Here is a 72,089-nt window from a genome sequence, read left to right as displayed (position 1 = left end):
AGGCGCCATGGTGGGCAAGATGCCCAACATCACATGGCTCGAGGGCACCTTCGTGGGCACCATAAAAGGGGTGGCAATCGGGGTGGTTCTATATCACCGAGCCGCGCGACCCCGCATGGGTAGCGGCCCCCGAGTTCCGATCTAGCATCCCCATGCGGCTCACCTCCTCGAAAGAGAAGGGCCTGTCCTGGGGTAATTCAAAAGAGCTGACCGGACTCCAGTCATGTATTCAGAACATGGTGGATAAGATGCTCAAGCTTGTCAACATAGTCTAGGTTATGCTCGTTCGCCGGATACTCCCGTGCCAACAACGGGAGTTTACCTTGTGGGAGTTCAATCCGGCGCAGCACCGAACTCTGAACAGGCCCTTCGACATGACTCATGAAGATGCCTGGATGGTGCTGTTCAAGGGCGCCGCGGTCCCTCCCCCCATTACTGAGGATCGCGGATTCAGCGTGAAGCGCCACGCCAGTGCGGTAAGTTGTTTTACCTCTTACAAGATATTTGTTATATATATATATATATATATATATATATATATATATATATATATATATATATTGGCTCTATGCGGGATCTAAACTCCTGTAATTTTGACAGGACTGGCAGAAGATGGCCAGACAGATCGACTGTCCGGCTCCCTTGCCCGAAGGCCCCGCAGATGCTCTTCTGACGAAGATGTTGACTCCGGCCCCTTATAAGGTGCCGGAGAAGACCAAGAAGGCCAAGGGAGCTCGAAAGAGTTCCCGACGCAGGCGTCATCGGACTCACCGTCCGATGACTCTGCGGCGCACTCTTCCCCCGAAGACGAGGAAGAGAAAGAAGAGGCTCCCTCATCGACTGGGGGAGACAAGAAAAGGAAGGCCGCCCCAACTGGGGAGGCCGAAGGGTCCAAGAAGGGAAGGATGCTCCTTCCGGACAGCTCCACCGCCGCCGACGAAAGTGAAGACGAGTGGTTGCCCAGGGGCAAGCCCGAGGGGAGATCGTAAGTGTTCGGATACCAAAGTAACCCATAGGATTCCTTTGTCGCATTGCTTTCCCTAACGCCAAACTCAATTGTATAGACCGCCCCGAGCCAATATCGAGGTATCCTCGGATGGCTCCCTGGGCTCGTCAGACATGGATAGCGATCCAGTCCCGACCGCCACCTTCCCTCATCCGACCGACGACGCTGAGGTGCTGTCTCAAGAGGCACCAGATCGAGGGGGGGACAGTCCCGGAGGCGCCTCAAGGCGACCTTCCGGAGTCCGGGAGCCGAGGGGACGGGGTCCCCGAGAGCTCCGAGTTCGGCCCTCAGCCGAACACCGCGCCGGACCCTCCAACGGATCCGAGCTCGGGCAGGCGGTCCCCTTCTAAGGAGGGCGAGATGCATGTGCCGGTGACCTCTGTTGTGACGCTCGGGTAATTAAGCTACAGTGATCCTCTGCTAATGGTGCCACGTCACCTCGTTTATAGTTGCTAATCTCGAGTTAGCTCGAAACCGATTCAAATTCAAATTCAAAAATAGGCAAACAATAAAAGTTTTCAAATAATAAAACTAAAATGTTCTGGTTGTGCCAAATAATGCGTAGGTAATTATGGTGGAGAAACCACACTTGTATAAAATATGTAAATACTCAAAATGAATAAAATAGTAGCAAAAACAATTAGTTAAATGATTATGAAATAATAAACAATTACAAATGATTTTATATTAGGTGCCAAGTTAATTGCGGTAGCGGCATAAGTGTTAAAAATATTTAGGTGCAACTTGGGTTTTTCATAAACACCAAAATTTAATAAAATAGAAAAGAAGAAAAGAAATAAAATAGAAAAAAAGCAAGCTAACATAAAACTAAACTAAAACAAAAGAGACCCCCCCCCCACTGGACCCCTTGGCCCAACTGGGCCATGGCCCAACCGGCCGCCCCCTGGCCTATAGGCCACCCCACACCACAGAAACCCTAATCCCCTCCCTCACAATCCCCCAATCCAGTCCCCTCCCCCTCTCCCTGATCTGGGCGCCCCTCGCCCCGAGCACCATCGCAGCTCGCCGCCCGGTGGCTTCACCGGCCGAGGCCACCTCGCCGCCGCCCGTCATCGTCCCCCTGCTCCCACCTCCGTTGCCACTCCCGCGCCAGAACCCTCCCCCACCGACGCCTTGCCAAGCCCGACGCCTCTCGTCGTCATCACTGGCGCCAGGCGCCGCCTCGCGTGCGCTGCCCCGCCGCCGAGCTCCGTCGCTGGATCCGCACCAGCTCGCCGCCCGTCCCCATCCTCCTCCTCGCCGGACTACCTCAAGCCTCGCTGCCCGATCCCCTGCTCCGAACGTGAGCACCTTCTCTTCAACCTCTCTCTTTCCCGTCGCTGGATCAGCCACGCTCGCGCTCTCCCACTCACGCGCGGCCCTCCCCCTCGCCTTGCGGTCCCAGCACCACCGCGCCCGCTCGTCGCCGGCCCCGCAGTTGACCCGTCGTGCCATGCTGCCTCCGCCCGAGTGCTGCTCCCCCTGCTGCGGCCCCGTGCGCCTCCGCCGCGCCGGAGCCCCGACCGTGGCGCTGGCCACGCGCGGGCCATGACCTCGCCGGCTCTGCCTTCGCTCCCCTGGTAGCCCCGCCACCACCGGAGCCCCGCACCTCCGCCCACTTCTGCTGCTGCAACACCCCCCCCCCCCCCGCATCGCTCCATCAGGCCGTCGTCGCCTGCTGCTGCTGCTGTTGCAGTAGCTGCTGCCATTGCCTGGCGCCGCCCCGACCGCCGTTGGCGCCGCGTGCCCGCACGAGTCCAGTCGGTCCACTGTTGGATTAGTGGGGATAACCCCCGGATTAGATTAAGTGCTAATGCCCCTTGAGAGTATGACTAGTGGGGCCCGCCCGCTGTTAGAAAAAAAAGAATTTCAAAATAACTAAATATATTTAATAATTAATTAATTAATTTAATAGTTAATTAACTTAATTAATATTGCTTAGTTAACTAATTAACTACCTCACTAGTTCAATGAGTCAATGACAAGGAGGCCCCACCCTCCTGTTGACCAGTCAAAGTTTGGCTGGTCAACTGGGTCCACTGGCCCACATGTCAGCCTTTGTGTACATTCTGTGTACATAGGACTGGGTACCCATAGCATTTTGTCTATTAATTTTGAAATACAAATAATTTGGGAAATTGATTAAATCTTTAAAAATTAATATAAAATAATCCGTAGCTCGGATGAAAAAGTTTTATACATGAAAGTTGCTCAGAACGACGAGACGAACCCGGATACGTAGCCCGTTCGTCCACCACACACCCCTAACATATCAAACTCGCAACTTTCCCCCTCCGGCTCCTCTGCCCGAAAACGCGAAACACCGGGAATACTTTCCCGGATGTTCCCCCCTTAACCGGTACCACCTCATACCACGTTAGGGCACACCTAGCACCGCTCATTGTCACGTCACGCATCGTCGTATTTTTGTTTGCATTGTATTCATTGTTTCTTCCCCCTCTTATCTCCGGTAGACTACGAGACCGACGCTGCTGCTGACCGGTACGACTACGTCACCGACGACCCCTCCTTGTCTGAGCAACCAGGCAAGCCCCCCCTTTGATCACCAGATATCGCCTACTCTTCTCTATACTGCTTGCATTAGAGTAGTGTAGCATGTTACTGCTTTCCGTTAATCCTATTCTGATGCATAGCCTGTCATTGTTGCTACAGTCATTGATACCTTACCTGCAATCCTAAATGCTTAGTATAGGATGCTAGTGTTCCATCAGTGGCCCTACACTCTTGTCCGTCTGCCATGCTATACTACTGGGCTGTGATCACTTCGGGAGGTGATCACGGGCATATACTATATACTTTACACTGTTACATTACCTGTGATACTGTACGGAGTTGGGGGCTGAAAGGACAGGTGGCTCCATTCCGGTAGAGGTGGGCCTGGGTTCCCGACGGTCCCCGACGGTTACTTTGTGGCGGAGCGACAGGGCAGGTTAAGACCACCTAGGAGACAGGTGGGCCTGGCCCTGTTCGGCGTTCGCGGATACTTAACACGCTTAACGAGATCTTCGTATTTGATCTGAGTCGGCTACGAGCCTATACGCACTAACCATCTACGCGGGAGTAGTTATGGGTATCCCGATGTCGTGGTATCAGCCGAAGCACTTCAGACGTCAGCGACGGAGCGGCGCGCGCCGGATTGGAACGTAAGCCTGCTCTTGTATTAAGGGGGCTAGTTCTGCTTCCGGCCGCCCTCGCAACGTGCAGGTGTGCTATGGGCGATGGGCCCAGACCCCTGTGCGCTTAGGTTTAGACCGGCGTGCTGGCCTCTCTGTTTTGCCTAGGTGGGGCTGCGACGTGTTGATCTTCCGAGGCCGGGCATGACCCAGGAAAGTGTGTCCGGCCAAATGGGATCAAGCGTGTTGGGCTATGTGGTGCACCCCTGCAGGGAAGTTAATCTATTCGAATAGCCGTGATCTTCGGTAACAGGACGACTTGGAGTTGTACCTTGACCTTATGACAACTAGAACCGGATACTTAATAAAACACACCCTTCCAAGTTCCACAGACAACCCGGTGATCGCTTTTCCGCAGGGCGACGAGGAGAGGATCGCCGGGTAGGATTATGCTATGCGATGCTACTGGAGATGCTGCTTGGAGATGCTACTTGGAGATGCTACTTGGAGGACTACAATCTACTCTCTTCTATATGCTGCAAGACGGAGGCTACCAGAAGCGTAGTCTTCGACAGGATTAGCTATCCCCCTCTTATTCTGGCATTCTGCAGTTCAGTCCACCGATATGGCCTCCTTACACATATACCCATGCATATGTAGTGTAGCTCCTTGCTTGCGAGTACTTTGGATGAGTACTCACGGTTGCTTTTCTCCCTCTTTTCCCCTTTCCCTTCTACCTGGTTGTCCCAACCAGATGCTGGAGTCCCGGAGCCAGACGCCACCGTCGACGACGACTACTACACCGGAGGTGCCTACTACTACGTGCAGCCCGCTGACGACGACCAGGAGTAGTTTAGGAGGATCCCAGGCAGGAGGCATGCGCCTCTTTCGATCTGTATCCCAGTTTGTGCTAGCCATCTTATGGCAACTTGTTTAACTTATGTCTGTACTCAGATATTGTTGCTTCCGCTGACTCGTCTATGATCGAGCACTTGTATTCGAGCCCTCGAGGCCCCTGGCTTGTATTATGATGCTTGTATGACTTATTTATGTTTTAGAGTTGTGTTGTGATATCTTCCCGTGAGTCCCTGATCTTGATCGTACACATTTGCGTGCATGATTAGTGTACGATTAAATCGGGGGCGTCACAAGTTGGTATCAGAGCCGACTGCCTGTAGGAATCCCCCTTCCAACTCCTTGGCCGAAGTCGAGTCTAGACTTTACAAAACTTTTACTAACATGGTTGTGCGGCCCATGGGCCCACGTCGCCATTGGGTGGTATTAGGATCTTTTACTCCTCGATCTTTACTCTGGGATTCTGAACTCTCTTCTATTCGGGTTAAACGATTTTGCTAATAACAAAACTAACTTTAGGTTCTCGCGAGTACTTTCTCCCGGAGAGCCCCTTCAGTCCAGATGGTCACCGACTGCACCAGAAGATTTCGGAGATACTCTTTGATATTCTCTCGAGACTTTGTGCCCATCACTTTTGCTATTCCCGACCACCGATAAATCCTTATGGATAACTACTTACACTTGCCATTCTTACGATCATTCCCCATTGTTCTTGTTATTACAAGATACCCGAAGTTTTCTCTATTGTTCCAAGAATACTTCGTGCCTACCGCCTAGCAGTTCTTTGCCACATGAATACCCCTTCAAATAAATCGCCGCACTTGCCAAGTATCCGCTCATCCCCAGTTGTTCTTGTGTTTCACAAAAGTCTTCAAAAATAATATTCGATCTTCCGAAAATCCTCTGGAGCCTTTGGCTCTTGAAATTCTTGCTTGCTTGCATTATGGTTAATCCCATAAGTCTCGTAGTCTTAATGACATTCCTTGTCATTATCATTTTGAGTCTGTTGACTCAATATGTTTGCGAATACACGCAATCATCATTGATCCTTATAAATTACTTTTCCGGCTGAGCTTCCATTCTTTTAACTGGAATTGGTTCTCGACCAATCCAATTGTCGTTGATTATACCCTAAGGCTATTCAACTTATCCATCCCTAATCAGAGCATTGCTTCTGATCCCTTGATTTGGAAATCATAATTCCTTTGCATTTGACAATTGAGTTAGTCAGTTGTTTCTATAATCTGATCTCCTTGCATTCTTCTCCCTCTAGTTGAGTACCGATACTCGTATCAGATCCTTTGTGGACCATCAAGTCCTTTGTTGGATTGTTATCCGACAGTGTCCTTCACATTTGATCACTTTATGAGTTCTTCCCCTGATACATAATGCCTTTGTTAAGTTGTATCCTCTGCTTGGCCAACCATGCTCTGCTTTCGGGCTTGTGTTATTTACTCTTGAAAATTGTGGTATATGTTTCTAAGAGGCCACTAAGGGTTGAACATATGCTTTCTCTAGACCGTGTGAACCCGAAAGTTTTCACGAGTCATACTCTTCTGGTGCTTCGCCAGATAAAATTTCAACACTGCAACTTAATCGAACGCGAGAAGTGGATGAAAGGTTATGCATTGGAGAAGTGGGAGTCGACCTTGAACTTTGTGTTCATGCCCATGGACCCGATGTACATCTTCTCATCGAAGCTTCTTTTAAAATTAATTATTCCCTTGATATAAGTTCATCTTATATCTGGGGTATGGCCTTTTACAATCGTGGTTCCGACCATGTTCTCCTTTAAATACCATTTTTGATGCAACTGTAAGCACTTGTCTTCTGTGGATCAATACCCCGGTACAACCTCTACTTTGATCTGTCGTCGAGTATTACCCCATGGTATCTCGAGATTATCTTGGAACTGCATAACTTCCTATGAGTTCTTCATCAAGTACTACATACTCAATGATTACAATTTTTCATGGGCTCTGAGTTATTGAACACTCAAAGACACCGATAACTGAACCGAGTCCGCTCTTCGGTTCAACAACTCTTCAGTAAGCTTCTATAAGTATGAGTTTGTACCCGATCACGCCATTACTAGCCTGTTTGGCTATATCATTGTCGTGATGATCTTAACTGTGCAACCCGGCCCTTATTCTCGGAGCACCAAATTGCGACGATAGCTAAGCTTACGTCGATCTTCCTCGTCATATCATTTTGCCTTGAACAACAAGCTAGATTTCAAGTTTGTGTCGTACCTATGGTTCCAATAACCTCTAGCTTCATCATTCTTTTGACTCGATGTCATCACCGATCGATTACATCTTCATGAACTCTCGCGACAAATGTGTCGTGGATATCATCAACATTCTGAGCTCTTCCAAGAGATCTATTGAAATCATGATGAGAAATACCATCCTTGCCCTCGATGATTCGTGTTATCAGCGACAACATTATTGCATTCCCTCCAACACAAAACTTGTTCCTGTATTGTGTTGTACCTTGAATTCCTTGCTAGCCAACTTATGTTATATTCTACCGCGGAGTATTACCATCTTTGATGTTAAGAATGTTGTGAGGATTGCTCCACCTCTTAAGAATTCTTGCTATAATGATACTTCTCACCATCACCATTCTTTCTTGGTCCTCGTGTTGATTCCAACCGGGGTACCCACAAGTGAACGGTGTTGTTTGGATTATGCACTTCTAGCAACCCTATTGCTTTGAAGTTAATGATCGATAGTTCATTCTAAGTCCTTCGCTAATTGAATCACCATTCTAACATTGGTCGTGTAACCCAACCCGTACTTCGGGCGCACCCTTCAACCAGTGTTTAATTGTGTATGTTTTCCTCGAGCATACTTCCTTATATCAGTTGATCTGACAAATGTTATCTCCTTGTTCACATAATTGTGGAAATCCATCTTGTCAGAAATCTCGATGGATTATCGCCGAGCCATCAGCCACCTCCTCATCCTCAACTTGGTTTAATGATGAACTATTGCTTCAGGAACCCGCTCCCATAGTTCATTTCCCGAGAATCTTGCAATGTCATTTCGTCGATTTGCGTTGCACCTTTCCTTCTTAGGTATCCTAAGTCTGAGGTATCCTGACACCAATCGGATCTGAATCTCGGTTAGATATGATGGTTGGGACAACTTTCCAAGAGTTATGATGTTGATCCTTTGATGACCCGGTAACATGATGTCATGCCTAGCACCCCCCCCCCCCTCGGCTGGAGGACCAATCACTATAGATTCCTTTTCAGCAAGGTTATCCGTTCATCCATGGGGAAATTGTAATACCGATTCTACAAGTTATTCCAGATGGATCCTTCGTGATTCCAAAGTCTGATCTTCACCTGAAGGCCATGTCAATGCTATCTCGAAGCATGTCTGCGATACTCTGATTTTCAACAAGAACATCCGAAGCCCAATGCTAAATGTTTCTTGCTCAATTATCCGAACACCGTTGTATGGGTAATGTCATGAAATTTCTCTCCCCTTACCTAAAGGGTTTTCTACATTATATCCTGTCATGGATATCATGCTATGCTTATCCTTGGGAAGGATATACCCTGAAATATGTGTTTAAACACATTTTCCTTTCCATTGTTCTGCTTAATCTGATAACCATATTTTCCTTTCCATTATTTGGTTTAACCTTTCTTGTGATCTATATGATCTAAGCAGTAATATTCTCCTGCTTATGTATATACCTCGGTGTACAATTCTGTCAGCAAGATCATGTTACTATTGTTGATGACATTTCGGTAGCCACCAATGGACGAGAACCTTGCCTATTGGCCCGCCTCGTTCAACGAGCAGGAAAATGGTTCTCTTCGTCCCTCGCCCTTGGTATCGATGTTGTTACCGACCTAACTGACAGGTTATTCTCTGGCATGCCTTGCTATCATAACCGTGCAAGATGTCACCGCTCTCTCAACGTTTAACCCACATGGTGGGCCCATAACCCACAGTTCCACGGGATCAAAACCTGACTCTCCTGTACAGCCCTGTTACTAATGGTTATTTCCCACGCTTGGCTTCATATTTAATTCACGGGCCACCTTCCTAATGCTCTATTCTGGTATCGGACACAATACTTATTCCCGTTGCTCTGAACCCCATTCACACTCTGTTTCAGGCAATGAATGATTGCCTATCCGCTTGAAACTTCTTATTGCACCGTCTTACTTTGCTCTCGATGTGTTTCATTTGTTCAACTCGAGAGATACTCGTATGTTCATACTTGGGTAAACCCTAAAGGATTTTCCCTTGTAACATCCTATCGTTGTAGAGCTGCCCCTTACCTATTCGTAAGTACGATGGAGATCCCGAAGAAAGGATGCCGACTTCATCATGATGACCTAAAGCGGAGAAATGAAGACATCAATGTATTGGACCGATCTCTTCGAGAAGAGCAAGCCAGAATGAGAAGACCAGCTAGATTCGTTACCAAACCTTCCCCCCTTTCACTACCTCTTAAATCTCGGGACGAGATTTCTTGTAGTGGAGGAGAATTGTGACGCCCGGGTAATTAAGCTACAGTGATCCTCTGCTAATGGTGCCACGTCACCTCGTTTATAGTTGCTAATCTCGAGTTAGCTCGAAACCGATTCAAATTCAAATTCAAAAATAGGCAAACAATAAAAGTTTTCAAATAATAAAACTAAAATGTTCTGGTTGTGCCAAATAATGCGTAGGTAATTATGGTGGAGAAACCACACTTGTATAAAATATGTAAATACTCAAAATGAATAAAATAGTAGCAAAAACAATTAGTTAAATGATTATGAAATAATAAACAATTACAAATGATTTTATATTAGGTGCCAAGTTAATTGCGGTAGCGGCATAAGTGTTAAAAATATTTAGGTGCAACTTGGGTTTTTCATAAACACCAAAATTTAATAAAATAGAAAAGAAGAAAAGAAATAAAATAGAAAAAAAGCAAGCTAACAGAAAACTAAACTAAAACAAAAGAGACCCCCCCCACTGGACCCCTTGGCCCAACTGGGCCATGGCCCAACCGGCCGCCCCCTGGCCTATAGGCCACCCCACACCACAGAAACCCTAATCCCCTCCCTCACAATCCCCCAATCCAGTCCCCTCCCCCTCTCCCTGATCTGGGCGCCCCTCGCCCCGAGCACCATCGCATCTCGCCGCCCGGTGGATTCGCCGGCCGAGGCCACCTCGCCGCCGCCCGTCATCGTCCCCCTGCTCCCACCTCCGTTGCCACTCCCGCGCCAGAACCCTCCCCCACCGACGCCTCGCCAAGCCCGACGCCTCTCGTCGTCATCACCGGCGCCAGGCGCCGCCTCGCGTGCGCTGCCCCGCCGCTGAGCTCCGTCGCTGGATCCGCACCAGCTCGCCGCCCGTCCCCATCCTCCTCCTCGCCGGACTACCTCAAGCCTCGCTGCCCGATCCCCTGCTCCGAACGTGAGCACCTTCTCTTCAACCTCTCTCTTTCCCTTCACTGGATCAGCCACGCTCGCGCTCTCCCACTCACGCGCGGCCCTCCCCCTCGCCTTGCGGTCCCAGCACCACCGCGCCCGCTCGTCGCCGGCCCCGCAGTTGACCCGTCGTGCCATGCTGCCTCCGCCCGAGTGCTGCTCCCCCTGCTGCGGCCCCGTGCGCCTCCGCCGCGCTGGAGCCCCGACCGTGGCGCTGGCCACGCGCGGGCCATGACCTCGCCGGCTCTGCCTTCGCTCCCCTGGTAGCCCCGCCACCACCGGAGCCCCGCACCTCCGCCCACTTCTGCTGCTGCAACACCCCCCCCCCCCCGCATCGCTCCATCAGGCCGTCGTCGCCTGCTGCTGCTGCTGTTGCAGTAGCTGCTGCCATTGCCTGGCGCCGCCCCGACCGCCGTTGGCGCCGCGTGCCCGCACGAGTCCAGCCGGTCCACTGTTGGATTAGTGGGGATAACCCCCGGATTAGATTAAGTGCTAATGCCCCTTGAGAGTATGACTAGTGGGGCCCGCCCGCTGTTAGAAAAAAAAAGAATTTCAAAATAACTAAATATATTTAATAATTAATTAATTAATTTAATAGTTAATTAACTTAATTAATATTGCTTAGTTAACTAATTAACTACCTCACTAGTTCAATGAGTCAATGACAAGGAGGCCCCACCCTCCTGTTGACCAGTCAAAGTTTGGCTGGTCAACTGGGTCCACTGGCCCACATGTCAGCCTTTGTGTACATTCTGTGTACACAGGACTGGGTACCCATAGCATTTTGTCTATTAATTTTGAAATACAAATAATTTGGGAAATTGATTAAATCTTTAAAAATTAATATAAAATAATCCGTAGCTCGGATGAAAAAGTTTTATACATGAAAGTTGCTCAGAACGACGAGACGAACCCGGATACGTAGCCCGTTTGTCCACCACACACCCCTAACATATCAAACTCGCAACTTTCCCCCTCCGGCTCCTCTGCCCGAAAACGCGAAACACCGGGAATACTTTCCCGGATGTTTCCCCCCTTAACCGGTACCACCTCATACCACGTTAGGGCACACCTAGCACCGCTCATTGTCACGTCACGCATCGTCGTGTTTTTGTTTGCATTGTATTCATTGTTTCTTCCCCCTCTTATCTCCGGTAGACTACGAGACCGACGCTGCTGCTGACCGGTACGACTACGTCACCGACGACCCCTCCTTGTCTGAGCAACCAGGCAAGCCCCCCCTTTGATCACCAGATATCGCCTACTCTTCTCTATACTGCTTGCATTAGAGTAGTGTAGCATGTTACTGCTTTCCGTTAATCCTATTCTGATGCATAGCCTGTCATTGTTGCTACAGTCATTGATACCTTACCTGCAATCCTAAATGCTTAGTATAGGATGCTAGTGTTCCATCAGTGGCCCTACACTCTTGTCCGTCTGCCATGCTATACTACTGGGCTGTGATCACTTCGGGAGGTGATCACGGGCATATACTATATACTTTACACTGTTACATTACCTGTGATACTGTACGGAGTTGGGGGCTGAAAGGACAGGTGGCTCCATCCCGGTAGAGGTGGGCCTGGGTTCCCGATGGTCCCCGACGGTTACTTTGTGGCGGAGCGACAGGGCAGGTTAAGACCACCTAGGAGACAGGTGGGCCTGGCCCTGTTCGGCGTTCGCGGATACTTAACACGCTTAACAAGATCTTGGTATTTGATCTGAGTCGGCTACGAGCCTATACGCACTAACCATCTACGCGGGAGTAGTTATGGGTATCCCGACGTCGTGGTATCAGCCGAAGCACTTCAGACGTCAGCGACGGAGCGGCGCGCGCCGGATTGGAATGTAAGCCTGCTCTTGTATTAAGGGGGCTAGTTCTGCTTCCGGCCGCCCTCGCAACGTGCAGGTGTGCTATGGGCGATGGGCCCAGACCCCTGTGCGCTTAGGTTTAGACCGGCGTGCTGGCCTCTCTGTTTTGCCTAGGTGGGGCTGCGACGTGTTGATCTTCCGAGGCCGGGCATGACCCAGGAAAGTGTGTCCGGCCAAATGGGATCAAGCGTGTTGGGCTATGTGGTGCACCCCTGCAGGGAAGTTAATCTATTCGAATAGCCGTGATCTTCGGTAACAGGACGACTTGGAGTTGTACCTTGACCTTATGACAACTAGAACCGGATACTTAATAAAACACACCCTTCCAAGTTCCACAGACAACCCGGTGATCGCTTTTCCGCAGGGCGACGAGGAGAGGATCGCCGGGTAGGATTATGCTATGCGATGCTACTGGAGATGCTGCTTGGAGATGCTACTTGGAGATGCTACTTGGAGGACTACAATCTACTCTCTTCTATATGCTGCAAGACGGAGGCTACCAGAAGCGTAGTCTTCGACAGGATTAGCTATCCCCCTCTTATTCTGGCATTCTGCAGTTCAGTCCACCGATATGGCCTCCTTACACATATACCCATGCATATGTAGTGTAGCTCCTTGCTTGCGAGTACTTTGGATGAGTACTCACGGTTGCTTTTCTCCCTCTTTTCCCCTTTCCCTTCTACCTGGTTGTCGCAACCAGATGCTGGAGTCCCGGAGCCAGACGCCACCGTCGACGACGACTACTACACCGGAGGTGCCTACTACTACGTGCAGCCCGCTGACGACGACCAGGAGTAGTTTAGGAGGATCCCAGGCAGGAGGCCTGCGCCTCTTTCGATCTGTATCCCAGTTTGTGCTAGCCATCTTATGGCAACTTGTTTAACTTATGTCTGTACTCAGATATTGTTGCTTCCGCTGACTCGTCTATGATCGAGCACTTGTATTCGAGCCCTCGAGGCCCCTGGCTTGTATTATGATGCTTGTATGACTTATTTATGTTTTAGAGTTGTGTTGTGATATCTTCCCGTGAGTCCCTGATCTTGATCGTACACATTTGCGTGCATGATTAGTGTACGATTAAATCGGGGGCGTCACATCTGTCCACCCAGAGGCGCCGGACACTATGTTGGAAGCGCTTCGCAGCGCTTCCATCAAGGAGGAGCACCGCACTATCATGAGTGCGGTGATCCAGAAGGTTTAGTCCGCCAAGAGCGGATTGACTGAAGCCTGTACTAGCCTTCTAACAGGCTTCGAGGTAAGTGTTTTAAAATGTAGTAGAAGTGTTACCGCATAGACAGTAGCCCATGATGCTTTGTTCGGTGTTCACAAAGAAAAGCCGAACAGAGGATCAAATAATATCGCAGGAGTCTAATATAAGTATGTCAATATGCATGTGCAGGCTTCGCTGTTGGCGTCCGCCGCACTAACTGCGGAGGTCGCCGTACTGAAGGAGGCCCTTGAGGGGTCCCAGAAGGAGCTCGGCCTTGCTAAGAGGCAGCTCGAGGAGAACAAGGGTAAGTGATACCCCGTCTGTAGATGAGAAAAAGGATGCGATTGCTAAATGACAGGATCATTGTATGTTTGCCAGGGGCCACGGCCGAGGTGGCGACCCTGAAGCAAGCATTGTCCCAGGCCGAAGAAAAGGTGGCCCAGGAGCGCATCGAGCGAGAGAGGCACGAGGCTCGGGTGGGCGAGGTGCAGCAAGAGCTCCAAGCTCTCGTGACGAAGCACGAGGCGTTGGAGCTTGACTTGAAGACGAGAGAATCCGAGCTTGCCGCGGCCCGTGAGAGCGCGAAGAGTGCCAAGGCCGAGGCCCAGAAGGCCCTTCAGGAGATCGAGCGATGAAGAAGATAGCGGCGGGTAAGGCTTTCTATATGCAAAGCAAGCATGTAAAAGTAATTTACCGATTACTTACCCGAATCCGGAGCTCTTCAGGAGCATTCGCAGATTTGCCCCGCAGTGTGTCCGATGCCGCACTATTCTACCAGGCCGAGGACGGAAGCTCGACGGAGAAGTTGTTCTAGTCTCAGTATGCTGAGGCCGAACATCTAGTGCCAATGAGCGACCAGCTGAAGCAGATGGCTGAGCTACATAAGGCGGCCGATCAGGCCATGAAGGGCTTCATAGTCCGGTTGTGGCCTGGCGACGCCCTTCCGAATAGCTTCTTTGGCCTGGTGAGGCGGCTTGTGGATGCCTGCCCACGGCTGGAGGTCGTCAAGCGATCCGTCTGCATTGAGGGTGCACGTCGGGCCTTCGCCCGTGTGAAAACGCAGTGGGTCAAGCTAGACGCCATGAAGCTTATCAAGGAGGGGCCGTCGGAGGGCAAGGAGCACCACCACCCCGAGATGTACTACGAGGGTGTTATGTCGGGCGCCCGTCTTATCGCGGATGAGTGTTCACAAAATGTAATATTTGAATGAGACTTGCTCATTTTTATCCTGTGTAATGAAAACTTGTTTCATATGCGCTATGCAAAACTTGTGTGAATTTAAAATATTACCTTCTGTTTGGCTGTTTATCCAATCTGAGAGATGGCTAGTCCTCGGCTTCTGCCCCCATGCCACGAGTGCCGGGGTGTTCGGGATAAACCTGAGCACTCTTGTTCCCATGTTTGGGTCCTTCGAGGGAGGTGCTCAGCACAACGAACAAGGTAACCGGACTAATAATGCTTTATCACTCTCACTTAGCCATAGAATTCTATAATTTTAAATTTCGGCGAAGCCCCTAGTATTCGGAAGGCCGAATTCGGGGCACGATACACGCGTGTAAGCCGGACGGAGCCGGCCCCTCGCCCTAAGCGGCATAAGTCTTTAGGGACTCGAAAAACCTCGCCGAACAGCGACCAGTCTCTCGCCTTATCATGACAGTCAGTTTTAGCTTTCTCTACTGAGGTGCTAGGCCCGGCAGAACCGGGGCACAATCGCAGTTTTGTTCTCCTAGCACTTCCTTAGCCGATAGAGCGGAACGTAAGGTACCAAAACATAGGAGCCGGGCAAACCCAATATTTGACCAAAGACATGATTCGGAGCTGATGCATATAATGCTATAAGTTCGGGGTGCCGCACTTGTGAAAGTGTTCAGACTTTTCACACCATATTGTGGGTACGTAAGCCCCTGGTGCATTGGTCGTACCAGAGTGTACGGTTGCTAGGCGTCACTAATGAACACATAGATATGTATACATATAACAAAAATGCGATAATAATCATAATGTCATGCATTGTATATTAAAAATTTGCATTAAAGAAGAGTGATACAGATAGTGTAATGAGCAAAAGAGTAGGACTATGTCCCTTCCAAGAGCGAGCTGAGGAATTCTATGAAATCTATAATCCACCTGGGAATTCCGTAGTCGTCGGCCTCCTTGGTTGCTGTATCATGTGTTCGGCAATAGAGCTACTAGACAGTGTTTCCAGAGATTGAAGTCCTGAATGAAAAAGAAAAATAACCAAACGGGAAGCCCCTGGTGCGGTTTAGGCCGCATTTTAGGACGTGCCGTAGTTGTGCCTCCCCCTCCCCATCTGTGCCCATGGTATTTTTAATGAGTAATGATGTACGCGCGGCACGAACAATGTCGTTGGGCTAGGATTGGGGTGGCCGTCGTATTGCTACGCGAGCTCAGATCGCGCCAGGCGGTCTATTTGCTGATTGCCCCGAGCGCGCTTGAAGGTGTCCGGGCTTTGAAACGCCGAACTGGTAGATTGCCTTGAGAGGCTGCTTTGCGCTTCTGCTGCGAGGGCCGCGGTGTGCTCCTCTGTTTGAAGAGAGCGCTCTGTGTTTCCATTGACTGTAATAACTCCGCGAGGTCCTGGCATCTTGAGCTTGAGGTATGCATAATGTGGTACCGCATTGAATCTAGCGAATGCGGTTCGTCCGAGCAGCGCGTGATAACCACTGCGGAACGGGACTATATCGAAGATTAACTCTTTGCTTCGGAAGTTATCCGGGGATCCGAAGACCACTTCTAGTGTAATTGAGCCTGTGCAGTGGGCCTCTACGCCTGGAATGACGCCTTTAAAGGTCGTCTTTGTGGGTTTGATCCTTGAGGGGTCTATACCCATTTTGCGCACTGTGTCCTGATAAAGCAGGTTCAGGCTGCTGCCGCCATCCATGAGGACTCGAGTGAGGTGAAATCCGTTGATGATTGGGTCTAGGACCAGTGCGGCAAATCCGCCGTGACGGATACTAGTGAGGTGGTCCCTGCGATCGAAGGTGATCGGACAGGAGGACCAAGGGTTGAACTTCGGGGCGACTAGCTCCAGCGCATATACGTCCCTGAGCGCACGCTTCCGCTCCCTCTTGGGGATGTGGGTTGCGTATATCATGTTCACCGTCCGTACTTGCGGGGGAAACCTCTTTTGTCCTCCGGTGTGCGGCTTCCGGGGTTCTTCCTCTTCATCGCTATTTGGACCCTTGTCCTTGTTTTCAGCGATTAACTTGCCGGCCTGCTTGAACACCCAACAATCCCTGTTGGTGTGTTTGGCTGGCTTGTCTGGGGTGCCGTGTATTTGACAGGAGCGATCGAGTATACTGTCCAAGCTGGACGGACCCGACGTACTTTGTTTGAATGGCTTTTTCTGCTGACCGGGTTTAGAGCCTTTGAATCTGGCATTGGCTGTCGTATCCTCAGTACTTTCGCCATGAATGCGGCACTTATGCTTGTTGCGACATGACCTGCTGTTGCCGTCCTTGGTATCTGAGGTACCATGGTTCTTTGATATGTTGTTACTGCGAGCCAACCAGTTGTCTTCTCCCGCACAAAAGCGGGTCATGAGCGTCGTGAGGGCTGCCATAGATTTCGGCTTTTCCTGACCAAGGTGCCGGGCTAGCCACTCGTCTCGGATGTTGTGCTTGAAAGCCGCTAAGGCCTCCGCATCTGGACAGTCGACGATTTGGTTTTTCTTTGTAAGGAACCGAGTCCAAAATTGCCTGGCCGACTCTTCTGGCTGCTGAATTATGTGGCTCAAGTCATCGGCGTCTGGTGGTCGCACATAAGTGCCCTGAAAGTTGTCGAGGAATGCGGCTTCCAGATCTTCCCAACAGCTAATGGAGTCCGCTGGCAAGCTATTAAGCCAATGTCGTGCTGGTCCTTTGAGTTTTAGTGGGAGGTACTTGATGGCATGTAAGTCATCACCGCGGGCCATGTGGATGTGGAGGAGGAAGTCCTCAATCCATACCGCGGGATCTGGTGTGCCGTCGTATGATTCAATGTTTACAGGTTTGAAACCTTCTGGGAACTGATGTTCCATTACTTCGTCTGTGAAGCATAAGGGGTGTGCGGCACCTCTGTATTGGGCTATATCGCGATGCAGCTCGTATGGGTCCTGCCCGCTGTGTTCGGCCCGGCCGGATTTGCTTTTACTGTATCCAGCGTGACGTTTACCATCTCGTAGAGTGGTGCGCCCTCGTGATCCATAGATCGATCTTGAGTGCTTTGCTTTGTCCTCCAATATGTCTCGCAGGTCTGGCGTATCTCCCCATGCCTTTTTATTTGGATGGCGTTGGGGTGGAGGCTGAGCTTTCGGCAGGAATGCCTCTCTATCACGGCCATGAGGTGGCCGGTCAGCCGTATCATACGCTTCTTCCTCCAGTCGGGGTAGTAACCTGCGCCTTGGGTAACTCTTGGAGGGACGCTCGAGTTTATATTCCTCGGCTGCCAGGACTTCAGTCCATTTGTCAGCTAGCAGATCTTGATCAGCTTGAAGCTGCTGCTGCTTTTTCTTCAGGCTATTTGCCGTGGCCATAAGCCTGCGCTTGAAGCGCTCTTGTTCGACGGGATCCTCTAGTACGACGAATTCATCATCGCCGAGGCTTGCCTCGTCTTCGGAGGGGGGGCATGTAATTGTCGTCCTCCGCCTCTCCGCCAGCCGCTCTCTCAGGAGAGCTGGCACCTTCATCCTACTGATCTAACTCTTGCCGGAGGGGGTTTTCATTGTCGTTGGTGCTATCCGGAGTGTTATTATCTCCTGCGCCGGTATCACCACTTTTGCTTTGGCGGGATTTAGAGCGGCGCCGCTGACGTCGGCTCTTGGGTTGCTTCTTGGAGGGGTCATCCTCCGCTATCTCGTCGCCGTTGCCTTCATTGGGTGTATCCACCATGTCTATGTCATACGACGAGGTGGCTTTCCAGTGCCCTATAGGTGCTGGTTCATGTTCGTCTCCTACATCGTCGTCCATACCGTCGATGTCTTCGGAGTCAAAGTCGAGCATGTCGGTTAAATCATTGACAGTGGCTACAAAGTGGTTGGTGGGTGGGCGTCGAATTTCTTCGTCGTCCGCATCCCAGCCCTGTTGGCCATGATCCGGCCAGGGCTCTCCTGGCAGAGAGAGAGACCTTAGTGAATTCAGAATGTCGCCGAAGGGCGAGTGCTGAAAGATATCCACAGCGGTGAATTCCATGATCGGCACCCAGTCGGATTCGATTGGCAGGGGCGCGGATGGTTCGGGGTCCGGAGGAGAGTCCGGCACCTTGGAGTCATGGGCTGCGCAGAGGATGATGCTGGTGTTCGGCTCGATCGCTGTTGAGACTGCATCCCCTGAGGTGGTGTCTAGCCACCCGTCCTCGATTAGCGTAGCTAGCTCCGAGCTAAGGGTCGGAGCTGATGCGGGCGCGGCCTCTAGGGTACCGTCTGATGGCAGAGCTAGGTCATACCCATCGCGACAGTGCGGCACGCCCGGCTGTGGCTCGAATCCGTCGAAGATCAATTCCCCACGGATGTTGGCCGTGTAATTCAAACTTCCACATCTGACCTGATGGCCAGGGGCATAGCTTTCAATATGCTCCAGATGGCCAAGCGAATTAGCCCGTAGTGCAAAGCCGCCGAATACGAAGATCTGTTCGGGGAGAAAAGTCTCACCCTGGACCGCATCGCTATCGATGATAGTAGGAGCCATCAAGCCTAACAGCGACGACACAGAGAAACTCTCAATGAAAGCACCAATGTCGGTGTCAAAACCGGCGGATCTCGGGTAGGGGGTCCCGAACTGTGCGTCTAGGCCGGATGGTAACAGGAGGCAAGGGACACGAAGTTTTACCCAGGTTCGGGCCCTCTTGATGGAGGTAAAACCCTACGTCCTGCTTGATTAATATTGAAGATATGGGTATTACAAGAGTAGATCTACCACGAGATGAGAGAGGCTAAACCCTAGAAGCTAGCCTACGGTATGATTGTATGTTGTGATTGTTGTCCTACGGACTAAAGCCCTCCGGTTTATATAGACATCGGAGAGGGTTAGGGCTACAAAAGGTCGGTTACAAAGGAGGAGATATCCATATACGTATTGCCTAGCTTGCCTTCCACGCCAAGTAGAGTCCCATCCGGACACGAGACGAAGTCTTCAATCTTGTATCTTCATAGTCTAACAATCAGGCCAATGGAGATAGTCCGGCTGTCCGAAGACCCCCTAATCCAGGACTCCCACACCATTCTTCGTGTAATTCCATGCCTCGTAATCCTCCATCCCCAGTCCACCAACTGGGATCTGAGTGATCTCTTAATGTCTACTACACAACCTTCTTCTTGTAGACGTTGTTGGGCCTCCAAGTGCAGAGGTTTGTAGGATAGTAGCGAATTTCCCTCAAGTGGATGACCTAAGGTTTATCAATCCGTAGGAGGCGTAGGATGAATATGGTCTCTCTCAAGCAACCCTGCAACCAAATAACAAAGAGTCTCTTGTGTACCCAACACACCCAATACAACGGTAAATTGTATAGGTGCACTAGTTCGGCGAAGAGATGGTGAAACAAGCAGTATATGGATAGTAGATAAAGGTATTTGTAATCTGAAATAATAAAAACAGCAAGGTAGCAAGTGATAAAAGTGAGCATAAACGGTATTGCAATGCGTGGAAATAAGCCCTAGGGTTCATACTTCCGCTAGTGTAAGTTCCCTCAACAATAATATCATAATTGGATCACATAACTATCCATCAACATGCAACAAAGAGTCACTCCAAAGTCACTAATAGCGGAGAACGAACGAAGAGATTATGGTAGGGTACGAAACCACCTCAAAGTTTTTCTTTCCAATCAATCCGGTGGGCTATTCCTATAAGTGTCACAAACAGCCCTAGAGTTCGTACTGGAATAACACCTTAAGACACAAATCAACCAAAACCCTAATGTCACCAAGATACTCCAATGTCACCTCAAGTATCCGTGGGTATGATTATACGATATGCGTCACACAATCTTAGATTCATCTATTCAACCAACACATAGAACCTCAAAGAGTGCCCCAAAGTTCTATCGAAGAATCACGACGAAAACGTGTGCCAACCCCTATGCATAGGTTCATGGGCGGAACCCGCAAGTTGATCACCAAAACATACATCAAGTGAATCACATGGTATCCCATTATCACCACAGATACGCACGGCAAGACATACATCAAGTGTTCTCAAATCTTTAAAGACTCAATCCGATAAGATTACTTCAAAGGGGAAACTCAATTCATTACAAGAGAGAAGAGGGGGAGGAGAAACATAGGATCCAACTATAATAGCAAAGCTCGCGATACATCAAGATCGTGCCAAATCAAGAACACGAGAGAGAGAGAGAGAGAGAGAGAGAGATCAAACACATAGCTATTGGTACATACCCTCGGCCCCTAGGGTGAACTACTCCCTCCTCGTCATGGAGAGCGTCGGGATGATGAAGATGGCCACCGGTGAGGGATCCCCCCTCCGGCAGGGTGCCGGAACAGGGTCCCGATTGACTTTTGGTGGCTACAGAGGCTTGCGGCGGCGGAACTCCCGATCTAATCTCCGTTCTGGAAGTTTTAGGTTACGTAGGTATATATGGGTGCAGGAGGTACGTCGGTGGACCGAAGGGGGGGCCACGAGGCAGGGGACGCACCTCCTACCATCGTGAGCTCATCCTTCATCTTCTGATGTAGGGTCCAAGTCTATCCGGTAGGTTTCCTTCCAAAAATAACTTCTCCAGTTGATTTCGTTCCGTTTCGACTCCGTTTGATATTCCTTTTCTTCGAAACACTGAAATAGGCAAAAAAATAGCAAATCCGGGCTGGGCCTCCGGTTAATAGGTTAGTCCCGAAAGTAATATAAAAGTGGATAATAAAGCCCAATATTTCCCAAAACAGTAGATAATATAGCATGGAGCAATCAAAAATTATAGATACGTTGGAGACGTATCAAGCATCCCCAAGCTTAATTCCTGCTCGTCCTCGAGTAGGTAAATGATGAAAAAGATAATTTTTGATGTGGAATGCTAGCTGGCATAATTTCAATGTAATTCTTCTTACTTGTGATATGAATATTCAGATCCGAAAGATTCAAGACAAAAGTTCATATTGACATAAAAATAATAATACTTCAAGCATACTAACTAAGCAATTATGTCTTCTCAAAATAACATGGCCAAAGAAAGTTCATCCCTACAAAATCATATAGTTTAGTCATGCTCCATTTTCATCACACAAGAATGCTCTCATCATGCACAACCCCGATGACAAGCCAAGCAATTGTTTCATACTTTAGTAATCTCAAACCTATAAACTTTCACGCAATATATGAGTGCGAGCCATGGATATAGCACTATGGGTGGAAATGAATAATGAGGGGGTTATGTGGAGAAGACAAAAAAGGAGAAAGTCTCACATCAACGAGGCTAATCAATGGGCTATGGAGATGCCCACCGATTGATGTTAATGCAAGGAGTAGGGATTGCCATGCAACGGATGCACTAGAGCTATAAATGTATGAAAGCTCAACAAAAGAAACTAGTGGGTGTGCATCCAACTTGCTTGCTCACGAAGACCTAGGGCACTTGAGGAGGCCCATTGTTGGAATATACAAGCCAAGTTCTATAATGAAAAATTCCCACTAGTATATGAAAGTGACAACATAAGAGACTCTCTATCATGAAGATCTTGGTGCTACTTTGAAGCACAAGTGTGGAAAAAGGATAGTAGCATTGTCCCCCTTTTTTTATTTGGCCTTCACATTTTTTTATTTGGCCTTTCTTTTTTTGGCCTTTCTCTTTTTTATTTGGCCTTTCTTTTTTTTTGGGACAATACTCTATGAATGATGATCATCACACTTCTATTTATTTACAACTCAATGATTACAACTCGATACTAGAACAAAGTATGACTCTATATGAATGCCTCCGGCTGTGTACCGGGATTGCGTTGAATCAAGAGCGACATGTATGAAAAATTATGAACGGTGGCTTTGCCACAAATACGATGTCAACTACATGATCATGCAAAGCAATATGACAATGATGATGCGTGTCATAATAAACGGAACGGTGGAAAGTTGCATGGCAATATATCTCGGAATGGCTATGGAAATGCCATAATAGGTAGGTATGGTGGCTGTTTTGAGGAAGATATAAGGATGTTTATTTGTGACAGAGCGTATCATATCACGGGGTTTGGATGCACCGGTGAAGTTTGCACCAACTCTCAATGTGAGAAAGGGCAATGCACGGTACCGAAGAGGCTAGCAATGATGGAAGGGTGAAAGTGCGTATAATCCATGGACTCAACATTAGTCATAAAGAACTCACATACTTATTGCAAAAATCTACAAGTCATCAAAAACCTCAGCACTACGCGCATGCTCCTAGGGGGATAGATTGGTAGGAAAATACCATCGCTCGTCCCCGACCGCCACTCATAAGGAGGACAATCAAATAACACCTCATGTTTCAAATTTTTTACATAACGTTTACCATACGTGCATGCTACGGGACTTGCAAACTTCAACACAAGCACTTCTCAAATTCACAACTACTCAACTAGCACGACTTTGATATTATTACTTCCATATATCAAAACAATCATCAAGCATCAAACTTCTCTTAGTATTCAACACACTCATAAGAAAGTTTTATTATTAATCTTGTATACCTAGCATATTAGGATTTTAAGCAAATTACCATGCTATTTAAGACTCCCAATATAATATAAGTGAAGCATTAGAGTTCATCTATTTCTTCAAAATAAAACTACCACCATGCTCTAAAATATATAAGTAAAGCACTAGAGCAAATGACAAACTACTCTGAAAGATATAAGTGAAGATCAATGAGTAGTCGAATAATTATGCAACTATGTGAAGACTCTCTTGAAGGAAATATGCCCTAGAGTCAATAATAATGTTATTATTTTATTTCCTTATATCATGATAAATGTTTATTATTCATGCTAGAATTGTATTATCGGAAACATAATACTTGTGTGAATACATAGACAAACTAAACGTCACTAGTATGCCTCTACTTGACTAGCTCGTTAATCAAAAGATGGTTATGTTTCCTAACCATAGACATGTGTTGTCATTTGATTAACGGGATCACATTATTAGGAGAATGATGTGATTGACATGACCCATTCCATTAGCTTAGCACCCGATCGTTTAGTATGTTGTTATTGCTTTCTTCATGACTTATACATGTTCCTATGACTATGAGATTATGCAACTCCCGTTTGCCGGAGGAACACTTTGTGTGCTACCAAACGTCACAACGTAACTGGGTGATTATAAAGGAGCTCTACAGGTGTCTCCAAAGGTAAATGTTGGGTTGGCGTATTTCGAGATTAGGATTTGTCACTCCGATTGTCGGAGAGGTATCTCTGGGCCCTCTCGGTAATGCACATCACATAAGCCTTGCAAGCATTGCAACTAATGAGTTAGTTGCGAGATGATGTATTACGAAACGAGTAAAGAGACTTGCCGATAACGAGATTGAACTAGGTATTGAGATACCGACGATCGAATCTCGGGCAAGTAACATACCGATGACAAAGGGAACAACGTATGTTGTTATGCGGTCTGACCGATAAAGATCTTCGTAGAATATGTGGGAGCCAATATGAGCATCCAGGTTCCGCTATTGGTTATTGACCGGAGACATGTCTCGGTCATGTCTACATTGTTCTCGAACCCGTAGGGTCCGCACGCTTAAGGTTTCGATGACAGGTATATTATAAGTTTATGAGTTTTGATGTACCGAAGTTAGTCCGGAGTCCCGGATGTGATCACGGACATAACGAGGAGTCTTGAAATGGTCGAGACATAAAGATTGATATATTGGACGGCTATATTCGGACACCGGAAGTGTTCCGGGTGATTTCGGAGAAAACCGGAGTACCGGAGGGTTACCGGAACCCCCCGAGAGAAGTAATGGGCCATATGGGCCTTAGTGGAGAGAGAGAAGGGCAGCCAAGGTGGGCAGCGCGCCTCCTCCCCCCTGGTCCGAATTGGACTAGGAGAGGGGGGCGGCGCCCCCTCTTTCCTTCTCCCTCCCCACTTCCTTCCCCCTCCTAGTAGGAGTCCTACTCCTACTAGGAGGAGGACTCCTCCTTGGCGCGCCTATAGGGCTGGCCGGCCTCCTCCCCTTGCTCCTTTATATACGGGGGCAGGGGGCACCCCTAGACACACAAGTTGATCCTCGTGATCGTTTTCTTAGCCGTGTGCGGTGCCCCCTTCCACCATAATCCTCGATAATATTGTAGCGGTGCTTAGGCGAAGCCCTGCGACGGTAGAACATCAAGATCGTCACCACACTGTCATGCTGACGGAACTCTTCCCCGACACTTTGCTGGATCGGAGTCCGGGGATCGTCATCGAGCTGAACGTGTGCTAAAACTTAGAGGTGCCGTAGTTTCGGTGCTTGATCGGTCGGGCCGTGAAGACGTACGACTACATCAACTGCGTTGTGCTAACGCTTCCGCTATTGGTCTACAAGGGTACGTAGATCACACTCTCCCTTCTCGTTGCTATGCATCACCATGATCTTGCGTGTGCGTAGGAATTTTTTTTGAAATTACTACGTTCCCCAACAGTGGTATCAGAGCCTAGGTTTTATGTGTTGATGTTATATGCACGAGTAGAACACAAGTGAGTTGTGGGCGATATAAGTCATACTGCTTACCAGCATGTCATACTTTGGTTCGGCGGTATTGTTGGACGAAGCGGCCCGGACCGACATTACGCGTACGCTTACGCGAGACCGGTTCTCCCGACGTGCTTTGCACAAAGGTGGCTAGCGGGTGTCAGTTTCTCCAACTTTAGTTGAACCGAGTGTGGCTACGCCCGGTCCTTGCGAAGGTTAAAACAGCACCAACTTGACAAACTATCGTTGTGGTTTTGATGCGTAGGTAAGATTGGTTCTTGCTTAAGCCCGTAGCAGCCACGTAAAACTTGCAACAACAAAGTAGAGGACGTCTAACTTGTTTTTGCAGGGCATGTTGTGATGTGATATGGTCAAGACATGATGCTAAATTTTATTGTATGAGATGATCATGTTTTGTAACCAAGTTATCGGCAACTGGCAGGAGCCATATGGTTGTCGCTTTATTGTATGCAATGCAATTGCGCTGTAATGCTTTACTTTATCACTAAGCGGTAGCGATAGTCGTGGAAGCATAAGATTGGCGAGACGACAACGATGCTACGATGGTGATCAAGGTGTCGCGCCGGTGACGATGGTGATCACGACGGTGCTTCGAAGATGGAGATCACAAGCACAAGATGATGATGGCCATATCATATCACTTATATTGATTGCATGTGATGTTTATCTTTTATGCATCTTATCTTGCTTTGATTGACGGTAGCATTTTAAGATGATCTCTCACTAATTATCAAGAAGTGTTCTCCCTGAGTATGCACCGTTGCGAAAGTTCTTCGTGCTGAGACACCACGTGATGATCGGGTGTGATAGGCTCTACGTTCAAATACAACGGGTGCAAAACAGTTGCACACGCGGAATACTCAGGTTATACTTGACGAGCCAAGCATATACAGATATGGCCTCGGAACACGGAGACCGAAAGGTCGAGCGTGAATCATATAGTAGATATGATCAACATAGTGATGTTCACCAATGAAACTACTCCATCTCACGTGATGATCGGACATGGTTTAGTTGATTTGGATCACGTAATCACTTAGAGGATTAGAGGGATGTCTATCTAAGTGGGAGTTCTTTAGTAATATGATTAATTGAACCTAAATTTATCATGAACTTAGTACCTGATAGTATCTTGCTTGTTTATGTTTGATTGTAGATAGATGGCCCGTGCTGTTGTTCCGTTGAATTTTAATGCGTTCCTTGAGAAAGCAAAGTTGAAAGATGATGGTAGCAATTACACGGACTGGGTCCGTAACTTGAGGATTATCCTCATTGCTGCACAGAAGAATTACGTCCTGGAAGCACCGCTGGGTGCCAGGCCTGCTGCTGGAGCAACACCAGATGTTATGAACGTCTGGCAGAGCAAAGCTGATGACTACTCGATAGTTCAGTGTGCCATGCTTTACGGCTTAGAATCGGGACTTCAACGACGTTTTGAACGTCATGGAGCATATGAGATGTTCCAGGAGTTGAAGTTAATATTTCAAGCAAATGCCCGGATTGAGAGATATGAAGTCTCCAATAAGTTCTATAGCTGCAAGATGGAGGAGAACAGTTCTGTCAGTGAGCATATACTCAAAATGTCTGGGTATAATAATCACTTGATTCAATTGGGAGTTAATCTTCCAGATGATTGCGTCATTGACAGAATTCTCCAATCACTGCCACCAAGCTACAAGAGCTTCGTGATGAACTATAATATGCAAGGGATGAATAAGACTATTCCCGAGCTCTTCGCAATGCTGAAAGCTGCGGAGGTAGAAATCAAGAAGGAGCATCAAGTGTTGATGGTCAACAAGACCACTAGTTTCAAGAAAAAGGGCAAAGGAAAGAAGAAGGGGAACTTCAAAAAGAACAGCAAGCAAGTTGCTACTCAAGAGAAGAAACCCAAACCTGGACCTAAGCCTGAAACTGAGTGCTTCTACTGCAAGCAGACTGGTCACTGGAAGCGGAACTGCCCCAAGTATTTGGCGGATAAGAAGGATGGCAAGGTGAACAAAGGTATATGTGATATACATGTTATTGATGTGTACCTTACTAATGCTCGCAGTAGCACCTGGGTATTTGATACTGGTTCTGTTGCTAACATTTGCAACTCGAAACAGGGACTACGGATTAAGCGAAGATTGGCTAAGGACGAGGTGACGATGCGCGTGGGAAATGGTTCCAAAGTCGATGTGATCGCGGTCGGCACGCTACCTCTACATCTACCTTCGGGATTAGTATTAGACCTAAATAATTGTTATTTGGTGCCAGCGTTAAGCATGAACATTATATCTGGATCTTGTTTGATGCGAGACGGTTATTCATTTAAATCAGAGAATAATGGTTGTTCTATTTATATGAGTAATATCTTTTATGGTCATGCACCCTTAAAGAGTGGTCTATTCTTATTAAATCTCGATAGTAGTGACACACATATTCATAATGTTGAAGCCAAAAGATGCAGAGTTGATAATGATAGTGCAACTTATTTGTGGCACTGCCGTTTGGGTCATATCGGTGTAAAGCGCATGAAGAAACTCCATACTGATGGACTTTTGGAACCACTTGATTATGAATCACTTGGTACTTGCGAACCGTGCCTTATGGGTAAGATGACAAAAACACCGTTCTCCGGTACTATGGAGAGAGCAACAGATTTGTTGGAAATCATACATACAGATGTATGTGGTCCGATGAATGTTGAGGCTCGTGGCGGATATCGTTATTTTCTCACCTTCACAGATGACTTAAGCAGATATGGGTATATCTACTTAATGAAACATAAGTCTGAAACATTTGAAAAGTTCAAAGAATTTCAGAGTGAAGTTGAAAATCATCGTAACAAGAAAATAAAATTCCTACGATCTGATCGTGGAGGAGAATATTTGAGTTACGAGTTTGGTGTACATTTGAAACAATGCGGAATAGTTTCGCAACTCACGCCACCCGGAACACCACAGCGTAATGGTGTGTCCGAACGTCGTAATCGTACTTTACTAGATATGGTGCGATCTATGATGTCTCTTACTGATTTACCGCTATCGTTTTGGGGATATGCTCTAGAGACGGCCGCATTCACGTTAAATAGGGCACCATCAAAATCCGTTGAGACGACGCCTTATGAACTGTGGTTTGGCAAGAAACCAAAGTTGTCGTTTCTGAAAGTTTGGGGCTGCGATGCTTATGTGAAAAAGCTTCAACCTGATAAGCTCGAACCCAAATCGGAGAAATGTGTCTTCATAGGATATCCAAAGGAAACTATTGGATACACCTTCTATCACAGATCCGAAGGCAAGACTTTTGTTGCTAAATTCGGAAACTTTCTAGAGAAGGAGTTTCTCTCGAAAGAAGTGAGTGGGAGGAAAGTAGAACTTGACGAGGTAACTGTACCTGCTCCCTTATTGGAAAGTAGTACATCACAGAAACCAGTTTCTGTGACACCTACACCAATTAGTGAGGAAGCTAATGATGATGATCATGAAACTTCAGAACAAGATACTACTGAACCTCGTAGATCAACCAGAGTAAGATCCGCACCAGAGTGGTACGGTAATCCTGTTCTGGAAGTCATGCTACTAGATCATGATGAACCTACGAACTATGAAGAAGCGATGGTGAGCCCAGATTCCGCAAAATGGCTTGAAGCCATGAAATCTGAGATGGGATCCATGTATGAGAACAAAGTATGGACTTTGGTTGACTTGCCCAATGATCGGCAAGCAATTGAGAATAAATGGATCTTCAAGAAGAAGACTGACGCTGACGGTAATATTACTGTCTACAAAGCTCGACTTGTCGCAAAAGGTTTTCGACAAGTTCAAGGGATTGACTACGATGAGACCTTCTCACCCGTAGCGATGCTTAAGTCTGTCCGAATCATGTTAGCAATTGCCGCATTTTATAATTATGAAATTTGGCAGATGGATGTCAAAACTGCATTCCTGAATGGATTTCTGGAAGAAGAGTTGTATATGATGCAACCGGAAGGTTTTGTCGATCCAAAGGGAGCTAACAAAGTATGCAAGCTCCAGCGATCCATTTATGGACTGGTGCAAGCTTCTCGGAGTTGGAATAAACGCTTTGATAGTGTGATCAAAGCATTTGGTTTTGTACAGACTTTTGGAGAAGCCTGTATTTACAAGAAAGTGAGTGGGAGCTCTGTAGCATTTCTGATATTATATGTAGATGACATATTACTAATCGGAAATGATATAGAATTTCTGAATAGCATAAAGGGATACTTGAATAAGAGTTTTTCAATGAAAGACCTCGGTGAAGCTGCTTACATATTGGGCATTAAGATCTATAGAGATAGATCAAGACGCTTAATTGGACTTTCACAAAGCACATACCTTGACAAAATTTTGAAGAAGTTCAAAATGGATCAAGCAAAGAAAGGATTCTTGCCTGTGTTACAAGGTGTGAAATTGAGTAAGACTCAATGCCCGACCAATGCAGAAGATAGAGAGAAAATGAAAGATGTTCCCTATGCTTCAGCCATAGGCTCTATCATGTATGCAATGCTGTGTACCAGACCTGATGTGTGTCTTGCTATAAGTCTAGCAGGGAGGTACCAAAGTAATCCAGGAGTGGATCACTGGACAGCGGTCAAGAACATCCTGAAATACCTGAAAAGGACTAAGGATATGTTTCTCATATATGGAGGTGACAAAGAGCTCATCGTAAATGGTTACGTTGATGCAAGCTTTGACACTGATCCGGATGATTCTAAATCGCAAACCGGATACGTGTTTACATTAAACGGTGGAGCTGTCAGTTGGTGCAGTTCTAAACAAAGCGTTGTGGCGGGATCTACATGTGAAGCGGAGTACATAGCTGCTTCGGAAGCAGCAAACGAAGGAGTCTGGATGAAGGAGTTCATATCCGATCTAGGTGTCATACCTAGTGCATCGGGTCCAATGAAAATCTTTTGTGACAATACTGGTGCAATTGCCTTGGCAAAGGAATCCAGATTTCACAAGAGAACCAAGCACATCAAGAGACGCTTCAATTCCATCCGGGATCTAGTCCAGGTGGGAGACATAGAGATTTGCAAGATACATACGGATCTGAATGTTGCAGACCCGTTGACTAAGCCTCTTCCACGAGCAAAACATGATCAGCACCAAAGCTCCATGGGTGTTAGAATCATTACTGTGTAATCTAGATTATTGACTCTAGTGCAAGTGGGAGACTGAAGGAAATATGCCCTAGAGGCAATAATAATGTTATTATTTTATTTCCTTATATCATGATAAATGTTTATTATTCATGCTAGAATTGTATTATCCGGAAACATAATACTTGTGTGAATACATAGACAAACTAAACGTCACTAGTATGCCTCTACTTGACTAGCTCGTTAATCAAAGATGGTTATGTTTCCTAACCATAGACATGTGTTGTCATTTGATTAACGGGATCACATTATTAGGAGAATGATGTGATTGACATGACCCATTCCATTAGCTTAGCACCCGATCGTTTAGTATGTTGCTATTGCTTTCTTCATGACTTATACATGTTCCTATGACTATGAGATTATGCAACTCCCGTTTGCCGGAGGAACACTTTGTGTGCTACCAAACGTCACAACGTAACTGGGTGATTATAAAGGAGCTCTACAGGTGTCTCCAAAGGTAAATGTTGGGTTGGCGTATTTCGAGATTAGGATTTGTCACTCCGATTGTCGGAGAGGTATCTCTGGGCCCTCTCGGTAATGCACATCACATAAGCCTTGCAAGCATTGCAACTAATGAGTTAGTTGCGAGATGATGTATTACGAAACGAGTAAAGAGACTTGCCGGTAACGAGATTGAACTAGGTATTGAGATACCGACGATCGAATCTCGGGCAAGTAACATACCGATGACAAAGGGAACAACGTATGTTGTTATGCGGTCTGACCGATAAAGATCTTCGTAGAATATGTGGGAGCCAATATGAGCATCCAGGTTCCGCTATTGGTTATTGACCGGAGACATGTCTCGGTCATGTCTACATTGTTCTCGAACCCGTAGGGTCCGCACGCTTAAGGTTTCGATGACAGTTATATTATAAGTTTATGAGTTTTGATGTACCGAAGTTAGTTCGGAGTCCCGGATGTGATCACGGACATAACGAGGAGTCTCGAAATGGTCGAGACATAAAGATTGATATATTGGACGGCTATATTCGGACACCGGAAGTGTTCCGGGTGATTTCGGAGAAAACCGGAGTACCGGAGGGTTACCGGAAACCCCCGAGAGAAGTAATGGGCCATATGGGCCTTAGTGGAGAGAGAGAGAAGGCCAGCCAAGGTGGGCCGCGCGCCTCCTCCCCCCTGGTCCGAATTGGACTAGGAGAGGGGGGCGGCGCCCCCTCTTTCCTTCTCCCTCCCCACTTCCTTCCCCCTCCTAGTAGGAGTCCTACTCCTACTAGGAGGAGGACTCCTCCTTGGCGCGCCTATAGGGCCGGCCGGCCTCCTCCCCTTGCTCCTTTATATACGGGGGCAGGGGCACCCCTAGACACACAAGTTGATCCACGTGATCGTTTTCTTAGCCGTGTGCGGTGCCCCCTTCCACCATAATCCTCGATAATATTGTAGCGGTGCTTAGGCGAAGCCCTGCGACGGTAGAACATCAAGATCGTCACCACGCCATCGTGCTGACGGAACTCTTCCCCGACACTTTGCTGGATCGGAGTCCGGGGATCGTCATCGAGCTGAACGTGTGCTAAAACTCGGAGGTGCCGTAGTTTCGGTGCTTGATCGGTCGGGCTGTGAAGACGTACGACTACATCAACCGCGTTGTGCTAACGCTTCCACTGTCGGTCTACAAGGGTACGTAAATCACACTCTCCCCTCTCGTTGCTATGCATCACCATGATCTTGCGTGTGCATAGGAATTTTTTTAAAATTACTACGTTCCCCAACATCTCTAACATTTACTAATTTCAGATCTTGGTATTCTATTCAAACAGCAAGCAAAGCAAAATAAAATAACATTCTAAGAAAGGCAAACATCATGTGAAGAAGCAAAAACTTAGGATCAACCGATACTAACCGATAGTTGTTGAAGAAGAAAGGTGGGATGCCAACCGGGGCATCCCCAAGCTTAGATGCTTGAGACTTCTTGAAATATTATCTTGGGGTGCCTTGGGCAGCCCCAAGCTTGAGCTTTTGTGTCTCCTTAATTCCTCTCATATCACGGTCTCCCTAAATCTCAAAAGCTTCATCCACACAAAACTCAACAAGGACTCGTGAGATAAGTTAGTATAAACCATTGCAAAACCCTATCATACTCTACTGTAGCAAATTACTAAAATTATTATTCAACATTGCATACTAAATGCCTCTGCATATTTAATAGTCCTATCCTCAAATAGAATCATTAAATAAGAAAACATATGCAAACAATGCAAACATAACAGCAATCTTCCTAAACAGGATAGTCTGTAAAGAATGCTACAGCATCCATACTTCCCTAGCTCCAAAAATTATGAAAGAAAATCCCCACTGTAGTAAATTTATCAGATCTTAATATGCAAAATGTTTCAACATTTTATCACATTCTGACTTTTCTAGGGAATTATTGCAACAGCGGTAAACTTTCTGTTTTCAAACAGCAACATGTATACTTGTAACATAGGCATAGTAAAGGCTATCAATGCCACTTTTTTGAAATAAAAGATGCAACATATTGTTCTAAATAACAGCAAGCAAATCCTAACAAAATAAATTGACGCTCCAAGCAAAACACATATCATGTGGTAAATAAAAATATAGCTCCAAGTAAAGTTACCGATGAACGAAGACGAAAGAGGGGATGCCTTCCGGGGCATCCCCAAGCTTAGGCTCTTGGTTGTCCTTGAATATTACCTTGGGGTGCCTTGGGCATCCCCAATCTTAGGCTCTTTTCACTCCTTATTCCATAGTCCATCGAATCCTTACCCAAAACTTGAAACTTCACAACACAAAACTTAACAGAAAACTCGTAAGCTCTGTTAGCGAAAGAAAACAAAAGACCACTTCAAGGTATTGTAATGAAATTATTATTTATTTATATTGGTTTAAACCTACTGTATTCCAACTTCTCTATGGTTTATAAACTATTTTACTAGCCATAGATTCATCAGAATAAGTAAACAACAGGTGAAAAACAGAATCTGTCAAAAACAGAACAGTCTGTAATAATCTGGATCAAACGTACACTTATGGAACTCATAAAATTCTCAAATAAATTTCTGGACCTGAGGAATTTATATATTAATCATCTTCAAAAAGAATTAACTAAATAGCACTCTTTAATAAAAAATGGCAACCAATCTCGTGAGCGCTAAAGTTTCTGTTTTTTACAGCATGATCACAAAGACTTCCCCAAGTCTTCCCAAAGGTTCTTCTTGGCACAAACACTAATTAAAAGCATAAAACCACATCTAAACAGAAGATAGATGAATTATTTATTACTAAACAGGAACAAAAAGCAAGGAACAAAAATAAAATTGGGTTGCCTCCCAACAAGTGCTATCGTTTAACTCCCCTAGCTAGGCATGATGATTTCAATGATGCTCACATAAAGGATAAGAATTGAAACATAAAGAGAGCATCATGAAGAATATGACTAGCACATTTAAGTCTAACCCACTTCCTATGCATAGGGATTTCACGAGCAAACAACTTGTGGGAACAAGAATCAACTTGCATAGGAAGGTAAAACAAGCATAACTTCAAAACTTTAAGCACATAGAGAGGAAACTTGATATTATTGCAATTCCTACAAGCATATATTCCTCCCTCATAATAATTTTCAGTATCATCATGAATGAATTCAACAATAGAACCAGCACCTAAAGCATTCTCTTCATGATCTACAAGCATAGAATTTTTATTACTCTCCACATAAGCAAATTTCTTCTCATGAATAGTAGTGGGAGCAAACTCAACAAAATAACTATCATGTGATTGTAAATTAAGATCAAGATGAAAAGTTTCATGGTTATCATTATTCTTTAAAGCATACATGTCATCACAATAATCATCATAGATAGGAAGCATGCTTTCATCATAATAAATTTGCTCATCAAAATTTGGGGGACAAAAAGTATCATCTTCATCAAACATAGCTTCCCCAAACTTGTGGCTTTGCATATCATTAGCATCATGGATATTCAAGGAATCCATACTAACAACATTGCAATCACGCTCATCATTCAAATATTTAGTGCCAAATATTTTATAGATTTCTTCTTCTAGCACATGAGCACAATTATCCTTTCCATCATACTCACAAAAGATATTAAAAAGGTGAAGCGTATGAGACAAACTCAATTCCATTTTTTACAGTTTTCTTTTATAAACTAAACTAGTGATAAAACAAGAAACTAAAAGACTTGATTGCAAGATCTAAAGATATACCTTCAAGCACTCACCTCCTCGGAAACGGTGCCAGAAAAGAGCTTGATGTCTACTACACAACCTTCTTCTTGTAGACGTTGTTGGGCCTCCAAGTGCATAGGTTTGTAGGACAGTAGCAAATTTCCCTCAAGTGGATGACCTAAGGTTTATCAATCCATAGGAGGCGTAGGATGAAGATGGTCTCTCTCAAGCAACCCTGCAACCAAATAAAAAAGAGTCTCTTGTGTCCCCAACACACCCAATACAATGGTAAATTGTATAGGTGCACTAGTTTGGCGAAGAGATGGTGAAACAAGCGGTATATGGATAGTAGATAAAGGTATTTGTAATCTGAAATAATAAAAACAGCAAGGTGGCAAGTGATAAAAGTGAGCATAAACGGTATTGCAATGCATGGAAATAAGGCCTAGGGTTCATACTTTCGCTAGTGTAAGTTCCCTCAACAATAATATCATAATTGGATCACATAACTATCCATCAACATGCAACAAAGAGTCACTCCAAAGTCACTAATAGCGGAGAACGAACGAAGAGATTATGGTAGGGTACGAAACCACCTCAAAGTTATTCTTTCCAACCAATCCGGTGGGCTATTCCTATAAGTGTCACAAACAGCCCTAGAGTTCGTACTAGAATAACACCTTAAGACACAAATTAACCAAAACCCTAATGTCACCTAGATACTCCAATGTCACCTCAAGTATCCGTGGGTATGATTATACGATATGCGTCACACAATCTCAGATTCATCTATTCAACCAACCACAGAACCTCAAAGAGTGCCCCAAAGTTCTAACGGAGAATCACGACGAAAACGTATGCCAACCCCTATGCATAGGTTCATGGGCGGAACCCGCAAGTTGATCACCAAAACATACATCAAGTGAATCACATGGTATCCCATTGTCACCATAGATACGCACGGCAAGACATACATCAAGTGTTCTCAAATCTTTAAAGACTCAATCCGATAAGATTACTTCAAAGGGGAAACTCAATTCATTACAAGAGAGAAGAGGGGGAGGAGAAACATAGGATCCAACTATAATAGCAAAGCTCGCGATACATCAAGATCGTGCCAAATCAAGAACACGAGAGAGAGAGAGAGAGAGAGATCAAACACATAGCTACTGGTACATACCCTCGGCCCCGAGGGTGAACTACTCCCTCCTCGTCATGGAGAGCGTCGGGATGATGAAGATGGCCACCGGTGAGGGATCCCCCCTCCGGCAGGGTGCCGGAACAGGGTCCTGATTGACTTTTGGTGGCTACAGAGGCTTGCGGCGGTGGAACTCCCGATGTAATCTCCGTTCTGGAAGTTTTAGGTTACGTAGGTATATATGGGTGCAGGAGGTACGTCGGTGGACCGAAGGGGGGGCACGAGGCAGGGGGCGCGCCCGAGGGGGTGGGCGCGCCCCTACCCTCGTGAGCTCCTCCTTCATCTTCTGACGCAGGGTCCAAGTCTATCCGGTAGGTTTCCTTCCAAAAATAACTTCTCCAGTTGATTTCGTTCCATTTCGACTCCATTTGATATTCCTTTTCTTCGAAACACTGAAATAGGCAAAAAACAGCAAATCTGGGCTGGGCCTCCGGTTAATAGGTTAGTCCCGAAAGTAATATAAAAGTGGATAATAAAGCCCAATATTACCCAAAACAGTAGATAATATAGCATGGAGCAATCAAAAATTATAGATACGTTGGAGACGTATCATCTCTCTCGCCTCATCAGGGGAAAACATAGCTTCCACTTTGTTTACGTCCCAGTTGGAGCCCGTTTCTTCCAGCAGGTCACTAACTCGCGTAATCCCTTGAGTATGGCTCTGGCCTAGTGGCTTCAAGCTACCCTTCCTCGGAATCTAGTTGTCATGATGGACCTTGATTTTGGAGCCGTCTCCAATCCTCCAAATCAGCCCGTCAAGCAGAAGATTTCGCCCATGCAAAATACTCTTGAAAGTGTATGATCCACCACTTGGGCGCGTTGCATTCAGAATAGATCCATCAACATAGTACCAAGCTTTCAAGACCCTTGCACATAAAGAATTAGGTTCCTGGAACAACCGCCACGCTTGTTTTGCAAGCATAGCTTGGTTGAAAGCCTTCGGGTCTCTAAAACCCATTCCACCTTCATGCTTTCTCATGCACATTTTGTCCCAAGCGATACAATGCACTCTCTTTTTACCATCAGCTTCTCCCCACCAGAAGTTTGAAGAAATAGAAGACAAGTTCCCACACATTTTCTTTGTGAGTTGAAAACAACTCATGGTAAAAGATGGTGTTGATTGGAGGCCCGACTTAATGAGTACTTCCCTTGCAGTCTTGGATAGTCCGTGCCCTTTCCACCCTGAGACCTTTCCCCTTGCACTTTGCTCCACATACTTGAAAGTTCCATCCTTCGATCTCCCCACCATCGTGGGTAATCCTAAATATCTCTCACTTAGAGCCTCTTCCGCAATCCCTAGTACTTGTTTTAGTTCCTCCTTACTCTCATCCGAAGTTCCTTTTCCAAAAAAGATTGCGGATTTATGAAGGTTGACTTTCTTTCCCGAGGCATCCTCATACTCTTTTAAGATGGAGCGTAATGCCTCAAAATTATCCCATGAGCCCTCCACGAAAACCACACTATCATCAGCGAAAAGGAGGTGAGTTACCGTTGGTCCGCTACCCCTGAATGCCAATCCCTTGACCTTCTTCTCCTGTTGTGCATATTTCCAAAGCGCCGAGAAACCTTCCACACAGAATAGAAAGAGGTATGGGGAGAGGGGATCACCCTGTCGAAGTCCTCTGGAAGGGTTGAAGCGATGAGAGAGCCCACCATTCAACTTAACAGAGAAAGAGGTGATTTCACACACCGCATGACCATCTCTGTCCATTGATCAGAGAAGCCAAATTTCAACAACATCTTCTCCAGGAAATCCCACTCCACTCGATCATACGCCTTCATCATGTCCAATTTGACTGCACACATAGGCTTCTTCCTTTTCCTCTTCCTAATCGCGTGAACACATTCGTAGGCCACAAGTACATTATCAGTTATTAGTCTTCCTGGGACAAATGCACTCTGCTCATCAGATATCATAAAAGGAAGCACAACTTTTAAGAGGTTGGCCAGTGCCTTTGCCGCAATTTTATAAAGAACATTACATAGGCTAATTGGGCGAAACTGTGAAAGTAACTCCGGTGAGTTTACTTTCGGAATCATGACAATGCTAGTATCATTAAACCCATTCGGCACCTCCTTCCCTGCCAAAAACTCCCTTATCGCACCACAAACATCGTTCTTAACCAACTGCTAGTGTCGTTGGTAGAACATGGCCGGTAATCCGTCCGGTCCCGGAGCCTTTGTAGGCCCCATCTGGAAAAGGGCCACCTCAATCTCCTCATCTGTGAATGGCGCGCCAAGATTTCCATTCATCTCTTCTGTAACAACACTCTCAATATGCTGCAGCACATTTTCACTATCCGTCGACCCTTCAGCAGCAAATAGTTGAGCGTAGAATTGTGCGGCCATCCTACGCATGCCATCATCATCTGTGCACTTTGTCCCATCCTCACTTCTTAGCGCCTTTACCGTGTTCTTACGTTTTCGATGCGAGGCTCTGTTCTGGAAGTACCATGTGTTTTGGTCTCCTTCTGTTAGCCAGTCCGTCATCGATCTTTGTTTGTAATACACCTCCTCTCGCTCATATAGTTCATGAAGTTGATCCTCGATCTCCTTCACTTCTTGTCGGTATCCTGACTTTGCAGCTCGCTCCTTAGCGTCAACAAGCTGGCGCTTCAAGTGCGCAATCTGTTTTTTAATGGAGGCAAAAACCTTTCGACTCCACTCCTGCACGGCCTTTGAAGCGATCTTCAGCGTTCTGCATGCATTCTCAAGATCCCCGCCATGCTGGTTGGCTACATGGGCCTCGCCCCATGCTGCAGCGACCATGTCTTCGTATCCCTCATGCCTTGCCCACACAGCCTCATGGAGAAATGCTCGCTGACCATGTGCCTGTGCCTCGCCTTGCCTTGTCATTGCTCTAATGAGCAACACTTGGTGGTCAGACTCCTCCGTCATGATATGTTGCACCTCTACTGCTGGGAAAATCTGTGCAAAATCCGCATTACACGTCGCCCGGTCCAGCCTCACTTGGATATTATCGTTCGCATCCTGTTTATTATCCCAAGTGAACGGATATCCGGAAAAACCAAGTCCACTAGTCCGTAGTCGGACAAGCATTCCTCAAACAGTGCCATCTGGTTCAAGGACCTAGGATTACCCCCTTGCTGTTCACTTTGTCGAAGTGCCTCATTAAAGTCCCCCGCACAGAGCCACGGGAGATCATCTTGTGCTCGGAGGTAACGAAGTACATCCCACGTCTTTGTTCGCTTTTCAATGCTGGGCTCTCCATAGATTCCAGTGAATCTAAAAGAGATACCCTCGTACACAATCTTTGCATCTATGTAATATTGGCACCACGGTCGCACTGTAACATCAACATGATCCCTCCACCATAGTGCTAGACCTCCACTTTTGCCTTTGCAGTCCACCGCTACACCCTGTCTAAAGCCCATGCTCCACTTGAGCCTCTCCATTGCCCCTGACCTCTTTTTTGTTTCTGACAAAAACACCACCGCTGGGTTGTATGACCTAATCAGGTCTCGTAGTTCGCCCACTGCCGAGTCCAACCCCAATCCTCGGGAGTTACAGGCTAAAACGATCATTGCTCCTCGCAGCCCTGCGTCCTTGCAGGGTCTGCCGATCTATCATCTGCTGTTGAGATACGGTCAAACACAGTGCGGTCATGCTCGGAGATCCGGTCAAACTCCGAGTCCGTTTTCAGCCTAGTGGTCCGAATGAAATTATCCTGATTGTTGTGCTGGTCCAGATCACCCTTAGCCACCCACATCTGTTTTGGTGCCCTCTTTCTGCTATTAGAGCGGGTATGATCATAATTATGTTTAAGATGATAATCATACTCATCCCTCATTCTCCTAACATAATACCCAGGTCGCCTCTTAGCAGCATATCTCTTTCTTAACTCTTGTCTCATGTCCATCTGTTTGTACTTTAGATCGCTCCTCATTTCCTTCTCCTTTCTTCGCTCCAGCTCATCCCTCAGATCTTTCTTGCGTGGCTCATCTTGTCCTTCCTCTCCATGCCAATTCCTCGCCTCCTTGCCTTTATCCACAGACGGCTAGTGCCGCTGCTTGATCGGGCTGTTTACCTCCTCTCCATCCCTCTTCTCTCTGCCGCCAGTGCGGGAATCAGCTGAGCCGTCAAAATCTCTGTTCAGATTCCTCTTCGTAGGAATATTTCTAACAAAACCCTCCGACCTCTTGCCTCCATTACTCTCGCTCGAGGGAGCACTGTTGAAACTATGACTGTTTTGGCCCCCTCCCTTCTGCACCCCCTCCCTGAAAGAGGAGGATCGCCCCGGTGACTCACGGAGCCACTCTCCCCATTGCATATCTGACTTTACGGGAGGTACACACCCTTCAGTCCCGTGAACTAGCCTCCCACATTCAAAACAGAAGTGAGGGATTTTTTTCATAAGCAAAGTCGTACCAAGTTCCTTCAGGATCATCTTCTGTCTCCTTCAGATTGAAACCCCTCACGAGAGGCTCATAAATTGACAGCTTTGTGCGAACCCTAAGATGAACTCCTTTAGCTGATCCATCTTTTTCCACATCCACTCTTACTGCTGTACCAAGCCAGTTCCCGAGCGCCTTTCCAAAAGCCTCTGTTCTGTTGTCCAGGGGAAGGTCAGTGACCCTAACCCAGACCTCCACTGTGTCAAACACCATCTCAGACGGCCTAGTATTGCCTTCATAACCTTTCAACACAACTACATTGAAGTCAAACTGCCATGGTCATCCATTAAGGGCATGCTTCCAATCACCCTCGCTCCCAAAGTGCACCACAAACTTGTTCCCCCCAATATCATAGAATTTTGCTTCCTTGTGGAGGCCCAATGCCCTCTGCATAGATTTTTCTAGGGCTTTAAAATTCATCGGCCTGGGCGTGAAAGATTTGCCAATGATCGACCACTTTGTAGCCCTAGGCATCTCCTTCCTAGCTTCTCCAAACACAAAGCCGGAAGCCTCCTTCTCAGTAAGAATTAGCCCTCCCAGCCGATCTGATAGTCCTGCTGCCTCCGCCGACTCCTTCCCATCTACCGGTGATGTCGATGAGGTTCTGCTCTTCTCTGCGGTCGCCATCTTCCCTGCACCATCCTTTAGGCCCGTTGGAGTCGTCCTTGGCGCCGGCGTTTTCATCATCAACGCTCCAGCAGCCCTATTCATCTCCGTCGCACGGGGAGTTGCCCTCGACCGAGGGGTCTCCATCCCTCCCCTGCCGCTTCTTTCCGCCATGGAAGACCACGGGGATTAAGAACCCAATCCGATCAGCCCGATCAGGGAACGCCGTCGTCCCACACAGGCCATCGGAATCCACACCACCACTGGCAAAAAACCCTAACCCTAGCGAGTCGGCGGCGGTCGCCTCACGATCGCCCCCTAATCGCCTCTCCGTGTTTTTTGACAAGGTGGACCCGCTGTGGATGTATCAGCGAATCTGAAGTGGAACCGAGTACCGCCATGAACCCTGACAGTAGCAAAAGGGTCAGATCCTTTTTTTTTTTTACAAATTAGGATCAGATCTCGATTAAGTATGAGAAAAGGGTCAAAACACGAAATTTGTCCACTGTGTTACCATACCCAGCTTCCCTCACCTCTTTTTCATTCCACCGTATGTGGTTGACTTGCATTCTAGTATGGCAGGCACACAGGCAGCATGCATGAAGCATGATCATTGCAACTGCAGTCGGCCAGCCTTTACTTCTTTAGCACAGCAGGATAAGACATCCTTTGCCTTTTTCACCCAGGTACAGGTACCGCTGTAAAAACAGCGGCACCTTTACTGGGCCATCGATCCGATCATCTGGAGTACTAATATGAATATCACATCTAGAAGTACGTGCGATCAGCGAGTTTGGTGGCAAACGCGGGCGCACGAGCGCGCAGGGAAAGGGAAAGCAGTGCGCAGAATTCCCGGGGCAATGATCGATCCCCGCTGCAGCTCTCGCCGTCTTTCGCTCCACCGGTTCGTGTCCCCCGGCTGCCGCCCAAAGCCCAGACCCGATGGTCTATCATGAGCCATGTCTCCTTGCCCCCGGCCTCATCATTCGTAAAAGTACTGCAGCTCCATCCCCAAAACGCACATCAAATTATTAACCATCTTTGCACAAAAAAGCTCCACTACAAGCAGAGCAAAACCCTGACATACTAGCAAACAGCGCTCATAATACAACTCTACTACTGCTACAAGTGCTAACTATGTGTCATACATCTACTCCATGTAAAGTCAAAATACTAGAAAGAAGCAACGATAAATTATTATTGGAACGGCGTGTACGCACGCACGCAGACGCAGCCGCTGCCGGCAACTATTTGACGCGACAGCGCCGCGCCTGGCCGCGCGCGCGCGCCCTGCTCCCAACCAAAGGCCGCCTCGTGCGCGCCATCCAGCGCGGTCCACCACGTGCGCCAGGGTCGGACAAGGGTGGTACGAGCTTCCAGCTTGGGTCCCGTCAGTGACAGCATCTTGTTGGTTGCACGTACGTGCGTGCGTGCGCGGGAGCTTCCTCGTGTCTGATCCGATCTAGTAGTACTCCACGGGCGTGCCGGGGCAGCTGTCGTCCGACATGTCGTCGTCGTCGTCGTTGGGGCTGTTCTTCTTCCCGGGGCCGCCGGAGCCAGCGGCCGTGGCGACCGCGGCGCTGAAAGGCGGGGGCACGTAGGGCGGCGTGGCGCAGCGGAGCAGCGCCCAGTTGACGCCGTTGAAGAATGGGTGGCGCTTGATGGCCGCGGCGCCGACGGTGGCGCCGAGCCTGCGCGCCGGGTCCTTGGCGAGCAGCGCGGTGACGAGGTCCCTGGCGGCGGAGGAGACGGAGGGGTCCTTGGGGAACTCGAGCGCGCGGGCCACGATGTTGGCCAGGGTCATCTCGTTGTCGTACCCCTTGAAGGGAGTCACCCCGTAGAGGAGCTCGAAGATGAAGATGCCCAGCGTCCACCAGTCCACCGAGCTGCCGTGGCCCTCGCCCGACACGATCTCCGGGGCCAGGTACTCGTGCGTGCCCACGAACGACATGGACCGGAGCTCCACCGGCTCCGCCACGAACTCCAGGTCCAGCACGCCGGTGGGGAGGCTGCCGTCGCTGCTGCCGTTCAGGCCCCCGCCACCGCCGCCCGAGGCCTTCTTGCGGCGCCGGCGCCGGCGGCCGCGGCCGGGGAAGAGGCTGAAGCAGGACACCGACGGTACGATGCAGGAAGGGATGATACAGGTGGACGACGCGGAGGGGCGGCCGGTGAGGCCGACGGGGTCGGAGATGACGTGCGCCGGAGTCGGGGCCGTCGGGTCGCACTTGAGGGAGAGGTCGAAGTCGGTGAGCATGATATGGCCGTCGGCGCGGACCAGCACGTTCTCCGGCTTGAGGTCCCGGTACACGATGTCCAGCATGTGAATGTACTCCAGCGCAGCCACCACCTCCGCCACGTAGAACCTGCCGCAGTACACTACATGTCATTCACCATTGCCACTACTAGTACTATAATCTATCAAATGCAACCAAAATTACGAATTAGCAACGAGATTTTACAGCCAGCAGGCTGAAACGATGGACCCGGTGCATGTTTGGTGGAAAAAGAAAACAGTACTACTACAGAAGCAACTAATTGCATAGCACAAAAGCGTACTCTTGACTTTATTCACATGCAACCAAAAGACACATACTCACCTGTATATCTGAACCTAGCTAAGCTAAGCTAGCACGGTGGCTGACACTGTGCGCTCCAGTAGTGCTACTCCTACTAGCAAGCAAAAAAGTCAGAGGCGGAAGAAAGGCAAGAGACAGTACTGGAATTAGCGCATCATTGATGCGGGGGCGTTGCACGTTGGGGTGGAGCCTAGACTAGTTTAATGGCGAGCATCATGTGTGCATGTACTCGATTCATAGTTCCTTCATCGGGTTAAGGCTGGTCATAGTGGGAGTAACATAGATAGTAACATAGATGCCACATAAGCAAAAATGATGATGTGGCAAGTAGTTAATGAGGAGAGAGGCAAATAGAGTAACATAATATGTTACCATCACATAGCGGTTTCCAATGCATAATGAGTCTACAAAGTAATAAATGAAGACAACTATGTTACCACACCTATGACACTACCCACTATGAAGGTAGTAACATAGACTAGTAACATATGTATGTTACTAGTCTAAGTTACTCCCCACTATGACCAGCCTAATTAGCTTAATCCTTACTACGTGATGTCGACCGCATTCATGGGCGGCCATGTCTGTGCTGTGCTGTGCGTGTGTTTCAGAGCTGTGATTCTTGGCAAATCACATGGGGGTTAATAAAAGCTGGCCTCTCTTGGGTCTTGACCAAGCAAGCACAAGCACAAGCACGCACCGGTGTTTTATGAGGGTGAGAGTATATTTTAAAAGCCATGTTCCGCGACCGGTTCCGGCGCCGTAGCACGGGGCGGAGGGACGGTGGGCGGCTCGTGTGCACCACCGGCAATGCCTACGGCGACCGGCCTTGCCATAAAGCCACACGACACGTTGATGGTAGTAGTAAGACTGTTGCAGGTACCACCCAAATTCACGACGCCCTTGCATACAAACTACTCCTACCTACTACTGCCTACCGCTGGCTGCTGCTAGTGCTCGTACTGCAACAACTAGTGCTGCCCCGTGAAACGAGGCTTCATTTCTGCTGGAGTGCACGTCATTCGCAAGGCTGTATATAGTATGTATGTGTGTGTGGGTGGGAGTACGTTGTACGACGTGGGCTTTTTAACGGAGTGCGTGCATACAATGGCGCCCGCCGAAAGCATATTTTACTGTTGCTATATTTTTGGCCGCCGCTCGTTCATGAACTCATGCTGCACTCTCCTATTTTTTTTCCTTTTGTTTCTACACAAAGTTTAAGCAAAGACATTATTTTCCCGTGAATTCATATTGTTGTTTCTTATCTTTACTGCACATTTTAAGCCTCCTTTGATTTGGAGGAATTTTGTAGGATTTTCATAGGATAGGATTTCTATAGAAAAAATTCCTTCAAAGCTCTTTGGTTTGTAGGAATGAAATCCTATTTCTATGGAGGAATTCTTCCTATCCTCCACATTTCATAGGAAAATAAACATTAGCTTAGGCTCAATGAAAAAAATCCTATGGTGTGAATCAAAGGGCATCTTCTTTTCTATTCCTATGCATAGAATTTGAGATGCATGTCATCTTATTTCCTATGACTTTTCTATTCCTATGATTTTTCAATCCTATGAACGAAAGGAGGCCTTAGTAAAGGAAAAGCTCGTATTTGTTGCCTTTTTTCTTCTTCTCGCCCATAGCGATGGATGTAGTACATACGGCCGGGAATAATACTACTTTAAGTCTATTCCGGAAGGAAGTAACATCAGCGTTCGTATAGTATATCGTCGGCAGGCACAAAATGATGAGAAAAAGGAGAGAGATGCGGCAAAGGAGGGAAGCATGCAAGCGCATATGCCGAGCCCAGCTTTTCATCACTTCCGCATGGGCAGGCTTGGTTTCAGGGCGGGCGCTGCCGGTCTCCACATGCAAACACTTCCTGACTGACTGACTGACTGACTGGTCACTGCGAGATGATAATGTGGGCGTGCAACTGTGTGGCCGCTGGCTGGGTTCAGAGCCGAGAGCATGATCAGCAACCAAGAAACTGTTGTTGGCGACGCGACAGTGAGAGCAGCTGGACCCAACACCACGCCATGGGAGATATCGATGGGATGGCCCATGAATGCGAAGAAACAGGGCAAGATGTCGTTTGGATGTTTATTTCATTCATTCATGGCTCCGTTTTGCAAAACGGTATCATCCTCATGTGTCGCGGTCGTGTGCTGTTAAGGAAGCTATCTCCATGGTGCCTGCCATCTTGGTTAGGGATCCGTCCAAAGGGGCAGCAGCAATCGATGTCATATTATTATGCCTTGTGTTTTCAGGATGAGGGGCACTGTGGCTAGACAAGCACTGCATATGAATGGACAAATGCGTGCCCAACCGAAGACACATGGGGCCAGCGGAACCATGCGCGGAACTGGGCTTTGCGTCCACTAGATCCTTAAAAATGGAGTGCTCTAATTAAACTATGCCAAAAGTGGGGGGAGAAACGGCAAAGTGAAACAGACGAAGCCGACTAGAACGCGCAGGAAACCGGCCACATTCTTCTCCGGAACCGGAAAGGCTATGTGATCACTAGTAGCTACTTCACCGTCGGTTTTAGCCTAACAAAATCTGATCAAACCTTGCAATTGTTGATTCTTTTTTTTTTGCTTCCACAGAGACAGAAACAGAGACTATGAAAAAGTTTGATTTTTCGAGGTAGTATAATTAAGTGCATGAATGCCTATGTAGTTGTGACGAAGGAGGAGGTGGCGTAGTACCTGACGGCGGCCTCGGAGAATCGGCGGTGCGGCTGCCTCTGGCGGAGGACGTGGAGATCGCCGCCGGGGCAGAACTCGGTGAGGAGGCAGGACCAGCGCTCGCCCTCGGCGACCCCGTAGAGGCGCGGGAGGAAGGGGTGGTCGACGGCCTCGAGGATCTCGCGCTCGGTGCGCGCGCGGCCCTCCTTGTTGCGGCCCTGGAGCTCCTTCCGGTCCATCACCTTGGCCGCCACCAGCGCCCCGCCCTTGCCCTTCACCTCGGCCAGGTAGACGCTGCCGATGTCCCCGGCCCCGAGCCTCCGCACGAAGCGGATGTCCGACAGCTGCACCGTGCCGAGGCGCGGGGCGAGGGCGGAGGGGTTGCAGGAGCGCGGCGCGGGGACGCCGGCGATTGGCCCCGAGGAGGAGGAGGTGGAGCAGGAGGCCGTGGCGGTGGAGACGGTGGAGGCGGAGCGGGAGCGCTCGGAGGAGCCGAAGCTGAGGCTCTGCAGCTCGTCCGCCGCCAGCTCCGCGTCGCCGTCCGGAGGCATTGCTGCCTGCTGCGTTGAGGCGGGTCTGCTCCGGGCTGCTGGATGTGGCAAGTGCGGGGACAGGGGAGGAATAGGAGGAGGAGGAGGTGGTGCGGTTGGGTGCCCTGGGTTTTTAATTTGAAGATGAAGAGAGGGGGGAGGTTAGTTGACGGATGGGGATGGGCCGGGCCGGAAAGCCGTGTCCGGCTCCCGCCAGGCTAGCGCGAGATTTTGTGTCTAATCATCTTTGGATCTCCGGGGGACATGCAGGCCCGGTTCTCCGGCTGCTGACATTTTGTTCTTTTATACAAGCACTAGTAGTATATAAGATCCATCCATAGATGGTACTCTAGATTGTTGCATGGGACATTGATTGAGAAAATAATGGGACATTCCAATTGGAGGTCGATTCGATAAGATCGTCGCCGCAGAAGATGGGCATTGTTTTCCTTGCATTACCTGAAGCGCAAAAAAAAAGAGAAAAAAATTGCTTTCGTCGCGTCAGTGGGTTTGACCTGACCTGAATAATCGCTACGCTAGAGCTAGCGGTCTTGATGGCTCGAGGAAGGATGGATGGTTTGCCTTGACGCCGTTGTTGCTTCCTTGATTCCTTCAACTCGAATCAATCAGCGACGGCCGGCCACTGACTGCCCGGGTCCTCTCGTCTCGTGATGCACCGAGACCAAGTACTAGTCTCTCTCGTGTCGTGTCGCATCCCGCATGAAACGCTCGGGCCTAATGGCCTACTGAATTCATTCAGGATTGGACGCACTCGTTTGGATTTGCACGTGCTAGTGGCGCAAACAATCGTATAAGGACATGTATAATAATGCTATCTTAGAAGTGCCACGTAGGATAAATGATGAAATGGAGGAAAAAGAACTCATAAGAAAAGGCTTGTCTTCTTTTATTTAAGATAAGACAAGAGATGATCTTTTAGCATAATTTGTCTCATCATGTTTTAAGGAATTACTATTTATTGAAGATAAGGCTAAGATGTAACCCATTGTAGACATACTTTTTATCATCTTTAAAATACATGCAAGACTTAAGATAAAACTGTTCTATCAACCATTGTACATGACCTGAGAGCCGCGCTGGCTACCACAGTCGGCTAGGTGATTGACTGACAGAGGGGAGCCAAACCCATTTTTGAAACGGATGGGCGGGTCTACGACGCGGACGCGAGGTGATCCGTCCCACTGCAAGCAACCGGGACAGGCGAATGGACCCAGCGATGGGATATGGGTGGCCCAAACGCGAGCGACCAAGCGTACCGATGGGTCTGTGTGCGTGTTTACAGCAATTCCAGCGCTATACGCCAAAATACACAAACCAAATGTTGGACGTGTCATTCTCAAAAAAAAAAAAAAATTGACGGACGTGTCCGCAAACTGCTTTAAAAGAGCCGATCATTCAATACGGTGCACCAAATAAACGTGGACATATAGTATTTTCATTAATATCATCAAGATTATTTTTTACATAACAAAAAAGATAAACTCAACCCTAGTCTGCTCTTTGTAAGATATTGGGTACGTCCATGACCCACAGCCTACCCCTCGTCGGAATCTGCCCACCGACCATCGACGTCGCCGGTGGAAGTGAGATCGATGATCGAATTGGACGGTCCGACATCGTAGTCGTTACGCCACGATAAGGAGATGCAAGCGTTGGCGACGTTCCAGTCAGCCACCACATGCGGTGCCTTGGTGCCTACCTCCGCCGCAATCTCATCGACAAGCGGTCACGCTCCACCTCGTTGACGCGGAGCTGCCACCACTCGTGGTGGATGGTACAGGCGATGCGCACGGACTCGTACAAGCAATGGTGGTGGAGTTATTAAACGGAAGATGAATGTGTTTGCCGACACGACAAGCATGACAAGTGTGATCCTCTATCATATTACAACTGAAACTAAAACTCCTAAGAATATGACGAAGGGTGACGGGGTTGGGATAACCCAGACTAGCGTGCCAGGGATCAACGCCAGTAGAGAGGGCGACCGGTGCGGTGGTCGTGGAGGAAGGCGAATGCACCAGATAGAGCTCGTCGGGGCTGTCACATCGCTGAAGTACCATCCTGGTTCGAGCGTCCTTGACACAAAAACCAAGCTCGTCAAATTCAACAGTAACAAGATTTTCACGAATGAAACAACAGACGGAAATAAGATTCTTAATAAGATGAGGTGACACAAGTATGTTAGACAAAGATAAATGCATGGAATTAGAAGGAAAAGAAGTGTGCCCGGCGTGTAATAGGGAGGGTGGAACCATCACTGACACTGATGCGGCGGTCGGTGGTGACGGGAGTGAAGGAGGCAAGATTACCAGGATGAGCAAACATGTGAGCCGTAGCCCCGGCGTCCATGTAGCAATCACCGCCTCCGGCGTAGTTGTTCGGCGTAGGGGCGGTGTGCAGTGCGGCAAGAAGCGCCGGATCCCAAGGCGCCAATGGCAGCGCCGGCGAAGGTGACGGCGGCGCCATCGAGAAGCCGTAGCCGCCACTCAGTTGCGGCGGTGGGTACCCTCCATAGGGCCGCGGAGCCGCGTAGTATGCCTGATGCGCCGGCGAACGCAGCACGGGAAGAGTCGGTGCAGGGGACCGTGGGACCGGCATGGTGTACGCATGAACGACACCGGTCCACGGGTTGTACCTGCCGGCCCACGGAGGAGGCACCTGGAGCTGCTACTACTGGCGAGGAGGGCATGCAGCTGCTGCTGGCCGCCACACCGGCCGTCGCGCCTACCTCCGCGGTGCCGCCCGCCTCGGGCGGCATGGGAGGAGCGAGGGCCCCGTACGGGGGCAGCGGCAAGGGTAGCGGCGGCGGTTGCTGCGATGGCTGCGGGTAGGGCGTCGGGTGACGTTGCTGTTGGGGCGCAGCCGGGCGGCGGGTGGCGGCGGCAAGGGCGGTGTGGATGGCCCGCACCTTCACCTGCTTCATCCGCCGCTCCTCCAGCCGGAGGTAAGCAACGAACTTGGCGAAGGAGGGCTTGGGGATGAGGGTGAGGTTCGCCGCGGCGTTGCCGAAGTCCTCGTTGAGGCCGGCGGTGAGCGTGCTGAGAAGGAGATCATCGTCAACCTTCGCACCACTATTCAAGATATCTTCCGATATGCCAATAAATCAGCCGATTTATCGCTTACCACTGTCAGACCGATAAGATAAATCGGCCGATAAATCAGCCGATATGGCAATAAATTGGCCGATATGCCGATAAAATGGCCGATTTACCCCTTATCCTGGGTCGGCCGATAAGTTCCTGATAAGCGATGTCCCCAACATTGCTTCGCGCCAATATCGCGGAGCTTGTCAGCGAGAGTCTTGAGGCAGCGACAATAGTCGTCGATGGAGGAGTTGTCCTGGTGGCATCCAGAAAACTCTTGCTGCAAAAAAACACGACGTTGAAGGCGATTGTCGGTGAAGAGCCTGTTCAGCTTGGTCCACACGACGTGAGCATCATCGCCGTCTTGCACGACCGTGTGAAACAGGTCCGGCGAGATGGTGAAGAAGAACCACCAGATGAGCGTGGCGTCGATGGTGGACCAGTCATGGAAGTCGGGGACGAGGCTGGAGTCGACAGAGCCTTCCACATGGTCGACGACGTGGTACTCCTGGAACACGAGGGAGAAGTACGTCTTCCACGTGTAGTAGGAGGAGTCCGTTTGGGAGAGACGAACGGGAATCCGCTCGTAGATCTTGAGGTTGTGGATGTCGTTGACGTCGGGAGGGTTGGCATCGGCTAACGGGTTGGAGTTGATGGTGGAGCAGGACGAGGTGATGGACGACATGGCGGTGAGGTGGTGGTGCGGCTCAGGCTAGGGTTAGGGTTTGTGGCGGTGGCGTCTAGGGAGAGGTGCGGCGGCAGTGTGGGGTGGAGATGCAGCAGCGGCTAAGGAAAGTGGCGGCGGCGACACGAGGGTTTGGTGGCCGCGGGGTGGCACGCGACGGCAGAGGGCGGTGGCGGTGAGGGCAGCGATAGGGAAAGCGCGGCGGCGAGGGAGGAGGTAGCGGCGACAACAGCGCGGAGAAGGTGCCTGGCTATGGCAGCTAGGGCGGCGGTGGCGCGAAGGAGGCGCACGACGACGGCGGGTAGGGCGGTGGAGGCGGCAGCGCGGAGGAGGCGTGCGGCGGCGGAGCAGAAGCGAGGTCCTAAACCTAAAAAACTGATACCATGTATGTTATGAGAATTGCACAATGTATTACTCAGATGCAAATTGCACATATATATGATATACAACGGTGGACCACGACCTCAAGTATATAAGGAAACTAGAAGGTGTGCCCAATACATAATATGTGATATGTCTCCAACGTATCTATTGAAGGAAATATGCCCTAGAGTCAATAATAAAGTTGTTATTTATATTTTCTTATATCATGATAAATGTTTATTATTCATGCTAGAATTGTATTAACCAGAAACTTAGTACATGTGTGAATACATAGACAAACAAAGCGTCACTAGTATGCCTCTACTTGACTAGCTCGTTGAATCAAAGATGGTTAAGTTTCCTAACCATAGACATGAGTTGTCATTTGATTAACGGGATCACATCATTAGAGAATGATGTGATTGTTTTGACCCATTCCATTAGCTTAGCATTTGATCGTTTAGTATATTGCTATTGCTTTCTTCATGACTTATACATGTTCCTATGACTATGAGATTATGCAACTCCCGAATACCGGAGGAACACTTTGTGTGCTACCAAATGGCACAACGTAACTGGGTGATTATAAAGGTGCTCTACAGGTGTCTCCGATGGTACTTGTTGACTTGGCATAGATCGAGATTAGGATTTGTCACTCCGATTGTCGGAGAGGTATCTCTAGGCCATCTCGGTAATGCACATCACTATAAGCCTTGCAAGCAATGCAACTAATGAGTTAGTTGCGGGATGATGTATTACGGAACGAGTAAAGAGACTTGCCGGTAACGAGATTGAACTAGGTATTGAGATACCGACAATCGAATCTCAGGCAAGTAACATACCGATGACAAAGGGAACAAGGTATGTTATGCGGTTTGACCGATAAAGATCTTCATAGAATATATAGGAACCAATATGAGCATCCAAGTTCCGCTATTGGTTATTGACCGGAGATGAGTCTCGGTCATGTCTACATAGTTCTCGAACCCGTAGGGTCCGCACGCTTAACGTTCGGTGACAATCGGTATTATGAGTTTATGTGTTTTGATGTACCGAAGGTGGTTCGGAGTCCCGGATGTGATCACGGACATGACGAGGAGTCTCGAAATGGTCGAGACATAAATATTGATATATTGGACGGCTATATTCGGACACCTGAAGGGTTTTGGGTGATCTCGGAGAAAACTGGACTGCCAAAGGGGTTACCGGAACCCACGGGGGCTAATGGGCCTTGATGGGCCCTAGTGGAGAGAGATAGAGGGGCCGGCCAGGGCAGGCCGCGCCCCCTCCCCTTGAGTCCAAATAGGACAAGGAAGGGGGGCGCCCCTCTTGCCTTTCCCCTCTCCCACTCCTTCCTTCCCCCTCCTAGTGGGACTAGGAAAGGGGAGTCCTATTCCCGCTAGGAGGACTCCTCCTCCTCTTGGCATGCCCTCCTAGGGCCGGCCGGCCTCCCTCCTTGCTCCTTTATATATGGGGGCAAGGGCACCCCGTGGACACATAAGTTGATCATTGATCTTTTAGCTGTGTGCGGTGCCCCCCTCCACCATAATCCACCTCGGTTATATCGTAGCGGTGCTTAGGCGAAGCCCTGTGTCGGTAGCTTCATCAACACCATCATCACGCCGTCGCGCTGACGGAACTCTCCATCGAAGCTCTACTGGATCGTGAGTTCGTGGGACGTCACCAGCTGAACGTGTGCAGATCGCGGAGGTGCCGTACGTTCGGTACTAGGATCGGTCGATCGTGAAGACGTATGACTACATCAACCGTGTTGTCATAACGCTTCCACTTACGGTCTACGAGGGTACGTGGAAGAAACTCTCCCCTCTCGTTGTTATGCATCACCATGATCTTGCGCGTGCGTAGGATTTTTTTTAAATTACTACGTTCCCCAACATCTATAATTTTTGATTGTTCCATGCTATTATATTATCTATTTTGGATATTTTATATGCATTAATATGCTAGTTTATACTCCCTCTGTTTCTTAATACAGGGTGTATATTTTTGGCACGAAAATTAAAAAATGCATGTGAAGGAAAATTTTCACAACTTTTGGGCGAGATTATACCTGACTAATTAATATGAGAAAATAGAGAAGCTTTCCTAATATAAGAAAATGTAATCAAATCCCTAAAAACATTATCCAGACGAGTGGTGCATCGCAATACACCTTATATTTCACATTTTTCTGAAAAATCTATAAACCTTATATCAAGGAACGGAGGGAGTAATATTCTTTGGACTAACCTATTAACCTAGAGCCCAGTGTCAGTTTCTGTTTTTTCCTTATTTTAGAGTTTCGTAGAAAAGGAATACCAAATAGAGTCCAAATGGAATAAAATTTTCACGATAATATTTCTTAGACCAGAAGACATCCATAAGACATGGAGTGCAAGTTAGAGAAGCCACGAGGTGGCCATAAGGACGGAGGGCACACCCAGGGGGGTAGTGCGCGCCCCCACCCTTGTGGGCCCCTCGTGACTCCACCGACCTAGTTTCTGCGCCTATATATTCTCATATATGCCCAAAGCAATAGATGGAGTGATACGTCCATTTTACATCATGTTTACTATTGTTATTTATAATTTTTTATGTATAATAATGCTTTTTGGAGTAATTCTAATGCATTTTCTCTCATAATATGCAAGGTACACACAAAGAGAGAGAATTCCGGCAGCTGGAAATCTAGACCTGGAAAAGCTACGTCAAGCCACCTATTCTGCACAACTCCAAACAAGATGAAACTTCACGAGGATTTTTTATGGAATAAATAATAAATAGTGGAGCAAATAACCACTGGAGGGGCCACCTGGTGAGCACAAGACACCAGGGCGCGCCTGGCCCCCTAGGCGCGCCCTAGTGGGTTGTGCTCAGCCCGGGCCACCTCCGGTGCCCATCTTTTGGTATATAAGTCATTTTGACCTAGAAAAATAAGGAGAGGACTTTCGGGACGGAGAGCCGTCATCTCGAAGAAGAACTTGGGCAGGAGCACTTTTGCCCTCTGGCGGAGCGATTCCGCCGGGGAAACTTCCCTCCCGGAGGGGAAATCATCGTCATCATCATCACCAACAACTCTCCCATCTTGGGGATGGAAATCTCCATCAACATATTCAACATCACCATCTCCTCTCAAACCCTAGTCCATCTCTTGTGTTCAATCTTGTTACCGGAGCTATAGATTGGCACTTGTGGGTGACTAGTAGTGTTGATTACATCTTATAGTTGATTACTATATGGTTTATTTGGTGGAAGATTATATGTTAAGATCCAATATACTATTTAATACCCTTATGATCTTGAGCATGATTATCATTTGTGAGTAGTTACTTTTATTCTTGAGGTCACGGGAGAAATCATTTGCAAGTAATCATGTGAACTTGAAATGTGTTCGATATTTTGATAGTATGTATATTGTGATTCCCTTAGTGGTGTCATGTGAACGTCGACTACATGACACTTCACCATATTTGGGCCTAAGGGAATGCATTGTGAAGTAGTTATTAGATAATGGGTTGCGAGAGTGACAGAAGCTTAAACCCTAGTTTATGCGCTATTCCGTAAGGGACCGATTGGATCCAAAAGTTTAATGCTATGGTTAGAATTTATTCTTAATACTTTTCTCGTAGTTGTGGAAGCTTGCGAGGGGGTTAATCATAAGTAGGAGGTTTGTTCAAGTATGAACAGCACCTAAGCACCGGTCCACCCACATAACAAATTACCAAAGTAGCGAACACGAATCAAACCAACATGATGAAAGTGACTAGATAAATTCCCGTGTACCCTCAAGAACGCTTTGCTTATTATAAGAGACCGTTTTGGCTTGTCCTTTGCCTGAAAAGGATTGGGCTATCTTGCTGCACTTCTGTTACTATTATCGTTACTTGCTCGTTACAAATTATCTTGCTATGAGACTACTCTGTTACTTACAATTTTAGCACTTGCAGACATTACCTTGCTGAAAACCACTTGTCATTTCCTTCTGCTCCTCGTTGGGTTCGACACTCTTACTTATCAAAAAGGCTAAAAATGATCCCATGTACTTGTGGGTCATCAAGGCTATTTTCTGGCGCCGTTGCCGGGGAGTGAAGCGCTCTTGGTAAGGAAAAATTATTACTACGTGCTGAAATTTATTGTCACTTGTCACTATGGAAAACAATCCTTTGAGGGGTTTGCTCGGGGTATCTTCACCTCGACCGGAACCAAAATTAGCTACCCCTCAACCTAATGCACTTACTGAAATTATTGAATATGAAATTCCTTCGGGTATGATAGAACAACTGCTAGCTAATCCTTATGCAGGAGATGGAACCGAACATCCTGATATGCACTTGATATATGTGGAAGAAATTTTTGGATTGTTTAAACTTGCAGGTTTACCAGGAGATGAAGTTAAGAATATGGTTTTCCCTTTATCTTTGAAGGGAAGAAGCATTGGCATGGTATAGGCTATGCGATGATATTAGATCTTGGAATCGAAATCGATTGACATTGGGGTTTCATCAAAAAAATTATCCTATGCATCTAGTTCATCGTGATCGGAATTATATATATATATATATAATTTTTGGCCTCGTGAAGGATAAAGTATCGCTCTAGCTTGGGGGAGGCTTAACTCATTGTTATATTGATGCCCCAATCATGAGCTCTCAAGAGAAATTATTATCCAGAATTTTTATGCTCAGCTTTCTCATAGTGATCGATCCATGCTTGATACTTCTTGTGTTGGTTCTTTTATGAAGAAGACTATTGAATTTCGGTGGGATCTTTTGGAAAGAATTGAATGCAACTTTGAAGATTGAGAACTCGATGAAGGTAAAGAGTCAGGTATTAAGATTAAGTTTGATTGTGTTAAATATTTTATGTATACCGATGCTTTTCAAAAGTTTAGCACTAAATATGGACTTGACTTTGAGATAGTAGCCTCCTTTTGTGAATCATTTGCTACTCATGTTGATCTCCCTAAGGAGAAGTGGTTTAAATATCACCCACCTATTAAAGAAGAAATTAAAGAACCGGTACTAGCTAAAGAGGAAACCATAATTTATAATGTTGATCCAGTTGTTCCTACTACTTATATTGAGAAACCACCTTTCCCTGTTAGGATCAAGGAACATGCTAAAGTTTCGATTGTGGTTAACAAAAGTTATATTAGAACACCTAAACCTGATGAACAAATCAAAGTATAACCTAGTGTTGCTATGGTTAAGGATCTATTGGAAGAAAATATAGATGGGCATGTTATTTACTTCTATGAAGAAGCTGCTAGAATTGCCAAACCCGATAAAAAAGATAAACATAGACCTGTTGTTGGCATGCCCGTTGTCTCAGTTAAAATAGGAGATCACTGTTATCATGGTTTATGCGACATAAGTGCTAGCGTGAGTGCTATTCCCTTTACCTTATATCAAGAAATTATGAATGACATACCACCCGCAGAGATAGAAGACATAGATGTTACTATGAAACTTGCTAGTAGAGATACTATATCACCAATTGGGATCGTTAGAGATGTTGAAGTCTTGTGTGGGAAAATAAAATACCCTACTGATTTTCTTGTTCTTGGTTCCTCACAAGATGATTTTTGTCCCATTATTTTTAGTAGACCTTTCTTGAACACCGTTAATGCTAAAATAGATTGTTAGAAGCAAAATGTCGGTGTTAGTTTTGATGATGAGTCTCATGAGTTTAATTTTTACAAGTTTAGTAGAACACCTCTTAAAAAGAATTGCCTAGTATGGATGAAATAATTGGTCTTGCTTTGTGCCCCCTGATCCTCTAGAACAATATCTGCTAGACCATGAAAATGATTACATATGCATGAAAGGAATGAAATAGATAATATTTTCTTTGAACAACGTCCTCTGCTTAAACACAATTTGCCTATTGAAACTCTAGGAGGTCCTCCTCCACCTAAAGGTGATCATGTATTTGAATTAAAACAATTTCCAAACACTTTGAAATATGCTTATCTTGATGAGAAGAAGATATATCTGTTATTATTAGTGCTAACCTTTCAGAACATGAAGAAGAAAGATTATTGAAAGTTCTAAGGAAGCACCGAGCTGCTATTGGATATACTCTTGATGATTTAAAGGGCATTAGTCCCACTCTATGTCAGAAGAAGATTAATATGGAACCTGATGCTAAACCCGTTGTTGATCACCAAGGTAGGTTAAATCCAAAGATGAAGGAAGTGGTAAGAACAGAAATATTAAAACTTCTGGAAGCAGGTATAATCTATCCTATAGCTGATAGTAGATGGGTAAGTCATGTTCATTGTGTCCCTAAGAAAGGAGGTATTACTATTGTTCCTAATGATAAGAATGAACTTATTCCACAAAGAATTGTTACAGGCTATAGAATGGTAATTGATTCTAGAAAATTGAACAAAGCAACTAGAAAAGATCATTACCCTCTGCCTTTTATTGATCAAATGCTGGAAAGATTATCTAAGCACACACATTTTTGCTTCCTTGATGGATATTCTGGTTTTTCACAAATACATGTTTCTCAACCTAATCAAGAAAAGACCACATTTACTTGTCCCTTTGGAACTTATGCTTATAGACATATGCCTTTCGGTTTATGCAATGCACCTGCTACCTTTCAAAGATGTCTGACTGCTATATTCTCTGGCTTTTGTGAAAAGATTGTTGAGGTTTTCATTGATGACTTTTCTATTTATGGGAAGTCTTTTGATGATTGCTTAAGCAATCCGGATCAAGTTTTGCAGAGATGCGAGCAAACAAATCTTGTCTTGAATTGGGAGAAGTGCCACTTTATGGTTAATGAAGGTATTGTTTTGGGCCATAAAATTTCTAAAAGAGTTATTGAGGTGGACAAAGTTAAGGTTGATGCAATTGACAAAATTCCATGTCCTTGATAACCCACAAGTATAGGGGATCACAACAGTTTTCGAGGGTAGAGTATTCAACCCAAATTTATAGATTTGACACAAGGGGAGCCAGATTTTTTTTGCAAGTATTAGCAGCTGAGTTGTCAATTCAACCACACCTGGATATTAATTATCTACAGCAACGTGATCAGTAGCAAAGTAGTATGATAGATTTGATAGTAGTAGCAACAACAATAGTAACGGTAACAGTGATAGCAGTAGTTTTGTAGCAAGTGCAACAGTAACGATAGCAGTAGTAACTTAGCAAGAACAATATAGGATAAATTCGTAGGCATCGGATCGGTAATTTGTTGGATGATATTCATCATGTGATATTCATAATCTAGTGCGATACGACACTAGCTCTAGTTCATAAATATAATGTAGGCATGTCATTAGTACATCGACGTGCTATACAAACGATTTTGACCCCTTTCCGCGACAACATTTGGAACCATCGCCAAGTGAGTGTGGGTGATAGGGTGGTCCTTCCTACACGATCCAGAAACCATCGGGGATAGGCCCTCCTGGGACACCAAATGAGCTCGTGTGCATCAGGCGAGGCATCGAAACCCAATCATTTCCGTAGGTATGTTCATCCCACACGGTAATCCAAGAAAAACATTTCCATAGGTATGTACATCCCACACGGTGAATCCTAGAAAAACATTTCCGTAGCTATGTATATCACACATAGTTGTTTGTGTGGAAATGTTTGTGCAAGGTGGCCTAACGCAAACAGTTTGCTGACGTAAGCCACGTGTGATTGTTAGTTGATCGAACACGCCTACTTTCTAGAAACCGTGCGGGTTGTTTGAGTTCATCGCCCATGGTGTTGTCTAAGTAACTGTCTGCAATAGAAAACCCCAATAAGTAGGATAATTAGCATATTATTGATAATACATGTACTAATCAAACTGATATTTCTTATAAAACACACTAGATATTTCATATCCGTATAACAGCAACCAGGATTTCATAATCGAATTACATCAGATAGCTTCGGCACTCAGTTACGCCATTACACAACAGCACCAAGTTTCACATGAATCATCAAAAACCATTGGAAAGTAGCATCATACACGGTAAATAGATAGATGAATCTCATCTGGGAAACTGCAGAAGCAGAAGGCAAATATTGAGCCTTGAGTGATGTTGAATGTCCTTGCAACTTTAGGCCAGTGGCTATGGATAATTTCCCGCCCAACCTTCGTCCTCTTCAGCAACACTTCAATATTGTACCGTGGGTGTTGAATGAATACCTTCCTTGCCTCTTGACCATGCAGGTGGTTCGAGAGGTAATCATCGGTGAACTGCTTTGAAAAGTACTAAAAACAAAGCTATGCATAAATCGATGTTATAAATTTTGAAATGGCGCAAGGGGTAAAAACAAGGTAAAAGAGTTAGTACCATCCAATAGTTGACTGATGTCTTCTTCATTGTGCAAACAAAGATCTTGCTGTTATTCATGCAAGTTTCTTCATCCTAACAATCTTTCTGAGTTTCTTTACTTGACTGATATTCATGGACATCTCATTTCCCCATATGCAAAATGGGTCGAACAGTGGGTCTAAGCCTCTGACAACAGGACCTACATGTGCAAGACCAAATTGTAAGAAACCTAAATATTAGAATGATTCCTACAATTGCACAATAATGTGCTATTAGCCAAAGGACCCTGCTTGAACAAACCTCGATGGTAAACCGCAGTGTCTCCCATTGTTTCCCTGCAACACACATAAGGAAGATTTTGATCAGGTTAACTGAGAGTTTCCATACTATCAGTAGAATATGTATTGAGTACAGCCAAATTCGATTGGTCTCACATGCATAACAATACAAAATTGTACCCACAACAAATGAAAATCAAATTGTAGAACTGAACCAAACAGTTAAATGGACAACAGATCAAATGAACCAAAATAGTTAACTGACCACGACATTGCAGAATAGAAACATGTACTAGAAGATAATACAGTTAACAAAACAAAGAATGCTTGAGAATAGTACTACGAAATGTAGCAACTGTTGGACCAAAGTGTTAACTGAACATCACATTTCAGAGGACCAAACTATTAACTGAACATCAGATTGCATATTTACATTACAAAGGACAAATCACTAAGAAGGCACTGGCAGTGGCCTCGAGAAAACAGCACAAACTATATTTTAAAGTAGACAACCGCGTGGCGGTGTCGATGGTGGCCTCGAAGACGAGGTGTTCCTCCAAGATCTGGCGTCGACATGCATGGCAGCCATAGCGACCTCGTGCACGCGTGCGGCCGCATGCTACTGAGCTCCAGGTTATACTGCATGCAAAATGGATGTGGGCGGCGCTTAATTGGAGGAGGAGGGCAGTGATTTCGATGGAAGGTGTCGCGTCGTCAGTCGAGGCGTGTGGGATGGGAAAGGAGGAGGATCGTGTGGGTGGGGTGTGGATTACCTGACCATATAGATGAGGCCGCGCAACAAGAAGAAGGGTCGGCGGCGAGGAGGCCGCGCAGCAAGAAGGGTCGGCGGCGAGGAGGCGACGCTGCAAGGAGAAGGGTCGCCAATGAGGAGGCGGCACTGCAAGAAGAAGGGTAGCCGGCGAGGAGGCAGCGCTACAATAAGAAGGGTCGCTGGCGAGGAGGCTGAGCTGCCAGTAAGTAGCAGTGAAGGTTTGAACTTGGAAAGCAAGGAGGAACAGTGGAAATGTGGCTTTTGGTGGGAGGGAGGGGACGGGGAGATAGATATTTCCGCGGTGGCAAAAAAATTTCGCTCGGTGCCGCGAGAAACTGGCGCGCAAGTGTGGTTCAAGTGGGGGCAGTGGACTGTAGATGACGAAGCTTCTTGCGTAAGCCAGACAAGACGGTGCGCCAAGATATTTTATATCGCATCCCATACGATTCTTTCTAGTAAACTATTTGTGGTATACCTGATTTTTCTCATTATGTTTTGAAAGACAAAATGGTGTTACGGAGGGAAAGGATGGTGTTTGAATTGCTAGAACGTTTACGTACAGTGAACATGCAACCACTACATGAGTGTCGTGTTTAAATTTGGAATTATTCTAGGTTCATTTGGCTTTTTATGCATTAATTGAGTTTCTGGACATTTAATGTGCATAATTCAAATTTGAACTACAAGCACATGCTCCAATGCACCAAAGTTTGTTGAAAAATCACATGTGTGCCTTTGGGTGAATTTATAGGTCCCATGCAAGAAATGGGAATGAAATTCAAACATGTGGGCGTCGTGGTTCGACCAGAAAGATTGAGAAACTTGGTTTTTATAATTCCTGTAAATCCAAAACATGCTTGAAAACCATGAAACTTGGCATGGTGTCATGACATGGCACGAACATGCTGCGATAATTTTTTGGGCCGAATTGGGACAAGCTTTGGTGTAAGATTCTTGCAAACCGGAGCTTCCCTCAAGAAGGCTCGTGGTTCCGAGAGGGAACGTGTCACCTCCGTGTGCGAAACGACATACGTACACTGCCTTCTCCCGCCTTAATTTTTTACACAGGCAGATTAGACCAAATAGAAGTGTCGTGCTAAATTTTTGAATTATTCCGGGTTTTGTTTGGCCTTTTTTATACATTAATTGAGTTTCTGGGTATTTAATGTGCATAATTCAAATTTGAACTACAAGCACATGCTCTAGTGCACCAAAGTTGGTTGAAAGATCACATGTGTGTCGTCGGGTGAATTTATAGGTCCCATGCAAGAAATGAGAATGAAATTCAAACATCTGGGCGTCGTGGCTCGGCTGGAAAGATTGAGAAACTTTGTTTTTAATTCCTGTAAATCCAAAACACACCTAGAAATCATGAAACTTGGCATGGTGTCACGCTTTGACCGAATTGGGACAAGTTTTGGTGTAAGCTTCTTGCAAACCGGAGCTTCCCTAAAGAAGGCTCGTGGTTCCAAGAAGGAACTTGTCACCTCCGTGTGCGAAACGACATATGTACGCTGCCTTCTCCCGCCTTAATTTTTTTTCACACGCAGATTAGACCAAATAGAAGTATCGTACTAAATTTTGGAATTATTCCGGGTTCGTTTGGCCTTTTTTATACATTAATTGAGTTTCTGGGCATTTAATGTGCATAATTCAAATTTGAACTACAAGCACATGCTCCAGTGCACCAAAGTTGGTTGAAAAATCACATGTGTGTCCTTGGGTGAATTTCTAGGTCCCATGCAAGAAATGAGAATGCAATTCAAACATCTGAGCGTCGTGGCTCGGCCGAAAAGATTGAGAAACTTAGTTTTTAAATTCCTGTAAATCCAAAACACACCTGAAATCATGAAACTTGGCATGGTGTCATGACATAGCACCAACATGCTGAGGTGATTTTTTTGGCCGGATTGGGACAAGCTTTGGTGTAAGCTTCTTGCAAACCGGAGCTTCCCTCAAGAAGGCTCGTGGTTCCGAGAGGAAACTTGTCACCTCCGTGTGTTGAATGACATACGTACACTGCCTTATCCCATCTTAATTTTTTTACACAGGCAGATTAGACCAAATAGAAGTATCGTGCTAAATTTTTGAATTATTCCGGGTTCGTTTGGCCTTTTTTATACATTAATTGAGTTTCTGGGCATTTAATGTGCATAATTCAAATTTGAACTGCAAGCACACGCTCTAGTGCACCAAAGTTGGTTGAAAAATGACATGTGTGTCCTTGGGTGAATTTTTAGGTCCCATGCAAGAAATGAGAATGAAATTCAAACATCTGGGCGTCGTGGCTCGGCCGGAAAGATTGAGAAACTTGGTTTTTTAATTCCTGTAAATCCAAAACTCATCTGAAAATCATGAAACTTGGCATGGTGTCATGACATGGCACCAACACGCTGTGGTAATTTTTCTATCCGATTTGCGAAGGCGCACACATTAATAATCAACAAAGTCATTTTTGGAACAAGTGCTGTCATGTTACAAATCGGAAACACAAGTATTATTGAAATCATGGGCGTTCTACTTACCAATTACGTGTCGCCATGCGTCCCCTTTTTTTATTGGCTAGGAGGTGTTGTGCGAGGTAGCTATTTGAGTATGGGAGGCATGCGATCAGACCCCTGCACGTGCTCATCGGGAGGAGAGCCCTTTGACCGCTACCCGCCACGCACCTCCCTTCCAACGTCTCCATTAATGACGCCCGAGCCCCTATTCTACGGCGTGGCTATATGTCTCACTGGACTAAGATTTAAGAGAGAAAAATGAAAATCTAAAAAGAAAGTTTTGCACGGATCTTGATGTAAGATCCGACGGACCTATATAGCATCGACTACGACTTATAGCAAGCATGATGGATATAAGGACGATGACAGTGGATAATATTTGTCTTACATATTTAGGAACATAATTAAAAAAAAGCCACATGCGGCAACGCCCGAAATACACAAGGGCAAAAGAAGAAGGAAGACAATGATCTAGCTCGCTGATCTCTACTTTCTTGATGCGTTGCTACAGGCCGCAGGAACTAGTCTCCGCGGCGAGCGGCGATGAGCTCTTTCTTGTCCTCAAGATGCTGCTTGAGAGCATCCACGGATTCCTCCACCAGCCTTCTGCGCTCGATGCGCAGCATAGCATTCTCGTCCATAAGTTTCTCGACGATGATGTCGGTCCTCTTCAACAAGGCAATGGTCTCCTCCTGCTGCTCCGCACTTCCGACGATCTTCGCCCTCAGCAAGTCGCGCTCGGCCTGGAGCTTCGCATTGCTCTTATTTAGTTGCTAGATGATGCCGGTAAAAGAGGCTTTCATGTTGTCCTACAACCTCGCCCAGCCGGAGATCTGATCCATCTGGCTATGGACGATCACATGCATGTGCCTGTAAGAGTCCTCGCCTGCTCGCGAGACATTTTCCCAGGCTACCATGGCGTGGGAGGACATCTCTGCTGCATTCGCGACACAGCGGGACATCTCTTCTGTTTCCGCGGCGCGGCTGGACCAGTCTGCCGCATCGACGGTGAGGCGGGACCCGTGTGCTGCTATGGTCGCGCGGCGGGACATGCCGGTTGCGTTCACGGCGAGGCGAGACATCTCTCGTGCTTCCACTTCCATGCTCGCATCTCCCTGGTGGCAATCTCTCGACCCAGAACTTACGCTGGCCATGGTAGACGCAAGGGAACGATGATGAATGACTTGTTTGTTTTTGTGGATGAGGAGTTGAGGAGGAATGTACAGTCATCTTGGAGTAGTAGTACCAAGTGGGAAACCGTTTAGGTTTTGATCGGTGTGAACAGGTTTGCAATTTGGAATGTGATGGGACGCATGCTCAAAATTTACTGACGGTTATAAGTGTGTTACTATTCCCGGAAGGCGTAACGTGGACACGTACGCCTTATCGGACGCGGACATGGCGTTTGCACCATAGGGTGCACCGTAATAGGCAATGTCAGCACATGTCTTGTTCCAACAACTGTGTGCGCTCGTTATTACCATCGCGCACGCTTCTTTTAATTACAATGTGTGTGCCCGTCTAGCACACACACATTGATCTATCTAACTGTTTCAGTTTGTTGTGGCTAATCGCAAATAGTTCATCCGTGTGAAGTGTATGCCATCAATCGCAGGCACTTTGATCTGGCTGGCCTGTTTTTGTTCTGTTGCCTAATCGCAAACAGTTAATCCTTCTGAAGCACATGCCATCAATCACACACACCTTTATCTAGTTGTTCGTTTCTATTGTTCCTCCTCATCACAAACAGTTCATCTGAGTGAACCGTATGCTGTATATCGCACACGCCTTCATCTGGCTGCCCGTTTCTTTTGTTCTGCCTCATCGCAAACAGTTCATTGAACTGAACCATATGCCCTGCATCGCACACGAAACTAAAATCTGAACTGTGTTTGATGGCTCCGCCATCGCAAACGTTTTTCACCTTTTTACGGTTCTTTTACACCATCGTTTGCGATTATTGCATCGCACACAGTTTCGTCGAAGGGCCTCTGATCGTAGTGTCGCGTTAGCAGCATCCTGCGGTAGTGTGTATTCCATAAATAGTCATACATGCTTATGGAAAGAACTTGCAGGACATCTTTTGTCCTATCCTCCCATGGCAGCGAGGTCCAATTGGAAACTAAGGGATATTGAGGCCTCCTTTTAATAGATAACCGGAACAAAGCATTAACACACGATGAATACATGAACTCCTCAAACTACGGTTATCACCAGAGGTGGTTTCGACTATTGTCACTCCGGGGTTGCCGGATCATAACACGTAGTAGGTGACTATAACTTGCAAGATCGGATCTAGAAAATAGATATAATGGTGATAATATAAACGGTTCAGATCTGAAATCATGGCACCCAGGCCCAAAGTGACAAGCATTAAGCATGGCAAAGTTGTAGCAACATCAATCTCAGGACATACTGGATACTAGGGATCAAGCCCTAACAAAACTAAGTAGATGACATGATGAATGTCAACCAACTCCTCACCACCAGCGAGCCTACGAAGGAATTACTGATGACCCACAAGTATAGGGATCAATTGTAGCTCTTTTTGATAAGTAAGAGTGTCGAACCCAACGAGGAGCAGAAGGAAATGACAAGTGGTTTTCAGCAAGGTAATGTCTGCAAGTGCTGAAAATATAAGGAGCAGAGTAGTTTGATAGCAAGGTAATTTGTAACGAGCAAGTAACGATAGTAGTACCAAAGTGCATCAAGGTATCCTAATACTTTTGAGGCAAAGGACAGGCCAAAGCGGCCTCTTATGATAAGCAAAGTGTTCTTGAGGGTACACGGGAATTTCATCTAGTCACTTTCACCATGTTGGTTCGATTTGTGTTCGCTACTTTGATAATTTGATATGTGGGTGGACCGGTGCTTAGGTGCTATTCTTACTTAAAAAACCTCCTACTTATGATTAACCCTCCTGCAAGTATCCGCAACTATGAGAAATGTATTAAGAATAAATTCTAACCATAGCATTAACTTTTGGATCCAATCAGTCCCTTACGGAATAGCGCATAAACTGGGGTTTAAGCTTCTGTCACTCTCGCAACCCATCATCTAATTGCTACTCCACAATGCATCCCCTTAGGCCCAAATATGGTGAAGTGTCATGTAGTCGACGTTCACATGACACCACTAAGGGAATCACAACATACATACTATCAAAATATCAAACACATATCAAGTTCACATGATTACTTGCAACATGATTTCTCCCATGACCTCAAGAACAAAAGTAACTACTCACAACTGATAATCATGCTCAAGATCATAGGGGTATTAAATAGCATATTGGATCTGAACATATAATATTCCACCAAATAAACCATATAGTACTCAACTACAAGATGTAATCAACACTACTAGTCACCCACAAGCACCAATCTATAGTTCCGGTAACAAGATTGAACACAATAGATGAACTTGGGTTTGAGATGAGATGGTGTTGTTGAAGATGTTCATGGAGATTGCCCTCCCCAAGATGAGATAGTTGTTGGTGGTGATGATGACGATGATTTCCCCCTCCGGGAGGGAAGTTCCCCCGATGGAATCGCTCTGCTGGAGGGAAAAAGTGCTCCTGCCCAAGTTCCACCTCGAGACGGTGGCACTCCGTCCAGAAAGTCCTCTCTTTATTTTTTCTAGGTCAAAATGACTTATATACCAGAATATGGGCACCGGAGGTGGGCCTGGGTGAGCACAACCCACCAGGGCGCGCCTAGGCTCCCTGGCGCGCCCAGGTGGGCTGTGCCCACCTGTTTGCCCCCTCTGGTAGTTATTTGCTCCAATATTCATCATATATTTGATAAAAATCTCCGTGAAGTTTCAGCTTGTTTGGAGTTGTGCAGAATAGGTGGCCTGATGTAGCTTTTCCAGGTCCAGATTTCCAGCTGTCGGAATTCTCCCTCTTTGTGTATACCTTGCATATTATGAGAGAAAAGGCATTAGAATTACTCCAAAAAGCATTATTATGGATAAATAACAGTAAGAAAACATGATGCAAAATGGACGTATCAACTCCCCCAAGCTTAGACCTCCCTTGTCCTCAAGTGAAAACTAAAATAAAAAAACATGTCCACATGCTTAGAGAGAGAGGGGTATCGATAAAAACAAAATACGAACATAGGAGCATCATGTTCATTATTATAATAGCAACAAAATTAAACATATTTTTTTACCAAAGAACTTTTATCATAGACTTCTCATGAATAAGTGATTGATAATTCATCACACTATTGAAGTATAAGGCAAAAACTCTATTAGGAACCAACAAACTATGTTCTCAGTCAACTTTGCAACTACAATTCATCATCTTTTCAGGAAGGGTCACGTATCGGAGCCTTTAGGCAAGTCCACATACTCAACCATCATATAGTCTTCTATGATTGCTAACACTCACCGCGTACACATGAGCAAAACATTTCAACCGGACACATAGAAAGATAGGGGCTTATAGTTTTGCCTCCCAACATATTCTCCTCAAGGGTGATGTCAACAATAATAACTCATGCTATGTATATTCAACTGGACATATGTGCCTAGATCTTTCCTCACCACATGATGCTTGCCAAGGGAGAAAAATAAAAAGGAATAGAAGGAAAACTTTGACTCTTTGCATAAAAGTAAATACATAAAAGTAAAAGATAGGCCCTTCGTAGAGGGAAGCAGAGGTTGCCATGCACTTATTTGTTTGTATGCTCAACCCCTTAGTGCAAAAGAACATCACGTTGTATTGCCCCTTGTGATAGCAACCTTTATTATGTATTCTGCCGCTTTTATTCTTCACCATCACAAGTTCGTACAATGCTCAATTTTCTCTTACACTAAATGATCTCACACTTTTAGAAGCAATTTTTATTGCCTTTTTGCACCGATGACAACTTACTTGAGGGATCTTGCTTAATCCCTAGGTAGGTATGGTGGACACTTGAAGAAAAGATTTGGGTTTAAGGGTTTTTGGATGCACAAGTAGTATCTCTACTTAGTGCGGAATTTTTGGCTAGCAAAGATAGGGACAAGCATAACATGTTAAAGGATCCATGACAACATGACTTCTATGTGAATATAAACAAACATAAACCATTAAGTTGTCTTCCTTGTCCAACGTCAACAATTTTGGCATATAATATTTTGATGAGGGCTCACAATCACAAAAGATTTCTAGGATAGTATATTTATATGTGAATCTTCTCTTCCCTTATTAATTCTTTCATGAGTTGCAGCATTGACTAATGCTATGTTTGTCAATCTCTAATAAAATTTTCTAATTATACTTTTCCTTATGTGGTGTCATCACCTACCATAAGATTAGTATATGATCTTTTTGATTTATTTTCTTTCTTTTATTTATTTGCTTTCTCTTTTTATTTTATTTGCAACATGAAAGTAAAGAAAGAAAACCTTAATCTAAACTTTTATTATATATCTTGCACACGATTACAAGGATAGATCACTAAGCAAACACTCAAAGAAGAAAGGATCGAACTAAACTTTTATTCATCTAAAGCAAAAGATCGAACTAAAATAAGTAAAGGCAAAATATAATGGGATGATACGATACCGGGGCACCTCCGTGAAGCTTGGCGGAAGCCAAGGGGAGTGCCCATACTCGATACTCAGTTTTCCTTTGGTGATGAAGAAGAAGGTGGTGGTGATGACATGGTAGTTTCCAATATAACCATGAGTAAATCCTTAAAGCCTTGGATCTCCCGGAGGGCTTGATGAATTATCTCACCGTTTTTCTTCACTTCTGCCATTATGTGTTTATTTTCTGGGCCCCAAGGGTTTATTCCTGCACTATTTTCTCTTGGGCGAGATATGTCCCAATTGGATGGTATGTGCCTACGAGGAGTATTCTCGAACCCATAGTTATGAATCAAATTGCGAAAATTGTTACAATGTAACCTGTGTAAAGGCCTTGTTGGTGGGGTTTCTTCTTGCACTTCGAGGCTCTCTTGATTACTTGATGATATCATAGCTTGATGAGGATTCAGATGAGTGGAGATGCTAGCCAATGTCCCTCTCTCAGAAGCTGGAGAGTGAACCCCAAAAGGATTTCCCTCCTCTTCCTCCATAGCAACTTCTTCAGCTTCCTCTCTCCTTAGATCCTCCTGAAATACCTCTGTGTATTCTTCTCTGTTGTTGGAGAGTGAGGAATACATGATGCCTGGCTCGACAGATCTGACCAAAAACAGCAAGAAAAGAGAACAGAGGATTTCTCTACGATACGGTGATCAACAAGTTCGGGGAGTATATATAGATTTCTTATCTTGGGAAACAAGCAAACGGAAGAAAAGGGGGGGGGGGGCGTCCTAAAGGTGTCCCTGGTGGGCATAACCCAGGCAAGCCAGGCGCGCCCTGGTGTCTTGTGCCCACCAGGGTACGCTTCCTGGAAGTTTCTTATTTTCCTATTTTTCTAAATATTCCAAAACTAACAAAAAATATTTTTGTGGATTTTTCGGAGTTCGTTTACTTACCGTATCACGTACCTCTTTATTTTCACGATTTTGGAGTATTCCGAAAGGACTCTTCTATGTGTTCTTACGATGTCAAAGTTTGGATAATATTACTTTCAACATTAATGGGCGTACCTGAGATATAATGTTTTATTCCTTGCCCATTGACAACCTTAGGGTTAGTACCTTCTGAAGGAAATATGCCCTAGAGGCAATAATAAAGTTATTATTTATTTCCTTATATCATGATAAATGTTTATTATTCATGCTAGAATTGTATTAACCGGAAACATAATACTTGTGTGAATACATAGACAAACAAAGTGTCACTAGTATGCCTCTACTTGACTAGCTCGTTAATCGAAGATGGTTATGTTTCCTAACCATAAACAAAAGAGTTGTTATTTGATTAACGGGATCACATCATTAGGAGAATGATGTGATTGACATGACCCATTCCATTAGCTTAGCACCCGATCGTTTAGTATGTTGCTATTGCTTTCTTCATGACTTATACATGTTCCTATGGCTATGAGATTATGCAACTCCCGTTTGCCGGAGGAACACTTTGTGTGCTACCAAACGTCACAACGTAACTGGGTGATTATAAAGGAGCTCTACAGGTGTCTCCAACGGTACATGTTGGGTTGGCGTATTTCGAGATTAGGATTTGTCACTCCGATTGTCGGAGAGGTATCTCTGGGCCCTCTCGGTAATGCACATCACATAAGCCTTGCAAGCATTGCAACTAATGAGTTAGTTGTGAGATGATGTATTACGGAACGAGTAAAGAGACTTGCCGGTAACGAGATTGAACTAGGTATTAAGATACCGACGATCGAATCTCGGGCAAGTAACATACCGATGACAAAGGGAACAACGTATGTTGTTATGCGGTCTGACCGATAAAGATCTTCGTAGAATATGTAGGAGCCAATATGGGCATCCAGGTCCCGCTATTGGTTATTGACCGGAGACGTGTCTCGGTCATGTCTACATTGTTCTCGAACCCGTAGGGTCCGCACGCTTAAGGTTTTGATGACAGTTATATTATGAGTTTATGAGTTTTGATGTACCGAAGGAGTTCGGAGTCCCGGATGAGATTGGGGACATGACGAGGAGTCTCTAAATGGTCGAGACGTAAAGATTGATATATTGGACGACTATATTCGGACATCGGAAAGGTTCCGAGTGATTCGGGTATTTTTCGGAGTACCGGGTAGTTACGGGAGAAGCAATGGGCCTTGATGGGCTTTAGTGGGAAGAGGAGAAAGGGCCAAGGGGCTGCTGCGCCCCCCTCCCCTCTAGTCCGAATTGGACTAGGGAAAAGGGGGCCGGCCACCTCTCCTTCTCCTCCACTTCCTTCTCCCTTCCTCCCCTCTTGGTGGACTCCTACTAGGACTTGGAGTCCTAGTAGGACTCCACATCCTGGCCGCACCTAGCCTTGGCCGGCCTCCTCCTCCTCCATCCTTTATATACTGAGGCAAGGGGCAACCCATGAACACAAGTTGATCCACATGATCTATTCCTTAGCCGTGTGCGGTGCCCCCAGCCACCATAGTCCTCGATAATATTGTAGCAGTGCTTAGGCGAAGCCCTGCAGCAGTAGTACATCAAGATCGTTACCACGCCGTCGTGCTGACGGAACTCTTCCCCGACACTTTGCTGGATCGGAGTCCGGGGATCGTCATCGAGCTGAACGTGTGCTAGAACTCGGAGGTGCCGTAGTTTCGGTGCTTGATCGGTCGGATCGTGGAGACGTACGACTACATTAACCAAACGCTTCCGTTGTCGATCTACTAGGTATGTAGATCATACTCCCCCTCTTGTTGCTATGCATCACCATGATCTTGCGTGTGCATAGGATTTTTTTTGAAATTACTAGGAAACCCAACAGTGGCATCCGAGCCTAGGATTTATATGTTGATGTTATATGCATGAGTAGAACACAAGTGAGTTGTGGGCGATATAAGTCATACTGTTTACCAGCATGTCATACTTTGGTTCGGCGGTATTGTTGGACGAAGTGGCCCGGACCGACATTACGCGTATGCTTACGCGAGACCGGTTCTCCCGACGTGCTTTGCACATAGGTGGCTTGCGGGTGACAGTTTCTCCAACTTTAGGTGAATCGAGTGTGGCTACACCCAGTCCTTGCGAAGGTTAAAACAACACCAACTTGACAAACTATCGTTGTGGTTTTGATGCATAGGTAAGATTGGTTCTTGCTTAAGCCCGTAGCAGCCACGTAAAAACTTGCAACAACAAAGTAGAGGACGTCTAACTTGATTTTGCAGGGCATGTTGTGATGTGATATGGTCAAGACATGATGCTAAATTTTATTGTATGAGATGATCATGTTTTGTAACCGAGTTATCGGCAACTGGCAGGAGCCATATGGTTGTCGCTTTATTGTATGCAATGCAATCGCGCTGTAATGCTTTACTTTATCACTAAGCGGTAGCGATAGTCGTGGAAGCATAAGATTGGCGAGACGACAACGATGCTACGATGGAGATCAAGGTGTCGCGCCGGTGACGATGGTGATCATGACGGTGCTTCGAAGATGGAGATCACAAGCACAAGATGATGATGGCCATATCATATCACTTATATTGATTGCATGTGATGTTTATCTTTTATGCATCTTATCTTGCTTTGATTGGCGGTAGCATTATAAGATGATCTCTCACTAAATTATCAAGAAGTGTTCTCCCTAAGTATGCACCGTTGCGAAAGTTCTTCGTGCTGAGACACCACGTGATGATCGGGTGTGATAGGCTCTACGTTAAAATACAACGGGTGCAAAACAGTTGCACACGCGGAATACTCAGGTTATACTTGACGAGCCAAGCATATACAGATATGGCCTCGGAACACGGAGACCGAAAGGTCGAGCGTGAATCATATAGTAGATATGATCAACATAGTGATGTTCACCAATGAAACTACTCCATCTCACGTGATGATCGGACATGGTTTAGTTGATTTGGATCACGTAATCACTTAGAGGATTAGAGGGATGTCTATCTAAGTGGGAGTTCTTAAGTAATATGATTAATTGAACTTAAATTTATCATGAACTTAGTC

The 72,089-nt window shown here is 46.5% G+C and overlaps 1 protein-coding gene across 1 annotated transcript; it reads right to left on the bottom strand.

Moving 5' to 3' along the window:
* Positions 1-41,765: 41,765 nt before the first annotated feature.
* LOC123103011 (serine/threonine-protein kinase D6PKL2) lies at positions 41,766-46,691 on the bottom strand. The gene is made up of 2 exons (XM_044524496.1): positions 46,046-46,691; positions 41,766-43,124 (listed from the first exon to the last, which is right to left on the bottom strand). The coding sequence occupies exons 1-2, from the start codon at positions 46,573-46,575 to the stop codon at positions 42,224-42,226; spliced, it is 1,431 nt and encodes a 476-aa protein (XP_044380431.1). The 5' UTR covers positions 46,576-46,691; the 3' UTR covers positions 41,766-42,223.
* Positions 46,692-72,089: the final 25,398 nt, after the last annotated feature.

This window comes from Triticum aestivum, chromosome 5A (assembly GCF_018294505.1).
Source record: "Triticum aestivum cultivar Chinese Spring chromosome 5A, IWGSC CS RefSeq v2.1, whole genome shotgun sequence".
NCBI lineage: Eukaryota > Viridiplantae > Streptophyta > Magnoliopsida > Poales > Poaceae > Triticum > Triticum aestivum.
This window is presented reverse-complemented; position numbering and strand designations above follow the sequence as displayed.

Bases quoted from the DNA above. Each gene is read 5' to 3' on its own strand.
- LOC123103011 (XM_044524496.1), bottom strand. From the start codon at position 46,575: ATGCCTCCGGACGGCGACGCGGAGCTGGCGGCGGACGAGCTGCAGAGC. The intron at 43,125-46,045 runs GTACTACGCCAC...GTACTGCGGCAG, and splicing joins TTCTCCGAGGCCGCCGTCAG to GTTCTACGTGGCGGAGGTGG.